We start from the raw sequence: 72,089 nt of genomic DNA, 5'->3' as shown, positions 1-72,089 counted from the left end.
AAGACTTAAAAATACTTGGCGCAGGACTATTGTAAACGAATTGAAAACAATAGGAAAGACGTGCAAAGAGTCAAATTATATGAACACTAATAGAATGAGATGATAAAAGCCCTATGCTCCAATTCGGAATGAAGAGGAATATGTATGTATGTAGAAGCTAAAAGTTTCAAACAGAAGATGGAATTTATTTTACGCCTACTTAAAGAAAAATCTGCTTATGAGAAATTAAGATCGTATATCATGATAAATCGTAAACATTAAGATCGTAAACATTTTCTCCGAAATATAGTAATGAAAGAAAAAGTGTTAATTGTTGAAGTTCCAAAAGTAAAACATTCCGATATTAAATATTCAACATATGAGAAACAAAAAACATCCTTCAGCAAGGTATAGGTAATTATTTCTCGCTCAGAAATGGAGAAAAAAGAAATAGGGGGAAAAAATGAAGAGGCGTGTGAATCGCTGCGAATCAACATTTTCTAGTATACTTACTAATTAAATTAATAAGACTGTGATAAGTAAAAGAAATTTAGTTTATGGAACTATTTGTTTACAGTGGTCATGGTTTGTTTACAGTGGTTACTGGTCATGGAACTATTTGTTTACAGTGATACAGATTCTATTTAAGAAAATTTCGGCTGGTAATCGTATTCTCACCTGCATATTTATAAATGTTTTAAAAATTATAGCATTTATAATTTTGAATCTAAAAACCACATTTACCAGTAAAATTAAATTTATGTGAATTTATAAAGAAAAAGTGTAAAATTTTAATGGTAAATATTATAAAAACCATCTAATCTACGTCCTAAAAAACAAAATTTATGAAGAAAGGGTACTAATTCGTTTAGAAAAAAAAATCGTCATACTATTTTTTTGACACCAATGATGCTTAATTAGTTTTTGTAATAGGTACTAATTAAAACAAAAAACAAAATACGTGATGAAAAAAATTAATACAGAATGCTATTGACCCCTATGATGTATAAACCTTGGTAATTGGTTCAGTTTTAATCAATATCAAATATAATATTTGTATAAATTATTACATTATTGTATTTGGAACGTATTATAACTGTACCAATACTGTGCAGTTACTGTGCAGTCGAAAACAATAAATACAGGTGTAAATTGCTTGATTATGTGGTCAATTTTGACCATCATAAATTCGCCTCGAGGAAGAGCATCCTGCCAAATAATAGTAATTACAACTAATCTTTATTTTGACGGGATGAACAACTGCAAATGTGTTTTGCTTAACCAAATAGCGTAAAGTCACCAAAAAGGGTAAAAACTAATAATAAATAAAAAATAATAATTTCATTTAAGTGTTAATTTATTCTGTTGGTACACGTTTTTCAGAATTGGGCCTCACTTTGTAATGCAGTTCTGTTTATTTACAGTAATATATAGTTATGTATAGAAACAGATTATTCATTCTTGTCTTTACCCTATACAAAGAACAAGCCTTCAGCTGGTATAAAATAATTAAAAACATTTTCATATGGGAGAGTAGTTTTGTGTACTTGAAATTTTTATTGCAAATTAACTCACCACGTTGTAAGTTGCGGTAGGAGCTAGAAGAGAACACATTTTCTCCATTGTATATTCACATTCTTCGCATACAACCACTGACAGGGGGAAAAAAAGAAGAGCAAAACATATTAGTGCTACAATATATTTTTTTAAATAAGAGATTGTTGTCTACATATTATTCATGACAGTGGAAATAAATAAATAAATAAAGATACCACACTCAATGACTTTTTTAGGTAGGAACAGTGTGTTTGGTAGGACGTTGGTCTGATGTTCGTGAGAATGGAAGTTGGAATCCCGCCGGCTGAAGAATCCCCGTGTATTAAAGTACGTCGAAGTTCCCTTAACATATCCATACCTCTGGAGTTACTTAGTTGGAGATGATTGATCGTTCTCTTTATGGTTCAGGTCAAAATTACAATCTGTGAATGAATGGAGTATGATTGGATCCTCCCTGTAAAACGTGCTGTAACGTGTCCGTGTGTGGCTAAAGACGTATTTTTGGCCATAAGTGCAAGCCGCTGCCTTAAATATTCGCTTGATTTTAAGCAGGCTTGCTGATTGGAAAGTAGCATAAGTAACAACACGACAACATAATTTTTGTTCAAATGATCTCATTTTCACGTATTAAGTGCAAAATAAATAGTACTAACTATTAAATAAATTTAGAACAATCAGGCACAAAAACTTGCAATTTTCTAAAAGAACATACATTTTTTCTGACTGATTTGATATTTATTCGACTTCCAAAATATGGGGAATCCACTTTGGAAAATAGGATCACTATAGTGTCAAAAAATTTTTGTCAGGAGGGTGATCGATAGTATTGGACTCTTGTTATTTCCTCTTTTAGCGTATTTCGCAATATCTCAGGAATACTTGAAATGAACTGATAACTTTCTGTACGCACTTATTAAACTTGTTTTAGCACAGACGATTTCATGTGAAAAATAATTTTTAATAAAATTATATTTGTTATTTCATTATTATTTTATATAATAAGTGCAGAAAACTTATAAATTGTAAAACACGCAAATATTTACATCATTTTAGACTAAATTAGTTTAAATTACCGAATACAAAATTTGAAAGAAGTCAGTCAAATATTTTGTAAATTACAAAAACAAAAAAAAGAAGAAGAAAAAAGACGAGTTTTAAAGTTTTTTTTTCTACACCGATTCAACCAATTTTGATCAATTTTTTAATTTTCTTTTAAATAACGTAATTCTATTCTCCAGTTTAGAAATGCATGAATAATTATTTAACATTTTGCACAGCTCAAAATTCAAAAATATCCTTTTGTCAGATTTCGTAAATCAAACAATAATTTGCATCAATTATGTGCTAACTATTATTTAATGATGAGGTGAAGACTATTAATTAGCATATTTGAGGCAAACATTCGAAAATTAAAAATTGTCACCTAATTTGCGAATATCCATTGAAACAAAGTTTATAGGGTTAATTTCTTTTCTTTTAGGCGGGGGACTCATGGTCCTACTATACTATTTTTTGAAATAGCATATGCAGCCACTAACAATAAAGGATATATATTTATAGAGAAATATGCACAAAAGGATTTTTGTAAAATTTCCACGAAGATATAAACTTAATAAAATAATTTTGATAAATATTATCGATCAATATTATCAGGATAGCAGCTTACCTTGAGAAAAAAGTGCTAAGCACAAAGCTAAAGCTAAACCCTTCATTGTGTTAATCGTTGAAGTTCTGTTGAACAAAAAAGAACGAAGCAGAAGATGCATAAAATTAATATACATTTGAAAACTATGAATCACCTGCTAGTTCTGTGAGAAAAATTACATGTGTTGCTTCAATATCTGAGATTAAAATTATTTCTGATAACTTACCGAGTTAACTTTAGACTTACTGATTTTTTTACCTTTCAGCAAAATTAATTTTTCTGTTTCAATCTCATTTTCGCAGTGCTTAGTTGGAAAAGAATAGTTAAACAAGTAAATTATCTGAATAAAAACTAATACAAGCAACATTTTTACTAAATTATTTCTTTATTTTATTAAACTCTATAATTTAAAATAGTTTACCCTTTAATACCAGTAACGCAGTAAATTATGTTATGTGTTTATCGGAAAAATGTTATCACTTTATCAAATTTAATGTATTTGAAAAGTGAAATAAAAACAGGAACAAAAGGTTGCTTATACTATATAGTTATTACTCTAAAAAATGCTATGTATGTCTTTCACAACAATTCTTAATATCTTTAGTTTCGCCTTTCTCAGTGATGATTCCTTAGATGTCAATATCCTTAATATGTATCATTTTTGACAAGAAGTCTAAAAAATTATTGGGTTGGTAAAATGTAATTGCATTTTTTTTCAACAGATGGCATTAGTGCAGTTTTAGAAATGCGTGAAGCAATTACAATAGTAGTTTTTGTCATTGATAACGAACTGTAAAAGCGGAACAAATTAAGATACTTCGTTGAAGTTTGGCAGCACGTTGTACATGAAAGATTAAAATGTTTATTGCAGCCAAATTTTACCTCCATAAAAGAAAAAATACGTTTAAAATTCGTGAAAAATTTCGTATTTTATTGGTACAACATACATTTGCTGGCTTGTGTGCTCAATTCAGGCTTATGAACCTTAGTCAAGTAGAAGGACAGATAGCACAACACAGAGAAGAACATCACGAAGAATACATCCAGGGTTACGGCGGGATTCGAACCTGCCACCTCCAGGCTTAACAATGAGTTTGGCGGGCGGCCCCAAAAATTGCGTGAAGTATACGGTGACGATCCTGTAAAAAAACGTCAGTGGCAAAACTGGTTCAAGAAATTTCGAGCTAATGATTTTGATTTGAAAAATACGCCTACCCGGATTGAAGGTGACAAAATAAAGACATTGAACCTGACAAACCCATGTTACACGTGATTGCAAAAACATTAAAGATCAGTCAAGAAAGAGTTTACGTCCATCTAAAAAAACAGGGAGATCGAATTTTGGGTTCCTATCGTGAATTCATTCATTTGACGACGTTCAATTTAGTTCATTAAGTAAATTTAATGACAACAAAGAAACACCTGCGATATGCTCATGAAAAATGAAGAAATTGACCTTTTTTTTGAACTGGTGATCGATGGGAATTGGATTGTTTAAAACAGTGATTCTCAACCACTGTGCAGCGGCACTTTTGTGTGCCGCCAAATTCTTACAATTTGCCGCCAAATATTAGAAATGATACAATAAAAATAATAATGGAACAAACGGAAATAAAAGTTAATCATTAAAGTAAGCTTTGCAATTAATAGTTATAAAAACAAATTGACAAAGGGTAATTCACAAAAAATAAGCTAACAATTAAAAATCAGCAAAAGAACTAGTTAACAAGAAATCACAAAAAAATAACAGTTAATAGCTATAGAAAACAAGCTAACAATTAATAACTAGAAATAAAATAATAATTGTTACTAATAAAAAATTAGTCGAAAGAAATAATTAATCACTTAATAAACGTGCTTTTGTAGTACATATTTTTTTATTTCACATTCAAAATTATTATCACAAACTATTTAACACAGTGTATTATAGGTAAGTAAACAACTTTGAAACTAATTTTTTTCATTGTGTGCCACCCCCCAATAAAGGTTGAATCACTGGTTTAAAACAATGTAGTACGCAAACGGTTTTGGTCCCGAGGGGTTATGGTTCACCACCTACGACTTAACCAGAACTTCATACAGAGGAAGGTTAAGTCCTCAGTGACCAAATGTGACATTTTTTGCTCTCAGTGACCAAATGTGACATTTTTTGAACTGTAATCAAGGAATAGAACAATTAATTTAGATGTGTACTGTAAGCGATAGGACTGTTTTAACGAAACTGTTATCCAGGAACGTCCTGAGCTCGTCTATAATAAAGGAGTAGTGTTTCATCACGATAAGGCGAGATCGCACACATCTTCGGCGAACCATCAATAGTTATTGGAACTTGGGTGGGATATGTTGTCCCACCTACCACACTCACCTGACCCTGCGTCGTCAGACTTCCACTTGTTTTGCTCTCCTCAAAACGTAGAATAACATTAAATTCTGATCAGGCTGTAAATTAGCACCTTGTTCAGCCGCTAATAAATACAAGTTCTCTTACATACGAGGAATTATGAAGCTCACAAGACAATGACAGAAGGCCATCGAACAAAAGGGAACATATATCTCTGATTAACTTTAATAAAAATACATGAATTTAAAAAAATTAGAAGAATAACAAACACAATGACTTTTTACTCCCAATACATTGACAGTCATTACAGAGAATCTTGCATTAACTTTAATAATTATTATTTAATTAAACTCATGTATAATAATGACATTTATTAAACTAATTTAAAAAAAGGAATATTTTACTACATGATTAAACAACTGACGGGTAGGTACGGCTTTTAGATTAAAAAACTGAAGATCCTTAAAAGAGAAGATAAAAAATGAGAAAATAAATACATAAAAATGTAAAAGTTTTTCTTCTCTCGTATTATGTACCGGCAGACTTTGAAGTTCAGTACATAAAATTTACACTTTTCGGACTTATTCCAAAAATATACGCGGGAGAGGATTTAAGCAGAAAAAATATCAGAATTCTATAAACATGGCGGTTTACCCGGCGTTTCATCCGTTTTTCTATGGGTGCCGATTTTTTTTCTTTTTAATGTGAGATTTTTTTTTAAAAAACGTTCCATTCACCTGACAATCTAGGTGCTAATATTTCCGAAACTACATCTACTTCAAGTATACCTTACATATTATTCAAATATATCTCAAAAGAATTTCGAACGAGAACATGGAATTCAGAGATGAAAGATTTTATCTCTTTTGAAAAATATCCCAAAATGTTATTTCGAAAATAAAGTTTGATCCCACCCATTGTAAATTCACGACTCAAAGCAATAACTTATTTCATGTTTTTTATTTCTGCATTTATTTTTTATTTTTTTTCCTTCGCCTGCATTCGTTTTTGGTGAATTAATGAAATCTGACATAATACTCGGTATTTGAAATTAAATACGTTTAATTAGTTTAAATAAAAAAACAGAGTAAATTCATTGATTTGCAGTCCTATTTTCTGTCCTTACTTTTACTGCAAGTATGAAATCCATCATCAAGCAGAAAAACGGTCGTTTTTTTTTTCTAAACTTTTCTTTTTTTATAAACCTTTTATAACCGTTAAATATATTTTTCCAAATAGCACAATACGAAAGGAAATAGTCATATAAAAAAAGTTCTTAATTCTTTTATCCAAAAGAAAACTCTAAAACTTTAATACTTTGTCTACTGCAAGAAAAAAAATCATTTAAGTAAAATATATATATACATTAAATGCCACTTCAGGCAATATTATTAGTATAAAGTTCTATTCAATATCTGTTTTTTCTCCCGATTCCAAATACCTGCAAGTGAGTAATTTGTGATATTTGTTTATGTCATGATTCAGAAGCCAATCACGTTCGACTCACGAGCGTGACGTCCCTTATAAGTATCCAATTAAATCTGATCCGAAATTTTTTCAACGTGGTAATAAACCCACTCCTTAAAGCTGTAACGTTACCTCGCCATGCACAACCACGTGATAAGGCTTAACCATGTGATTTAAATCACATGGTTGGGACTAATCACGTTCTTCTTGAGTTTCGAGTACCTAATTATGAATTAAAATTCTCACATTCGCTTACGCATCAAACAATCCATGCATGAAGTATTTTTTGCTATTTTCTCATATCCGATCCATGTACAACATAATCGAGTTAGTTTCACTTAAAATTCTCAGCAGAGACAATTTTGTCTCCATAATTAAGGCTGAAGTTTGTTTGTTTTTTTCATCATCTGGGTTGAGTTCAAAAATACAAAGCGACCGAATTGAACACTACAAAAGAGCACATCGTAGCAGCCGCCGATTATAAAATAAAATATATTTCATGTTATCACGAAGCAAAATTTTAAAAGTTATTAACGATTTTTTTCTTTATTGTATTATCTTCTATTTTATTCACCTCTTAAGCATATGAAAAAATAAAGATTCAGCTACTATTTGGGGGGAAACATATAAATCCAATTTAAAACTCTACAATGGCATTAATTAAAATAGCAATTTAAATCATTTAAAAAAATTAATAAAAATCTTAGTGCAAGTTTGTAAAATCTGCCTTCATGCTTATATGTTTTCCCATTAAACTGCCTACATTATTTTTCATAATACTGTATTCCGACTTTTATTTGTATAGTTTATGTTCAATATGATTGTAAACTTTCCAGATGAAACATTGAAATTTGACTAACATTCATAATAAAAATTAGAAAATGTTTCATTCATAGTTCAAAGTATTCTTTTTCAAAAAGGAGTTGCAGTTAAATTAACAGAGTTGTCTTTTGCAGCATTAATGAAGCTTAACCAAACAATTTGTAAGAAAATATTTGCTTCTAGGCAAAAATTTGCTTAATCATGACAAAAACTATGTTAGAACCCTGAAAAATTCTCGAAAAATAAGAGGTTTAAATTCCATTTTCAAGAAAAATTATAATTCTATAGTCATATCATAACAATTTTTAAAACAATGAAATATTTGCATCAAATACTGCACCTTATGTCGATTTATTTTACTGTATCATTGGCGTTTAACTTCTAATTCATCTGATAGGTGACCTAATAATCTAGGAGTAACAACTGAATTCGGTATCAGGGAAACTAATGTTTTAGGAAATTTTCCAGTGAAACTAAGACACAATTGTATTATCTGGAGTGAAAACCAGGTTGTGTTAAATATAATGCAGCAGGCCATTTATCACTAAAGTTATTTCATAAGAAAACCAGGCACTGTTTTCCAAGCAACAATGGCTCATTTATCATGAAAGATATTTCATATGAAAACCAAAAATTCACCAATGCATTTCATTGTAACCAAAACTGTAGCTGCCTTTTTATCACTTAAGATAATCCATATGAAAATAACTCACCATTGATCAAAAGGCAGCAGCCCATTAATCACTTAAGATATTTCAAATGAAAACCATGCACTGTTATCAAAGCAACAATGGCCCATTTATCATAAAAGGTATTTCATATGAAAACCAGCCTTTTTATCACTTAAGATAATCCATATGAAAATAACTCACCATTGATCAAAAGGCAGCAGCCCATTTATCACTTAAGATATTTCATATGAAAACCATGCCCTGTTATCCAAGCAACAATAGCCCATTTATCATGCAAGATATTTCACATGAAAACCAGCCTTTTTATCACTTAAGATAATCCATATGAAAATACCACTGTTATCCTAATGTGGACATCCATTTATCACAAAAGATATTAATTTCATATGAAACCATGCACTGTTATCCTACTGTGAACACCCATTTATCACTAAGATATTAATTTCATATGAAACCATGCAGTTATCCCACTGTGAACACCCATTTATCACTAAAGATATTAATTTCATATGAAAACCATGCTTTGTTACCCTAACTGCAAAAGCCATAATATCACTAAAGACAATCCATATAAAAATTACGCACTGTTGCTCAAAAGGCAGCAGCCCATTTATCACTTAAGATATTTCATATGAAACCCCTGCACTGTTATACAGGGGTAGCAGCCCATTAGTCACTCAAGATATCTCAGATAGGAACATTAATCATAACTAACCAGCAACACTATCACCTGGCCAAGTAAATGTTGAAAACAAGCCAAGCATGCAATAAATTACAGGTAAATGATGAGATGTTCTCTCAAGTATCGAAAATCTCAAGATAAAATTGTTCAAGAAATTCAAACTTTTTGTTGTTTTTGTAACATTCGTTGTTTCATTTAGTAAATTTGTTAAATTCGCATCGAAACACATTTCTGTAATAATTTTTTTTAGATATTTTTGCAAAAAACTCAAGATTCGGTAGATATTGACACTGAAAACTATCATTGATTTTTTTAAAAAAATTTTCCGGATTTTATCGGCATCTGCTACTCTTTTATAACCACATCGAAGTAATTCCTAAGGGTCAGATAAACTTGGTTTAAAAAAGTAATATAGGTAGCTTACAAATATAATCACTGTGCTGTTGCTCAATATAATTAGTGTGCTATTAGTTCTTAAAATGAAACATTTTTGAAAACGTTAAATCTTAGTACTGAGTAGTCACAGAATTGCCCTTTTGAAAGGTTAAAATACGTGTCAAAGTAAAGAATTTAAAAAAAGAAAATTCTAGTAATTTCTAAAGTATTTGGAGTAGATATTAGCTATGTAAATTTCAATCAATTTATAATGGTTATGTTTTAGACAGAATGAAAACTTAATTCTATGTTAAAAAATTTGATTAAATATAAATATCATTCATTTATAATTATTGGTATTAAAAATAGACAATTTTAAAATACTTCTAAGAAAATGAATTTTACCCTAATTCCAGTAATTTATTACGAATAATATTTCCTCTTCTGAGCTTAAAATATTCATTCTATAGAACTATTTTTTTTTCTTCATTAGTAACAATCTAAGACAAAGGTTTCCTGAAAACTGTCATTTTTGTAGTTGCCTGATAATTTTTTTAAAAACAAAGCAACTTAAAACTAAGAAACAGATTTTTCATTAAGAATGGGAATAAGTCAATAACATTTATTTTAGATTAGGGTGTGAAGTCTTAGTTCAAAAATGTTAAGGTAAAGTAATTTTAAATTTTGAGTTTTACATTTTTTTTCTAACTATGGCAACAATGAACTTAATATTAAAAAATACAAATCAAAGTGAATAAAAAAAAGCCATGCTTTTAAAACAATTTTTAAATTATTCATTTTAGTTTCCCCAAAGGAAGTGGGAATAATACCCTGAATTATTCCAAAATATTGAACAGTTAATTTTCAGAAAGATTGTTGTGACAAACAGGAATTTTTGAAGCAGTGTAGGCAACAGAGATGAATCTCTTTATCTCTATGAGTAGCATCAGAAACAGCAGCATATGCAGATCATCAAATTCCATTTTCTTCTGATCTATATTTTTTTAACCTTATACAATTAAAACCTTAAAAACAACTTTTTCAATTTCCTTTTTGTTTTGGAATATTAACGATAAATGTATTCTCTGAAATGAAGTGTAATTTTTTTCTACTATTCCTAAAATTTCTATAAGCTTAAAGTATACAGGTGTTACAGACAAAAGAAAAAAAAAATTACTTTCTTTCAGCTTCTGGAATTTTTTTAACAAACAGAAAAAAATGCAAAGAAAAAAAGAAAGAAAATCCTATACTACATGCTAGCAATTTAATACTACTAGTTTAAAAAATTTGTAAGTTCAGTTTTGTAACAAGCATTAGAAATTCTAGGACAATTTGGATAAAAACAGCTGCACTATCTTTTGTCAGCACTAGACAAAAATCTTAATCCAATATCATTCTTTATAAAAGATTTAAAGCAAATAAAAAAAGTCAAATCTAACTTAATAACATTGTTACAACATTAAGAAACCAATCATATTTTTCATTATTTTTCTACATAAATATAATTCTCAGAAGGTACATAAATTAGCTAAGCAAAATGTAAGCATTAATAAACATCAACATGCAAGCTAGTTGCATCCGCATCTATTTTTTAAAATTATTTGCATTAAGAAAATTTACATGTTACTGCTAATGTGATAATAAAAACACAAATGGATTCATGACAAAACCATTACCCTAAAATTTTTCAACAGTCTATTTAAATCTTTTTACTAATAATCCTAGAAACCTTGCACAAGGTAGTATAAAAATAAAACAGTAAAAGATAAATTAGTCTGTAACAATACAAACATTTATGATCGATTAAACCAAAACACAATGTTCCCCCCCCTTTAAATCTAAACTTAGTTTAAGTTTTTATTTTAAAAAAATCAATAACAGAATATATTTTATACTGATCCTTTTCCATTTTTTATTATTAACTGCAAACACAAAGATGTTTGTTTATGTCTGCCATCTTTTTAAACATTTACCTTTGAAATTTACAGCCGAGATCAAAAATATTTCAAATGGACGAAAAACAATATGAAAATAGTACGATTAACATGAATGTTGGTTTTATTTAGCAATTTTGGAAAAAATATAAAAACATTCTTTCTGTTTGAAATGCTAAAAAAAAAAATAATAACAGGCAAATTACAATTGAATAATTTTGAAAGAATATGAAATGAAATATTTATAAAGAAAAAAAAACTGAATAAATAATTATTTATAATTTGGAAAACGTCTGGTTCGCACATAAATTTCCTTAACAATTTCACGAAGAAGAAAAACATAGTGTACAACATAAAAGCATATTTATTTGCTTTCATAGAAGTAAAAATGGTGATTGCACAACATATTAATGAAAATAATGAATTATTTAACAAAATATTTACAGAAGAGATATACAATAAATTCTGTCACAACAGATAAAACCTATTCCAACACCAAATATTACTGATCCACTTTAGGAACAGTTTTCATCTGTTCCAGCTGTTTTTTATACTCTTCAGCCTCATGTTGTTTTTGCATTAACTGTGATTTATATAACTCTGCTTCTTTTTTTATTCTTTCCAACTCCTTTTTCAGCTTTGAACTTTCATCTTCTTGTAAGTCCTAAACAAGAAAAAAAAAAAAACATAAGTTTGAATTGAAAAAAAATCTCAATCGATCAAAAAAATGAAGTTGGATAATACAGTGAAAGATCTATGTAACACAATTCTCCGTAAGCTACACTAGCTTTATGGTTTTAAAAAATTGAATGACATTTGCAGTTAAAAAAAAAAAATTCTATAACTAAACATGAACAGAGTTGCCACAGAAAAAAAAATTTCAACAAAATAATTGCTTTTAGTAGACTAAAGCATAAAAACAGCTGCCAAAAATTATGAAAATAGTTGCCTAAATAAGAGCAAAAATTCAGAAAAAATAAGACTAAAATTTTATTAAATGACTTAATTGTCATATACCATGATCAATTTAGTCAAGTTGGTGGCAAATATGATAATTTTATACAAACGTTAGTGTTCTAGCACTAAGTTTTTATGTAAAAAAAATTAGTACATTTGCAGAAATACTTTTAATTACTAGAATTCATTCAACAAAAAAAAAAACTTTTTCTTTAAAAAAAAAAACATAGCTTTTCTAATAAATTTTCCCTTTTATCAATAATTGATTAAGCATATATATATNTTTAACTATACACACACACACATTGTGAAAAGTGATTACTAAAATTCGGAATTCATGCATTGTAATATCATATTAAAAATTAGGGTTTTTAAAATCATGCAGAATTTCGCAGCAATAACCGTTGAAAAGGCGATAGAGAAACGAAACAGACTTTTGATGTAAATTGAACAAAACTGAACTGAGCAAATTGAACACATTAAAAAGTGGTGTCTAAAGTTTGCAGTTCAAAATTTTTTAAGAAAAGAAATACAGTGTATTCAGAAGATCCCATGGGCCTTAGGCTTTCCACTCAATTTATGTTAAAAAAAAACATTGCTAGGAGTACAGAAAAGTCTCCCAATAGTCTCTTTTTCCTGAAAATAATTGCTTTTTTATTCATTTCAGGGAAAAAAAGTTGCCATAGTCGTCTCATGCTGAAAATAGTAGCAAATACTTGCATTTTAGTCGCCAGTGGCAACCCTGCATCATATATAAACTTTTTACATCACTTATTTAATTATTTACTAAAACGTAAAAATTTTAAAAGCTAAGCAAAAAAAAATTTATCATTATTTTTTTGCTATTGTTAGTTCTAATGCAACAGAAAATTTCAATTTTTTTTCTGTAAATACGAAATACTTCACTGCATATTTACGGTTTTTAATTATATGTACCAAAAATTTTTTTTAAAGAATTTTAATCCGTTCCAGAGAAATATTGCCATACATGGTTGGCAAGTTTATGGATAAGTGAAATGATCTATATAACACAAAACTCCATAAAACACAAAACCCCAGCTTCGTGTTTTTTGAAGTTTGCATATAAAGGTCTTCTTTTGTATGTCAATTCTTAATTATAATAAAAAATTCAGCTGTTATATAAATTTACATTATTTTTTAGTATATTTTCGTTAGAATAGATAATTATCTAATCCTCTATCCTAGATAAATTGCTAGGCTAAGATTGATGTATTAATTTCTTGGTTCTTTATAACCAGGACAATAAAATTTCAGTTACACTAGGCAGACTGAAATTTTTGCTCAACATGATTTCTCATTAATAAATTGAAAATTCTTTAAAATGTTAGCTGATGTAGTATGAAGAATTTTTTAATGTTATCAAAATCATAAAGTAATGTAGAACTTTAAAAACATATTTAGAACAATTATAATGATATTAAATCAAAATAAATCTTTCATAGCTAAAAAGTAGTTTTTGTAATTAATGGACGAAAAATGCCATCACTGGATAACAATACAATTCCATGTGTCCCGAAGCAGAATCGTGGTGACACTGTTGCAAAAATGTTACAGAGTTCTTGCAGAAAAATTTTTCATTTGGGAAATAAAATAATTTTGGTTTTCTGCAGAAATTATCAAAACATTTCCCCCCTTCAAAATTATGCTCAAAAGATGCCTTACTCACGCATCAGAGGAAAAAGAAAATGCCCCCTGACTTTTCTATTCCCCTCAACTATTACAGGGTGTGTAGCCAAATTATTCAACAAAAAATAAGCACCTTTTAAGCACTCTAATAATATTTTTAAGCACTTTAAAGGAATATCATAATTAGGCAGGGTTGAAAAGTTTTTGACAATTGACAGTTTTATCTGGTTTTAACTGTAATGTCAAAAAAATTCTTTTTGCATTATTTTGGATAATTGTCGAAATTTTTGCATCATGTAAATCGAATGGCGTTTTCATAAGCTGTGTTCTGACTATGCGCTGAAATAGGTTGGGGAGGAATTAATTGCGAAAACGTTGAATAGGAAATTGTGAACAGTGTCTTTCTGAATAATTTGTAGGGAAAATCAACATGGTAAAGGAAAAATCTCAATTTGGAAAAGGGAAAATTAAGCACTTTTCAAAAACACCCAATGAAAAAAGCACATTTAAGGGCTTTTAAAAAACGGAAATCGAAAATAAGCACCTTTAAGTACTTTTTAAAACGCTACGCACCCTGTGTTAATGATATTCTCGCCAGTTTGTGAAAAATATCAAAATTATTATGGCACACAAAGTACAAATCACAGATTCAAGAAATCACACAGAGACGTACTTTGTTTGCGCTGATATCCTCGTTAATCCTTGCAGTGTTTCAATCAATCTTCGGACAGTTATTGGTACGAATTTTCACAATTGAAAAAAAAACGAAAGAAAAAAAAAAGAAAAAAAATCTTACCTTTTTTTTATAAAATTTTATTACATGCCAAACTCAAAAAATTTATTTGATCATTTACTTTTAAAAAGGACATAATCCTTTTTATCGCTAGTACTACTCAAATTCTACGGTTTTTTTTAAATTCTAATTATTTGTTAGTTGATATTATTCCAACGTAAAACTTGAATTGCGCATTTAAATAATCACTTTTTGACATGCTCAATTAATCCTGATAAATATTGCAAATCCATGTAAAGTTTTGATTATATTTCCGGCAGTTATTGATATTGATTTTCACTCCGTTTTTAAACATCTCGATATATTTCCAACAGTTTGGGAAATTCAAATCCCGTAATTGAATTATTAACGTAATGATTATATTGATTTTTTTGGGCAGTTATTGCTATTAATTTTTACATGCTTTTTAAAATCCGATATTTTTAATACAACATTATTTATTACAACAACCGAATCTGGAAACTAAATAAGCATTTAGTGTCCTCTTTTTGAAACATCTAATTAACATGATTTCGCCATAGATCTTTTTTTCAGTAGTTACTGTTACAGATTTTACGATTTTGATTTTTTTTTGTATACCATAATGATTTACAAATTGCGAAAAAGGAAACAATTAGGGTGTTTTTCCCCTTCCCAAACTGAGAGCATATCCCATAATATTAGAATATAAAATATATTATATATTCAATTAAAACCCCATTCATATAAAATAAAATTGCATATACTATATATATATTTTAAACACGTTTCTGTTTCCTTAATTAAGTCTAAAATGTATATTTATTATTAAAAATATCTTGTAGAAAGACATCAGTGCTAGTGAGGTTTGTTGTAGAAAGCTTGAAAAAATTATGCCACATTGTCCATATGTCAATGGATTGAAATACGATAATCTAAGCATATAGTTTAATTTAGCATAACCTAAGCATATAGTCTCAAAATTTTAAGGGATATAACTTGCTCACCAGCCTTAAATATCTGTTCCCCAATTTGGAGCAGGTAAGATGAAGTTTCAATTTTTAATGTATAAATTTGTAATTGTCATAAATAATTTGCATGTTATATAAATCTACATAAGATTGTAAGCTGGTGTTATTGATATATTTTCAGCAATTTTGAAAAAAAAAAAACAGTCTCAATATGAATTTTGATGTTCAGATACTACTAAATTAAATATTGAAATTTAAATTATTTTTCTTAATATTTTATAAATGCTATGAAAAAAACACTTTTTTGTTGTCACCGAACCAATTTTTAAGGTTTTAACTTTACGTTAAAAAACTGTCAGAGAAAAATTAGCAACAAACAAGGAATATTTGAGGAGGGGGAAATTTTTTTCACACACAGAGAGATAGAATTTATTTTAAAGCTTAATATTTATCACATTGAGGATTAATTGCACAGATTATAGAGTGAGTCAATGTTTCATTATGAGCCATCATTTATTTGGCATATAAAATCTTAGAATCAAAAGTTTTGAAATAACAGAATTTTTTAAATATATAATTTTTTAATATAAGTAAGTAAAATATCAAAAATAGTTAATATAAGTGGAAATTTTCATTATTTTAAACATTTTTATTGCTTCAAAAATATGTACACTGAGAAAGAGAAACTTTAGAATTTATAGAGGGGAAAAAAATAAAAGAAAAGAAGTTTAACCTAAGTTTAGCAAATGGACGAAATAGGGCTATTTAATAATATGAAGGAAAAAAAACAGTTTTGCTATGCGGAGAAAACTGCAGCTTAAAATATGACTTTTTACATGCAGAACTGACAGTGGATTATAAAGTGCTAATATGCCATGAAGAATATAAGACCATAGCTTCAAATCACTGCAAGATTTTCCAATATTACTATTTTATAACTAACAATTTTGAAAATGGAGTTAATTATAAAATAAAATGAATATTTATATAGAAGAAACAAATATGAAATAGAAAATTGGAGAGATTGATTTGCTTTTAACAAATGCTATGAATAATTAATAGGAAAATTAAAAATAAATAATTAATAAAATTAATTAATAAATAACTAATTAAATTAATTAAAAATAAAACCCCAAATAAGATATTATGTCCAGTAAAAAAAATCATTTGTAAAGAAAGTTTTTTTTATAACTTTTTAAAGCCATTTTTGAAATTCCAGAAACAAATCAAAATGCTTAATATTTAAAACAATTACTTACCGTATTCCCATTACTTATCTGTTTATCTTCCTCTCTTTTGACTTGACTGATTTTCATTCTTTTAATGGAAGGATTGGACTCTGTAAAAATGAGAAACAGTGAAATTAATTTCAACGGATATATATATTTTAAAACAAATATATACAGATTGCAAACAAATATATACATATACTAATATATAAAATACAGATTTCATTTTTTTAAATACACTATTTAATTTTTTTACAAGTGTCTCATTCTTTGTATAAGTAATGCTCAAAATACTCCTCAAAGCTGAAATATTGAATCTTGTTTTTCATAATTATTTAAAATTAATATATATATATATATATATATATGTATATATATAATCCTTAATTTATATTGTTTGATTTTTCAAATTGAGTATTTTAAAACAATGTAAATTTATCTCCAATACATATCAGAAAAATTCTTGATAAATTAAAATGAACTTAACAAAAAAAAGGGGGGGATTGACTAATGTTATGAAATGTAGCACATTTTTAGTTAAAATGTCAAATTTAGAATTAAATGTGGATTAAGTAAAAATAAATATATATAGTAATCAATTTAGCTTTAAGTACATAATAAAGTATTACAGTAGGGAACCGATTATCCGGAACGATCGCGACCATCGCTATTCCGGATAACTGATTTTTCCGGTTTTCTGAATAGCTACAAAAAGCCGTTTTTTTAATGTTAAACCCAACTAAAAAAAATTTTTTTTTTGGAAATAATCTTAAAAAGAAGAAAAAACGATGGAGTAATACACTAATGGTTATTTCCAAAATGATGGTAAGGTAAACATCTTTCAAAAAAGAACGAAAAATCCTAAAATCTTAAGAGGAAAAAAAAATTTTTTTTTTTAAATGGCGGGAAAATTTATCGAATTTTGTTCCGGTTTTTTGGTTTTCCGGTTTTCTGATTTCCGGATAACGGGTTCTGTACTGTACTTTGAAATATTTTTTATCCATAGAGTAGATATTGTGTTTAAAAAAATAAGTTACCTTATAAAATTAAATATTCCTAGAACAGACATGATTTCAATAGGTAACAGTCACTGTATTAAACATGGAGTACATCAAAAATAACAAATGATTTAAAAAATCCCATTATTAAAAAAGAAAAAAAAAAAAAAGGGGGGGGGGATATTGAAACATGATTTGCTGAGTTCTAAGAAAACCAAATATTTATTCTTACTGAGTTTCAAATTTAGTTACAAAGCTCGTTTCATTCAAACAAAAATTTAAAACAATGTTTACAGATGCATGTTACATCATTGCAACAGTTTTATTGAAAATATTGCTCAATAATTATTCTCAGCAATCAGCACCATCTATTGATGAACCTTGCAACTAATTTGAAAAAATGGAACCAGAAAAACATTTTCTGGTTTTCGAAATAGATATCATTTTCATTTTTAACTATCACCGTCATTTTTTTCCTTAGTTAATGTTGAAACTCCTCGCCACTTTTTTAAACCGCCTAGCATAATGCTAATGGTTGACAATATAATAAAATTATAGTGGTAAAAAAACAAAACAAAATAGAAGTGTGCTTGCTTGCAAAGAGTAGAGAAATTATTCAAAACAAGGATAGCAAATTATTTGTTCAGAACTTGAACTAATAATTTGATAACTTAAATAAACAATACCTAGGCATTATATGGAACACAGGACTTTGATGGTTATATATATATACATATATAGAGAGTGAGAGAGATAATATATATATATATGTATAGGGTATATATAGTTAGATACATATATATAGTTAAAAACTCAAAAAGTTCAAATTACCAGTGTGTTGATTGTTTAAAACAACTATAGGGGTTTGTGGTGATGAAATAATGGACGGTATGCGAGTTTGATCAGTTACAATGGTTATAACCCTCTGGAAAGAAAAAAAAAAGAATAATTACTATATTATTTATACATTTTAAATCAATAAAGTAAAAAAAAAAAACATGAAGTACATAATTTAAGACATATTTCACAAGACTTAAAAGAGAGCTATTTTATTTAAAAGTTGTATTAGAGAAGTATTAGCAAAAAATTTTAAATTTAATAAATTTTCAAATCATTATATACATCAATATATGCAATAAAAAAACCTTCAATTATCCTGATAAAAAGTCTTCATTTACCATTGTATTTTCTATAGGAACTTAATGTTCTCTAATTTTAATTGTTCCAAAAAATGTCGTTCTTTAAATTGGTAGCTAATTTGAAATCATGAAAACTCTATATAGATTATAGGGAGAGGAAAAAAATCTGCCAATAAATTACAATTATTTTTTCATAAACAAATAAGCTAAGTTCAAACAATATAGGAAAAAGAAATTAATTATAATTTTTTTTTAAAGAATTTTACAGATAATATTACCTGGTGTGAAGGAGTAGTACTGGTGACAGTCGTACTTTGAGTGGATTCCGGAATGGATGATGTATTTAATGAATTATTATTGATGTTTTGATGCTTCTTAACAAACCGCAGAGCTAGTTTTCCCGCTTCTATAATGGCAAAAATAAATAATTACTGCTGGATAATTGTGAAGCAATAGCATAATAAAAATTATGAATTTGGTTAATTTTTTTTTCAATGCATTATTAAACGAATTCCAAATATTTTAAATTTTTATGAGAAAAATTAGTATAAGTTTCACACTCTTCAAATAGGCATATCAGATGGAGAAATTTAAACTGACAAGGGCTTCTAAAAAATTTTTTTTTAAAAATTATAAGTATTTACAGTTTAAATTGGACTTCATTGACCTTTTTTCTTCAAATTGGCTGTTTTCTAGAATACAGCTTTGGAGAACCTTGGTTGCTCATTAAATAAAATGAAGTTTTCAATAAGCAAGGTTATCAGCTGGTTAATAACTTATTCATACACTAAACCTGTCATACTGATATCAAACTTCTAATGTATTTAACATTTTTGCATTCTTATTTTGACAAATATTTTTAGCTTTCAGGAGAAGATAAGAGGCAAATTATCGCATGGACAAAAAAATAGAAAATTTTAAATAATACACACATTTTACAAAATTCATGCATGAAGTAATTTTGATAGGAAACAAAAATAATTACCTAATTTTTTTTATTGATTCATATAATATCAGGGTAATGCAAGGAATAACATACCAGATTAATGCCACCGTCATTTTGCTAATATGTACATGCTCTTTTGTTGACATCTTCCAGACTTATTTTGCACAAATATAAGCAAGGCTAAATTTTATTAATTTTGGGTTCAAAGCATTGGTGCCTATATGCTTGTTAGCCAAAACCATTGATTTTGAGAAGAAAAAATATAGGAAAGAAAATGGTGTTAAACCACACAATATAAATATTTCTGTTTTGAAAAATTTTAGGAAGCAAATCGGTCGCACAGATCTGAATGGCTAATTCTGATCCCAAAACTGAAAATTACTTAACTAGGGCTGCATAGCATGCTAAATATTTTTTAAAAATGAAAATTAGTCATGTTAAATACCATTTTGTTTTTGATCACTCTGAACTGTTTTCCTTTATATTTACAACATTTTAATCCACAAATGATATAAAATTCAAATCTTGCATGAACTTATATTACGGGGACCAGAAAGCAATATCGTTTCACAGCATTAAATATTGGTTAGTCATAAAAACCAATTCATTTTCGATCCAGCATTCAAAAGCTATTGCTAATGAGGGTGACTACATTATTGATTAAAAATAAAATCTTGATAACAAAAATCAAATGCACCAAAATTATATAACTTTCCAGCATTCCTAATAGATACCCTTTACGTTAATCATTTTATTAAAACTGGGACATTATGATAAAATTAAATTCGTTGAACACAATTCACTTTTATAAATTTAAAATTAGTATACCAGTAAGTGACACTGTCTGTCCACCTTCTAAAGCAGATGCAACAATAGTACTGTTATCAGCAGGGTGCATTGTTATACCATTCATTTCAAGCCACTGTAATGCTTCTGATGTAGATATAGCTACAAAAGATATAATTGTTAAAATGGTAAAAGCATGAAAAACATTATTTTTTTATTACTTTCTTTAAAAAAGTCATGAAATTAATGATTGTACAAAATTATAACAGATATTTATAATTATTTGTAGTAGAGTAATACAAAAATATTTTATTAAATTGATACTATAAGTAACTCAACTATAAGTAACATACTCTTAGTAACAGTACAAATGAAAGATATAAAAAAAGACTTCTATGCATTTTTATCAATCACCTCCATATTTTATTTTATAAAAAGGAGTGAAGGCTATTTTTTTTTTTTTTACTTTCTTGTGAAAAAATATCTGTACAAATTTAAATCAGAAAAAAATGACTTAAGAAATACCCAACTTTAGTACTCATTACTAAAATATATATTGAATATATATAAACAGCACATTACCTTTATTGGTTTTTATTATTATTAAACTTACGCCAAAATAAAAACTTCTAGAAATAAAATTTTTTTTAAAAATTGAAAAGTAGATATTCAATATCTATTTAAAGATGAGACTTTTTGGACAACAGTAAAAATATTTTATATAAATGTTTATACAGGTTAATTTATACATATACAAAGGTGCTAACTTTCCAAATTAGATATCAGCAATCAGAAGTACAAGGACACAGAAATACAATCAGTGCACACGAAAATCAAATTAGCAGGATTTTAAGATGAAAAATATATATTACTTAATTTTATGTACCTATATTTTAGGGAATAATGCATGGATTGACTATGGGGAAAAAAAGTAATACTGAGATAAAGATATTAAATTAAAAAATTATACAACACTAAAACTAAATACAGTGCACTCCCGATTATCTGGGTTAATCACCGGGACAGGAAGCAGGGAGAATCGAAAAACACGTATAATCCGAAAACTCTTTTAATTAGAGAAAAAATCAATATCAGTACAAAAAATATAAAAATTACTGATATTTGCATGCTGTATAAAAAAAATTGTGTAATGTGTCTTCGTCATATGTTTTACACATGTTTTACGAACCGCAGTAATGTCACCGTAATCAAATCCTCCCATATAATCTAATAAAATTTCCACAGAGCAGCAGAAATAGAAATTGTACTTCCCTCATTTACTACATCTTCTGCATCAGTTACTATCATCACTATTTGATTTAACAACATAACGATGTCTTCATCTGTCAAATACTGGAAGTCAGGCTCACATGCATCACTTTGAAACCAATCTTCAAAATTTTCTTCGTCAAGAATTTCGAAACCTCAGATTTCTTTTGCCTGTTCGAGAATACTGTTATCATATTTTTCTTGAACATCTGAAGAAGATTGCTCATCAAGCGATATTATCTTCCTCCAAGATCGTGAAAAAGTAGACGATTTTACCTTTGACCATGCTGCTGATATTCGATATGCTTCAATCCACTAAGGAATATTGCTTCCAAAAATTTGGTACTGTTATAACTTCATGAATAAATTTTTTTTTTAATCTTTAAAGCGTTTCTCTTTATATAGTTCGTGTGACTCCGGAATGAGCACGGATAATTCGCAAACCGGATAATCTGCGCACGGATAATCGAGAGTGTACTGTATATTAGACAATTAAATTGATTAAGTCAATGATCTAGAATTCGGTAAAATTAAAGCTAAGAATTATTGCCTTTTTATCATCCTGCATTTGAACTACAAAAAAATTTTGCTCAAAGCATTTCAGATTCGAGTTAACGCTCTTTTGCTTTTCCATAAGAAGAGAAGATGAAGTTTTAGAATAGCTTAAATAAAGAAGAAATCTTTGTTTTTATTTTTTATTTCAATCAAATGTTTTTATTTATTGTTGAATAGAATTCTAATCTGTGAAAAAAAAGTATCTGTTATAGGAGTAGGACAAAAAAAAAAATATAAATATATATATATATAATAGATTCGTTGTAAAAACATTTTCATATTTTGGCTGTTAAGAAAATTTTTTTATTTCTTATTTTTATTAAATTGTTTTTTTTTTTATTGTTTTTAGAATTGTCAAAGGAGTAGAAAAAAATATTGTAGATTAGTTGCAAACAATAAAATTCCATTAGTCTTCATAGTCAAGGGAAAAAAACACTTATTATTTTAAACAGATAAAAATTCTTAAAAACTGTAATCAGAGTGCTTACCAGGTACCAGGGGGAAAAAACCATGACCTCAAAACAAGTTTGCAAAGCCCTTTCTTTGCCGCATTTTTTTTTTTTTTTTTTTACAGAAATTATTCAATTCATTTAAATGTTATTTAATGCATTTCATATTCATGTGATTAGTAAAAAATAAAAAAAAACAGAAGTTTTTTGATGGACCATTAACAAGATGTATTGCTGTTTTATTGAGTGAAATGTGGGTGACCTATTTTTCTGATGCACTGTACATTAATATAAACATACAGAATAATACTGCGTTGAAATACTAATTTTTTTTTAATTTTTGTTATATTTCTATACAATTTGACATACTGCACAGGGAGATTTGGCAGCAAAATTCAAGTAAATAAAAAACGGAAAGAAAAAAAAAGATTTAGAATATTATCTACGAGTTTCAATTCATCTCTTCTTCAGCTTTTCCCATAATTAAAATATGTTATGAGAAGACAAAGAAATAATAGCTAAAACTCAAACTGTTCTTTTCAGAGAGAAAGTGCCCAGATTTTTTAATTCCTATGGCGAACTCTGGTTAGACACTCCTAGTTATGATTTAAAAGCTATTACTATTGTAAAATTGTGTCAAAATGTGAACTTACATGCATTAGGAGCAGTTGCTTCCGCTAAAGCAGCCAAAGCTGTCAGCACATTAGTGCATCCTGGATCACTATTTTCACCTGAAAATTGATTTCAAAACAAATAAAAATATATTCAGTCACAAAATAAATTTTATCATTTAATTAACATTCAGAGAGGGAATAAAATTAAAACAAATAAAAAACAAAATTTCTTACAATGATTATAGTAAGAAATAAAATTAAATGGGATTAGATAAAGAAGAAAAAAGTTTTTTTTTTAAATACACCAAGACCTTAATTTTATGGTGGATAAGAATTAAAAAGAGATGTGATGTAAGAGTACTGAATGGTTTTCTGATTTGTCTACAATCCACATTGGCTATAATAAATGCAAATGTAGTGTCTCAATCGTATATGTGTTCTCGAAGATAAATGTGATGTAATGATTAGGAGCGGGAGAGGAAGTTTCAGCTTAACATCTTCATTGTTTTATAATATTCTAAAAATATTTTTAACATCTATAACCTATATTTATAATATATTTTACAAATTTCATAACATTTACTAAAATAATCCAATTTTTCTATAGAGAATTTTTCAACTGAAACCAATCGATTTTGTTATAAAGTAAAAGATAATGTAAAATAACAGTATAAATAACAGTAATACAATGCATCTCTCAAAAACGGAAAAATCATCAAAGAAGTTGCAAGTCGAACTCACCTTCAGAGTCACTAGAGCAGGTCACTTGTGTTGTTGTACTTGACCCAGCACCCATTTTCTGAAGATTTGCTAGACATTCTGGTGATAATTGCTCTGCCCGAAAAAACATCGGTCTTTTAACGGAAGGAGATTTCAATGGAGTATACTGGACATTTTTAATGTTACTAACTGAAGCTGGAGAACTTTGTGCAGAACTTTCATATTTCTTACTATCAGTAATATTTGCAGGTTCAATTCCTTCAGATTTAATAAGAAGAGGTATATTTATTACCTGTGAAGCAGAACCATTGTTGGATTGATTGACTTGCACAATTTTTACTTTTGTTGCAGTTGATTGTCTGACAGCTTCAGGATTAAGCATATGCTTCTGTAAATTGAAAATTTTCAAATTAGAATTATTAAATGCCTTATGATTGTCTAAATAAAACATACTGAGCAATTTGCTAAAAGGTTTTTAAATTAGTCCAAAGTTTTTTAAAAAAGTTGTAAAGTTACAATTATCTTATCTTTCAAACACACATTTCTTAATACATAACACTGGAGAAAATCAGTTTGCATTGTAAAAAAGCAGTTGATTGGAGTTGAGAAAAAGGTAAAAAAAAGAAATAATAACGCAAGAACTTTATGAAAATAAGTGGATTTTTACAAAATTTTTCTAAGATTAAAGTTAAATCAAGCAGCATGTATGAGTCTTGCTAGAAAAATTTTGTAAGATTCAAAATAGCTGATAATAATTGACAGAAACTTAAAGTAAATGAAAAAACACAGTTTTTTGGAAATTTATAAAAGCTTAATAAAACTATAATGCTTTAAATAAACTTTAATATGAAGGAATTCTTAGTAGTAAGTATGTTAATTTTGAAATTGGGACATGATATAGTAAATAATTGTATTGTTTGTTTTACTAAGTCTATATAGATAATGGAAAAAAACTAAATTAAATAATTAGTTGGTTTTTATTAAAATCTTTAATGGCCCAATGTGAATTCATATGGCACAAGTTTAAAGTGGTTTGCCAATTAACTCAATATGTGTTTTATATAATCAAAAACGACATATTTTGTATTGTTAAAAGAGCAGCCCAAACTAATAAAACACTAAAGCATTAAGGAATGAAGTAAAGCAATAATATTATAACATAGGCTAAAAACTAAAAAATTTTATAACAAAAAAATTCCATTTTGATCAGGTGGTAGCAATGCTAAAGTATCTTAAACTATTTTTATTCAGTAGATACAATATGAATTTAAAAATCTCTAATCATGCATGTTACATATTAGAGTAAATTAATCAAAAGGAATTTTCTTTTTATTCTTCATCCATCCATGTGGTGTAGAGCATGAAGCCATTCCACACTTCCTCTGACATAAGTCTTATTCATGAAAATGAACTCTTTATTTAAGTTTACACTTAAAAGATTTTTAGTATTTGAAAGTTGAATATAGATTATATCAATTTGCTTTTAGCACATTGATGAAAATTTTGAAATAAATTTTTCAACTAAAACAGGGATAATTGTGACAAAGTGAAAAAACCCAAAAATTTTATGCACAAAATACAAATATCAAGATATCAATTTATCAGATTTAACAATTTTTTGAACTAGCATTTATAATTAAATTCCCAATGAAGAATATCACCTTTAGAGTAACTGATTCTAGAAAAAACTTACTTCTTACAAGAATTGCGATATTGGAATTTAAAATCGTGTGAACATAAATCACGATGTTGGGTTTTAAATTTATGAAAATTCAAGTTGCAATAATGAATTTTTAAATTGTGTAAATATGAATCACCATATATAATTTTTAGACCAGGTAAATATGAATCACGGTGCATAATTTTTGGAACACGTAAATATAAATCAAGTTATTGGATTTTAAAAACGCTTGAACACGAATTACAACATTGAATTCTAAACTCTAGTGTAAACAAATTGCGATAATTAACAATTTTTAAATTGTGTGAATACAAATCAGGCATAACTTTTAAATCAGGTAAATACGAAAATCGATGTTTGATATTGAAATGTGAGTAAGAATTAGCAGATTCCAGTGCAATTGCAAATATTCAAAGAGACGAAAATCCTCCAAACCAAAAGAAACAAATAGGAGGAAGAATTACATGCACGTAAACGTCTCTTTAAAGAGATGTAGCAAAAGCTTTAAAATTTCATCAGATTATAAGTTTTTGATTTGCGGAAACCCACGAACTCTTGAGATACCCGGAATCCTGCAATATTCACTGAAAATCACATACCCTGTTCCTAGATTTTAAATCCGGAAGAATGAGACGAAAAAAAAAAAAAACAGAGTACAATCGCCCCTGCTAAAAAAAATAAATTATAAACAAGAAATTGTCACGTCTTTTGAAAAAAATCAAAGTGACACGGACCACATTTTTAATAAAAATTCCATTTGATTTATCACCTTACAAGAATGGGAAGAATTTTCTTTGGGAATTGCTAAAATACAGTGACAATGTTTAATGGTGACATAGATAATGATTTACCAGAGTTGGGGCACAGAATTTATGAAAATATTGCATCCATTATTTCACTCTAGTTAACAATCTTTTAGGAAGAATGAAACATTAGGTTAGGGGTGTGTCCTATATCTAATAGTGCATATATAGAATATTAGACAGAAAAGCTAGGTTGGTTTATTTTCAATATTATGCATGATTTGTTGCAAACAAAATTTAACTGTCATAATATACCATTGATACTGGAACAATCTTCAATACCCTCTAAATATTTTCATTTTACAAAACAAATATTTTAACTCAATTGTGCTACAAAAATTAAAACTTCTCACACAGATAAATATCACTTAGAAACAGACTTACAGTTAACAAATCAATCAAATCTTTATACATATTATCTTTTGCAATGTCCAAAGGCGTTTTGTCAAACTTGCTACAAGCGGTGACTGATGCATTACTTTTTAGTAAAGCTTTTACAACAAGATAATGTCCTCTTTCTACAGCCCAATGCATTGGAGTCATTTTAAGCTGGAAAAATAAGAAAAAAGTAAGCACAATTTGTCAAAATTCATTTGAAACTTTTCAAATCGTAAGTAAAAATAAGGACACAAGCTTATAGACAGGGTTGGGTAAATACCCGATGGGTAGGGTATTTATAATAATTTGTTCTTTTCAAAGCATATAAACACATGATTTGTCTTGCTTATAGTTCAGAGAATATAACTAACTTTAATTTTCAAAAATAAACTTAACACTTACATGTTCCAGAAGAAACATTTCAAAAAAGTATAAATACTTAGAAAAGGAGCTACATTGTTGCATTAAAAAAATAACGTAAAATGGCTTGCACAGTGTGTAATGTAATAAATTAGGCATTTTTCGAGAAGATATAAATTTTCTAATACAATGGGATAAACTAGATTAAATAGAAAAAATCCGAAATAAGCACAGAGAATAAGTTTATTCATAAATTTAATTTCATGAAATTAAATTAGTTTAAAATTCAAAAATATAGTTTCATTAAATTAAATTAGCTTAAAATTCATGAAATTTGTTGAACAAGCAAGTGTCATATTATTTAAAAAATAAAAATGACATTGACCAATATTTTTAATAAGAATTCCATTTAATTTGTCACATCACAAGAATGGGAAGAATTTCCTTTGTGAATTGCTAAAATATAGTGACAGTGATTTATCAGAGTTGGGACACAGAATTTATGAAGATATTGTCTTCCTTACTTCACTCTAGTTGGGAAGAAAGAAACTTTAGGTTGGATGTGTTTTCTATATCTAACAACACATATATTAAAAGAATGTTGAATGTTTGAAGAAATTTTAAAGTTGTTTTTTCTTTTTTTTTTTATAACGAGTTTTCAAATTTAATATGAATTATAAACTAAAACAATAAATAAAAACATAATTCTACCATGTCTTTAGCATCAACTTCAGCTCCATGACCAATCAACAATTCCACAATTGCTAGATGGCCCTCTTGAGCAGCTATATGTAAAGGAGTTTTATCTACTTTTGTCCTGGCATCTCGACTAATGCCACCTCTTAAAAGTACTTCTGCAGTAGCTATGTGACCATATTGAGCTGCCATATGCAGAGGTGAGGTGCCAAGCTGAAAAAGAATTTTATTTTATAAGAATGATATAAATATGTCTAATGTTTCTCAACATAATAATAAGCGAGAAGCATTAAATTATAGTGATCTAGTTTTATTTTTTTAAAAAAGAAGCACAATTAATAATTTTCTTTTGATGTAAAATTTTTACTTTAGCAAAGACAAAAAAAAAATTCTTTAACAAGAGAATACTAATTATCGTGTTAAAACTTATTTGTCTGAAAATGTACAAAATTTTTACAAATTCTTATCCAACAATTTTAATTTTGTTTCTTCAAAAACATTTAGCCTTTGCACCATAAGTTAAAAGGAAAGAGCAAAATCGCAACTTTAAAATATGGATTGCAGATTGCTCAACTGATGAAAACAATAGACAATGATGTCAGCATCATTTAAGATTTTGGAGTCTATTTTATTGATATTTTTAAAAGATACAGTCAATTCGCTATAACTCGAAGTACGATAACTCGAATATTACTATAACTCGATTTTTTTATGAGGTCCCGACCCTTTTATCTTCAATTCCATGTTAATTATTCTCGATTACTCGAATTTTACTCCCTTTAACTCGATTTTTTTTGGATCTTTGAAAGCAAGAAAAAAAACCTAGGAGCTGATATCTTGCCCCTTCCTTTGCAACACACACACTATGTCTTTCGCACTCTTCATGGAGAAGATAAAGCTGTCCCTCTTGAAGTATGTGAACAGTGGTTAAGTGAAACGTTACCAAATTTACTTCAAGGATACAGTTAAAATGATGTTTTCAATATTGATGAAATGGGTTTATTTTTTAAATGTCTTCCAAATAAGACTATGATGTTTAAGGATGAAAACTGCTCAGGGGGTAAAATGAGCAAGGAACGTTTGATTGTCCTAGTTGGAGGAAATGCGTCTGGGACAGAGAAATTGCCCTTACTTGTTATCGGAAAAAAAGCGAAATCCCCGATGTTTCAAGAATGTAAAAACGCATCCTTTGGATTACAAGTCTAACAAAAAGTTTTGGATGACATCAGTTTTATTTGAAAACTATGTAAGAAAATTGGATCGGAAATTATTCGCTAAAATAAGAAAAGTGATACTCTTTATGGATAAATGCACAGTACATAGTGATCAACCTAATTTGAAAGCAGTAAACTTGCAGTTTCTCCCGCCAAACACAACAGCAAAGTTGCAGCCGATGGACCAGGGTATAAAGTGCTTCAAACAGACTTAGACTTATAGTAAATGGCTTGTCAGAAAAATGATTAATAAGCATTAATTAAATAATCTGACAATATTTTGAAAGTCCAAAACCGAAACTAACGGTAAGTCGAACTTCCGATATGTCGAAGTTTTTCGTCAGTCCTATCAGATTCGAGTTATCGCGAATTCACTGTATTATTTTTTTATATGTGTTTTCTTTCCTTTTTGTAAGAGATGCAAATAGTTGATAAAAGCTGGAAATAGCTTTAAAAGAAAAAAAAAATTTTTTTCAGTTCTGCTGTTTGATCAGTACAGAATTGCTTTTAAAATAATGTTTGAAGGAAACACTATTTGTGATAAACCACTTTTTTTATAGCATTAAAAATTCTCAAAAATTCATTCTTTTGCTTCATATTAATAAGAGTTTAGTGGATATATTTGAAGTTGAATAATAGTTGACCAATGTTTTTTCTTCAATTATTTGTCTCCCATACATCGTTAATGGTTCAATCTTGTTTTATTTTTAATTGGGAATAAAGTAAGTACTTCTTGATAAGACAAAATGAAATCCATTCAAAAATTAAGATGAAATAAAAATAAGAATACTTTAAGATTAAGAAGTGTATTTCTATTATTATGTATACTATTGTGTGCAAATACTTAATCTAATAATGATTAAATATACTAATCAATTCTACAATAATAAAATCATTATGTGTTGTGAAAGAACATACCCAATCTGTCGTGAAAGGGGCGCCATTTGTCATAAGGAGACGAACTTCATCTGTTTCACCAAGCTTGGCTGCCTCTAGAAGACGTTTTCCTAAGTCCACAAGGGACATGTCCAAAACAAATTACAAACCTCTGAAATATATATATATATGTTACTTTTATATAGCTGTAAAGACAATTTTTTATTTATCTTAAATATTTCTAATAGATAACTACTATGTTTGTTTCCCTTTACCCAATACCAGTAATATAGCTAAGCTTTAATTAATTTTCAACTCATTTATATAAAAAAAAACAATTTGGTCTCCGCCAATTTTTTTGGCCTAAAATTTGGAATTGGACCAAATCACTATTCATTACATCCCTATTTGACACATACTAAATTTTATTGTTTAGAATGTAATAAAACAATTTTGATTTATAGATTGCTGAAAAAGCTAATTTAAATCAATTTAATTTAGTGATATGAACACAATAATTTTTAAAGAATAATTGTCAAAAAACTTAACAAAATAATTAATATTTATTTGATACCTATAATACAAACAATCTAACGTAGAGACCAACAATTAATTTTAAAATACAAGTAACTCTGAAATAGGAACCAAATCATGAGCTTGTAATATTTAATTAGCAATTTCATATTGCAAATGGAAAGTATTAAGTTATGTACAGTATTTGGACAAATAAAAAGCTTAATTATATGCATTAAAAATATTTTCTAAGATAATCCAAGACAGGGGATAAATAATTGAATTTATTTTTAAAATAATTTTAGCATTTCAAATTTTAATAAAGCAATACCTGTCCTATAAAGACATGCATACAATTTTAAAATCTTATTAGTTAATGAAATCAATGTAAATATTTATTATAAGTATATTTCATAATACTATAAACATAAAAAATCATAAAATAATATAATAGAAAAGAATCTTGTACCACAAAACAGAGATCATTAATGATTTGATAACTAAAAAACTGATATATCTAATATGTGTACCAGTGCCAGATTACTTTAAACTTACTTAAACATAACATGCACACAAACATAAACGTATAATCAGGAAATTATGTACTACCTTACATTTAATACATGAATTAACCCAGATAAAATTGATTCATCTTGGTAGGTACTACTTGCATTTCTCTACATTAGTTCTTAATGTTAATATGACAAAATATTACTTTGTATCACGGATAATGATTATCTATCATTCTCAGAGTTCCAAGATATTTATAAATTATTCAACAACTTTTATAATGTAAGAGAGAAAATTAGTAAGCTTGCTTGATTATTATTTTTCATTTTAAGACTTAAATTGGATAACATGGTTTGAAAATGTGATCAGATATCTATCTATAAGAGATTATGAATAGAATACAATTAAAATTAACTCTTTACTAAAATCCTCTTCTGTTTGAAATTATAACTTAAAGTTGAATACCTAAATAGAACCATTTTAAATTTGCTAAAAACTGATCAGTAATATATAAATGTGAATTAATGCAAGATAAATTATAAATTAGAAGCAATTGAATGACAAACATGAATGTGTAGTTTTTTTTTAAAAAAAAAAAGCTTTCTACCTGATGTATCATACATAAATTATTGCATTTTAACTGCAAATAAATTATATTTGATGTATCTCAGTACTGCCCTTTCTTTACAAAAGCTCATTATAAGGCGAAGCTTTACTACGTATCACAGATAAATGATTTTTTTTTCGTTCTCAGCAATTCAGGACATTATTTATAAATTATTCAACAGTTTTTATATTAATGTCATAGAAAGTAAGTGGGCAACTTAGTTTAAGCATTTTCTATTCTATATTAAATTGTGTTCTTTTCAAGCAGTAAAAATAGATAGCAAAGTTTTATAATATGATAAGATATATGGTTATCATTTTACAAAACATAATTTAAATTTTAATTCACACTTCCCTAAGAACCCCTTCTGTGTTAGAAAATTATAATAAAAAAATAAACAGTTCGTTCGGTTTAGGGACTCCCGGATCCGGAAGTATACCTTTTGTTTTCCGGAAGCACGCGACTAGGTATTTCCTTCGAAACCATGGGCGCCATCAAAACGAGTTCCTGGGAATTTAAACTTGAATACCTTTTGAATTTCAAACAATTCACTAATTTAAATTAACTTCACTGTGATGATAACAATACAGTCGTTGTTACGCAATCTTTTCAGAGTACGGTTGTCCAAATGTTTTGAGAATTTTACTAGAGGAGTGATCGTTGAATTTAAAAGGAATATGCTTAACAGAAGAAGAAAAAAAAACAAATCTTAAAAACTTACTGAAAATTTAATTAAAGCCTAGCTAGAGTTTTAAAAAACATTCTACTAATTTTTTAAAGTTCATAACCGTTTCAAAAAGTAGTTTTTTAAGATGTTTTTTACGAATTTCATTTCTCTTAGATTCAAGCAAATTTTGAATTCCCTGTAACCGTCTGGGGAAAAATATTAGCTGTCTAAAAATTGAAGTGAAATGAAGACTACTTTAGTCGTTTGTTTTTGTTGTTGTTTTGATAAATGAAAGCAAATCAGCAAAAATCGAGAACTATTTAATTTTTTTTTAATTATTTAAAAATGATTAGTATTTTATTGAGCCTTAATTTTATGGACAAAAATTAAGGACATTTTATTGTCATTTAATACTTACTGAATGATTTAAGATTAAAGATATTTTTAATTTGATGAATATTTATATTTTGTATTCATAACTTTTTCATCATGAATATTAGCGTATTCCTTTTAAGTAAGCTTAAACTATGCATTAAATTTTTAATGCTTTATATGCTAGACCATTTATAATAATTATAATTTATCCTATGAAACTATAATTAGTATCTGTATGGCAAAAAGTTCGTCAGAAAATAATGAAATTGCTCGAAAATCATTGTATTTTAAAGCTTTCTCCATTTCTTTAATTTCTGCTTTTTCAAGATTCCTACAAGCTATTTATACATTTTTTAAAGAAAATAAAGTTATTAGTTATAATCATATAAGTAACAAAATTAAACATTAATTTAAATATTTTATGATTCACACATAGTTTATTAGAGTGCTGTCACAAAAGGAAAAAGCAAAATCGTTGTAATACATTTTTAGTTTTTAAATCAGGAAGTTAATTAATAATTACTAATCTATATTTATGAATTTCAAAAGATATTGATGCACTAAAATGATATTTATATCTTATTGTTAATTCATAAGAATATTGACATCCAAATATTTCTCTTATACATTTTTTTCTAAACGTATAAATAGCTCAAAAAATATGTGTAAATAAGGAAACATTTGACTCACAATCAGTGATACAGTTGTAGATAAATTTTTAAAAAGTAATTTATTATTTATTGAAAAATTGTAAGCCAAAAAAAAAGTACCTAGAAATATTTTTTAAGTCTGATTCTGTTGATAAGAGTCTATTTTTAAATATTAGTACCTCATCATCACACCAACATCAATTGCCAAGCTTAAACTTGCAACAACAAACAAATTTATTTTTTAAAATAGTGATTTGCCCGAAGGTGGGTTACAAGTTACATTCATTTAGTTGCCCCTTATCTGTGATTTTTTTAATTTTATTTTCTGGTATGGCTATTGCCAGTGATTATTCTATTGTATATACCAATACAGAAATTTTCCACTATAGTCTGTTCAACGAGAACTGATAGTGAAAGTAAACAAAGCAGCGTGCTATTTGGCGCAATACCGTTGTCTGCTTGGCGCCGGAATAATACACATATAGCGCCTATCAGTCTAGCAAAAACTCTTATTAAATATCCCTTTTCAAATTCAATTTTGTAAACTCTTTTAATATAAATTTGTTTAAAATCCAAAATAAATATTTGTTTTGATTAGAAAATAATCCTAACTTAGTATGAATTCGAATAAAAAATTTAACTAATTAGCATTAACTACTTGCCTTTAATAATGTTTTTACCATAAACTTTGCGCAAACATAACTTTCTTAAGTCCAAAGATATAAATGATAAAAATTAATAAAAATAAAATTAGTAATAAGTTTACTAAAATACAGAAATATTTAAATACCTATTTATTAAATTTTAGGCATATTTTAAACCAATTAAATTGTGTCAAAATCTTACTTAAAAGTTTTTGTTGCTTCTGAATTATTAAAAATTACAACTAAATCAAGTATGTATTTTAACTTTTAGGAATATACATAGTGTACGTTATTTCCATTATCAATATATATGTTTAGAATTTTTACCTAATTATAAGAAATTAATATATAATCAAAAAAAAAGACATAAACGTTATAAAAAATTTATATCCCAACCAGGAAAACAAGATTGAAGACATCAAACTCTTTCAATTTTACAACAATACAAAGTAACTGCAGTTTTTCTGCTGATTCATCAGAAAGTATGCTTTTGAAACAATGACTGCATAATTACTTCAAATTTACTGCAGAATAACCACAGATTTAAAGTTTCAGTTTTTTCTAAATTTATGATTTTAAAGTGACCTCACTTAAACTGCAATCATTTTGTAGAAAATAGGTAAAAGTGTTTTCGAAATAAATTACTGAGAAATTACTTCATATTAGCTGCGAAATAACTGTAGTGTTTTTACAGTTAAGATTGCACTACAGAAAATCTGCAGTTAACTCTAGAAAAACTACAAAATTACTTCAGTTCTGTAGAAAAACTGCGGTTTATTTTTAGCTGGGAAGAAAACAAAACTTTCCAGTTATCGGAAGTAGAAGGATTGTGCATAAGAAGTTTAAATGAAATTGGAATTGAAAAGTGGAAAAATTGCATTGAGCATACTCAGAAAATCGAAAAAGAGATGTGGGATTTGGACGAAGCCATCGAAAACACTGTTAATTCTCTAGTAATAATGTTAATTCTCTAGTAACAAATATCAATTCCAACGACGAGAATTCTACAAGTTCTGAGAGTGAATCCTGAGATTAGTTTCACTTTTACTTCTTAATGATATAATTATTCGTTATTATTCATTGTTAATACAGTAATTCTTAAAATTTTGTTCTTGTCTGCGTAGTTTAATATCATTATTTTTGTTTTCGGTACAGTTGTTAATTAATTGCAGAAATTCAAATGTTACGTAAAATTAAATAATTTTGATACTTCATTCTATTTTCAAAAACCTATTGAATTCGAGGTTTACAAACTGCTTCTTTAACAGTTCCTTCAAATGTATTTTTAAATCAATCGGTGAAACATAAAACTATTTTAAACATTATTTAACTTTTAATAAAGTTAAAAAAAAAATTTAATTATGAAAATAAAGAGTATTTTTTTAACATATTCTTTCAATTCTATACGACTTTTACGATGGAATTATAAAAGTTATGTTTTGCATAGATATTTATGCAAAATATATTAGGACTAATTTGATTTAAACTTAAAAAAAATACATTAAAACTATTCTCAAAATAAAATTATGTGTTAGCTGAAACAATTAGAAACGTATTTTCATGTAAATATTTTAATTTTGCACTTTCTTACCTAAATTTAAGGTATCAAAAACCGAATATCGTTTTCGTTTTTCTATAAAACCAAAAGCTCTGTCGGTTCAAACAAAATCGCCCATTCACAGAAGAAACCGTTGAAGTGGCAAACGTTGCCGATCAAACAGCAACCCTTATGTTTACTTCCACCATCAGTTCTCGTTGAAAAGACTATAGTAACATTGCAAAATCTCTCATTAAGTTTCACTTATAAAATTTGTATTACTGATGTTCATGGTAAGCAACAGGAAAATAATCGATTTATGTTCTAAATTAATTTGTGAAGTGTCTGTTTTTAAGTAAATAAAATAATTTTTGAACAGTCCATTAAATTACCCAAATTTCTTTGATATAGACCCCTGATCTTTATGTTGAAATTTCAGACATTTAAATTTTTTTCCCTTTTGCAATGTTAGTGTTTTTCAAACTAAATTTTCAGATTAAATATTTTAAAATTGTTTTATAATATTTTTTTTTATAATTTATGCATATGATTTTAGCTTTACTGGTCATTTCAAGTATTGAAGCTGATCAGCGCCTGTACTGTGTATCCTGGGCTGGAATGATACGTGAATTAGTTCATGGCCCTCAGCAAGTTAACTGTACTGTAAATACTAATTGTACTGGAATATCATGTTCAATTCATGAATTTGTAAGTTTTTATTACTAATTTGGAACTGTATAAGTACTAAGACAAAACTATATTCATTGTTATGCAATAATGTTTGATTTTGTATTTTTATTTCTATCAAAAATTTACATTCTGCACATAGAATTTTTTTCCCATATGTTCTATGAGCATTTTTCCAATTGTTACCACCGAAAAATTTTATAAATAAATTGGCTTTTGGTGATTTCAATATAAGGTTAAAATATATAGCCTGATTCAGCTTGACTTTGGAAACTACAGATCCTTACAACCCGAATTTCCGAATTTCTGGGGTGCTTTTACTAAATGTTGGTCCCTTTTAAAAAATTTCTATCTCTGTATCAACCTATGTGCATTCATAATTATTCTATTGTTCGACAAAAAAATCTAATACAGGAAAAGTGTTATATCTGGATAATCAAGGATTTAGTTAAAGATAGATCAAACACATGCATTAAAGAAAAGCAGCAATGTTGTATGATACTTAGAATTATTTTAATTTTCTCCATCAGCTTCTAATGAAGAAAATGAGTATATACAAGGATTGGATAAAACAACAAAAACGATTCTATACTATCACATTTTTTTACACTTTTCAAGAAATACATAGAAAATTATTTTAAAACTTTTTAAGTGTTTAAGTCATGCTATTTCTCATGACTTTTAGAGAGGTTTGAGGGACTGTCAATAAATTACCAACGTAACAATAATTTTTTTCAATGCCTTATGCATAACAATATAGTGATAAGCCTGTAACTTATGTCAATTACTTTGATTTTTATATGCATTAACTTCATAAACTTTTATAAACCTAACTTAAATATTTATAAAGATGTGAACATATTTATAAAACTTTTTATTTTTTTTACTTACCTTTTTATTGTAACTGCTGAAATATTGAATTAAATAAGAATTTAGAGTAATTTTTAATTAATAATAAAAATATCTCTCTAAACTTTGAAAAAATTCATTAAAAATTACTGGAGATATGAGCATTTATAGTAATTCTTCCATACACTGCGCATGCTCAGAAAACATTTTAAGAATTTTTTTTTTCATAATTCTGTTTAGTATCATATTTGGTAACCTATGAAGAAAGTCTGATATGAATATTTTGAAAAATTTCCAGCAAATTTCTAAGTAACTTTTGTACTTTTTTATTGAAAGCTCTAAATTTTAAGGAGATTTTTTCACGATTTTGTAATATAAAACAAATTATAATAACAAATGATAATTCCCTAAAATGTTGGTCAGGATAAGAAGATGTAATATTATGGTAATTGGAAATGAAAAATTTGAAATAAACCATAATTTAATAGGGTCTAGTCCTGTATAATGTTGTTATTTTTAATAAGTCTTGTTTAATAATACAAAATTAAATTTGTGAAAATCTCTTACCAAAGCTTTCCTTCCAAACTAACAGAAACTTAACTAACAGAACCAAACTAACAGAATTGCTAGAAACTTTTGAAATTTTCAAGATATTCGATTCTGACTTCTTTTAGAAGTTACCAAATACGATTCAAAACAAATTTATGAATGAGAAAACAATAATTAAATGTCTTCTGTGCGAGCGCAGTATAAAAAGATTATGTAAAATACTCATAACTTGTGCAACTTGTTTTAAAATTATATTTTTATTATTAATTAAAAATTACTCTAAGAAGGTAATTTAATTTTATTGAAAATTAGCTTCTAAAGGTTTAAAATTATTCCCTAAGTATTTCTTGAGAAATATGAAAAAAATGAGTTAGTATGTCCATAATTTTGCCCAATTCTGTATTTATATATGCTCTTACATCTACATATATTTAAAGTTTGGTTTTAGTGCTTTTCACACTAAAAAATTACACGTTCTCTTGGATATGTTATGCTTATTTTCATGTCACATATAAGATTTTTTTTATGTATTTCACATGCTACAGCATGTATGCAGAATCACAATTAAAAGATTGCCTTACTTCTATAGACACCAGTACTGTTTAGTTAATTATTATTATAGGTACTACTGATGTTGTGTTAACAGATAATAGGTACTGTGATAACAGATATCTTACTATACTAATATCGATGTGATGTTTTCATGTTTTTTACAACCCTGTAATGAATAAATATCAAATATAAGAATTAGGAATTCATGCAGAGCCAATATTTGGCAACTTTATTCAAATGAAATTTTAATCTCCTAAAAGTGAACTCTTTACTTTTATCTTAGAAATATGTTTCAGAATTAATATGCTTGACAATTTGACTTCACTATTAATTGTTTCTCAAGTTAGAAAGAATGAGCTCAAATTATTCTTAAAGTTAAACATTTTACTCTATTTTAGTACAAATGTACAGTGTATAAACAATTTGTAAAACGAAGATCATACAAGACATGATAAATTGTTTATAAATGAATAAAACTTCTTTTTGTAACACATGGGATGAGAATTGAGCAATATTACATTTCAAGCACCATAGTCTCTCATTTCTGTTTTATTAAACTAAGAATGTGGTAGCATTTTCAATTTTAACAGACAGAGAGAGAAAGTTGGTGTGTTTCTTTAATCTGGAGATAATGTGTAGATTATTTTGTGTTGTCACTGCTCCATAAGGATAATAATTTATTTTAAATTGTTTAATGTTTGCTGGAATTTTAGTTTAAAAAAAAAACATGGAATCTTCAAGATATGAAGTTTAACTCTGAAGGATGTCATAATATTGTTTTTATATGTATATAGAAGCAACATAACTTAGTTATTTTGTTTCTGTGTTATTATCTTTTAAAGTTCATTGAATAACCCCTACTCAACCTTTATATCTTATGCTTACAAGTCTTTTGATTTTTGCTGAAATGCTGGCATGGTTATTATTTACAATTATGTTTATGCATAAATCAAAAATAGATTCCTACGAAATTCCAAGTATATTTATATTCTTCATTTTTATTTTTAAGGAACTGATTTATGCTCTAAGTTTCAAAATCATGTAAATCAGTTTGTTTAGTGTTTGTAAAAATATGATATTATTTTTGGGGAAATCATAGAACCTGTATATTTATCTTTGTAATATGAAGTTTGCTATAGAATGTTCAAAACACAGCACTCACTGCATAGTTGTATAATATGCAATTGCATTTTTATGTTTTAAATTGTGTATGATATTTTCAGGGTTATGACATTACTGGAGGATTATCTGTTAATGCCTGTGAAACTCCTACAAGTGTAACTTTAAATATTGATGTTCCTAAGTTAAATATCAGAAATTGGCAGAAGAAATTTTATCATGGAGATAAATTTTCATTAACGGGTATAATCAAGTTTTCATTCTAATTTTATTATACAATAGACGTACCTATTTAGATATATAATGTTTGTTATGATCATGATGCATTTTATTTATTAAAATATGTTCAGTTTGATGATATAAAAGAAATTAATTACTTTTTTTTTCCTTTTAAAATTCTATTGGTTATTACTACACTGGTTATTATCTATTATTTTACTAATTATTATATTGATACATTATTATATTATTAAACTATATTTCTGTTAGATCAATGTTGATATGTTTAATTTTTTAATCATCTAAAGTAAGGACTGGGCTTCATGCTAGGTATGGAAACACTGTTAACGAAAAATATTTTTCTCCCTTTCAAATAATGTATATATGAAAACAGAACATCTTGGTAATTTGAACTTGTGCGTAGGTTTTTAATTGTCCCATTTGAATCTAGTTATAATTAATTTTATCTAGTGAAAGTCTGTTACCAATGGAAAGCTTTGTTACCATGTTTGGCCGCAATTTTGAGTGAATTTTATATTTTCTCTTCCTAGTTTATGCCAATGTAAAAAAAATGTGGATCATTTTTTTTATTAAATTATTTAATACTAAGAAATTTGAATTTTAAATACAGTGAAACTGATTGTGTGAGTGATTCTTGCAAAAGTACTAATCAATTTTTCAATTAAAAAATTTTTCATTTCTGTACTGTTCAGATTGTGCTATGCTTTCAAAATGTTTGGAAAACTCAGATATTTTAGTTTGCTTACATTGATTAGCAAATGGCGTCAAATATAACATTGAATCTTGATATCAAACAAAAATTTTTCAATAGACTTTGAGTAGCTAAAGTCAAATATGTCTAATTTATTTGTTTTTAATTATTATTTTGTGGATATATGAATGTTTCTTATATTGTTCACAAAGGTCTTTTTTGTTGTCTATGTTGTTAATGCTCTTAATAGAAAGACTTATACCCACTCTGAAGGGAAACACATATTTTTTTTGTACAATTTCCATCTGTTCTCTGATTTAATTCAAGGAACTGTTAATGATTAAGTATGTATTACTGTTTGACCAATGATAACTTCTGCCAGTAAAGAATTGAAAATTGAGGATTTTCTTAAAGTTGCTACAAGTCTAATGCAACCTTTAGGTGTGTATGAATGCAATATACTTATTGTAAAATATACTCACTCACTATGAAACAGACTAACATATTATGCATACTATCTAAACTAACTAATGAAATATACTCAGTCTTTAACTGTGAAATGTACTCGCTGTGACACATTACTCATACATCAGGCAATTGATATTTTCCATTATAATCAAATTTTTCATTGGCTGTATTAAAAAAAATATATATATATTGAAAATATTTTTAAAAAATTCAAAAAACCCTCACAAAATAATTACAGCAATCAAAAAAAATTAATCATCAATTTTGAACTGGTGATCTCTTGAACAAAAGATACAAATTCTTTTCTATGTTGCCATCATGATGGCCATGATCTTTAACTATTTTTTCTTATGCAACTCAAATTCACTTATGAATTAACTTAGAACTTTTCAGGTGGTTTCAAAACAAAAAAATTATGTTTAAATTCTGTGCTTCAATACCCTTAAATGATAATTTATTTATTTTGGTATTAAGATTTTATGTTACACTTAAAGCCATTTCTTTATGAAATACTTGTATAAAAGTTCAATATCATAAAAGCATTTTGACAGTATAAACAAAACCCAATGTTGTATAACAAATTAATTCTTATTTTGGCTTTAGTTAAGTGCAAGAGATAATATCCCTTAAGAGTCTAATGCATATAAGTTTATATCTCTCTTCACTCTATGCTACAACCCTGCTTATTTTAAAATGTTCTGTTTAATTGATTTCCAGAAACTTTGGATGGTGTAATTGATGTTCTCAAACAAAAAGACAAATATATTTTAAGCCTTGCTTTGGATATTCCATCTGGATTGAAGTCAGACTCACCTTTGCTTCATTACTTAATACCATCTATGGCATCAAGCACTCGATACCAAGTATTTAAAAATGTTTCAGTTTTTGTTCCTGACTGCAAATTACTTAATAATTCTGGGAACTCAACTGAACCATCTGCTGTGACATCCAATGTTTTACCATTGCTCTCATCTAAGTGTAAGTTTTTCCATACATTCTCAAGTTCATAAGTATTTTAATTTACATCTCGCAGCATGTTTGAAATTGGCATAAACGTCCATCATTTTAATAATTCATTATCTTCTAAGTCAAATTCCTTTGGTTTCCAATTCAGCCAATTATTTTAATGCGTTGCTGGATATATTTTTTATTACTGTTTTATTTTTTAGGCTTAAGTAGACATTTGAAATTTATATTTTTTTGAATTTTAAATTATGAATTTTCAAAAATATAGAATTCTAGTTTACTGAAAATAATAAAAATAAGAATTTTGTGTTTAAGTATGTAAGGTGTTTAATGGCTGTGATACACTATTTATTCATTTTTTAAGAATATTTCTTTTAATTATGCAAGTGTTACGTACTTCTAAGCTCATAAAAGTTGATTTATTCTTAAAATTGAAAGTTATTCAGAACTACTATTTTTTCTCTACTTTTTTTGTGAAATCAACTTATTTTCACCTCCTACTTAAGACATTCAGAAATAAAATTTTACCTTTTCGGTACTTGTAGCTCGAGAAAATATTGATGAAATCACATGGTTATGTCTAATCATGTGGTTATGAATGGCATGTCATTGTTATAACTATTAGAATCGGTTTATTACCATGCTGAATAATTTTTTTTCATCAGATTTAATTGTGTACCTGTAAAGGACATCATGTGTGTGTGTTGAACTTGATGGGTTGCTGAATTGTGGCATAAACAAATGTCATGATTTACTCACGCGTGATGTCCCTTGCAGACGCTCAGTTATATGTATCAAATATAACATCTGATACCAGATGATCTATTTTTTAAACATATTTTGTATTGTGTTAAATCTTTTTCTTTTTTAAAATTCCTTTTTATTTCTTTTAATTTTCCTTTTTTGGATAATAATTTTTCTGACATTCTTAAATTTTAAAATTCGAACTATAAAATGGGCAATAAGTGTCATTGTATAAATCACAATAATGCTTCTTTTTCTTTTTTTTTTTCTCTACTGTAACCTCGCTATAAGCAATTTATTAATGCCAAATGTAGTTTTTATTAATATATTGTTTTTTTTGTAATATATAATTTTTTTTAAAAAATCAAGCCACATTAAATATTTTGATGATGACTCCTCTAAAAGTAGAGTATTCTGATGGTTAGATATGCTTGTTAATTACAGTCCCTGGCTAAATCATTAGATACATTGTAGTTTTTTAATAATGACATGTTTTGCATGAGTTTATATGCAATACTTTTATATTTAAACATGCATGCAATGCGTTTTTATTTGGAAGATTTTTTATATGCGTCCTATTTGCATTTATTTTTAGGGTATTGCATTACAATGTTAGCCAATTTATACACGAACATAAACAAGCGCAAACTAGTTTCAGTCGCATTCTCGTGCACGTCAGTTGGGGTTGCATTTTTGTGGCTTTATGCGGTGTGTTTATTTGTTTCGCAGTTTTGTACTACAGAGTTATTAGTTTATTTGGTATGCAGTGTATAAATAATCAATTGGAACATTTTCATCATGGGTAAAAATGGCGATCTTTCACCATTTGTAAAAGCTGAAGTAAAGGCCTTTGTGAATGCTTAAATATTTTTAAACCAGTAAATACCACGAATATTGAACATATTTCTGAAGCTAGCATACGATCCGTGAAGAAGAAAGTTGAATCAGGGGAGAAATTAAGCCCGAAACAAAAGAAAAGGTGCAGTAGAATCTTATAGTGCATCTTATAATTTGGCCAGCGACTATAAATAATTATATTATACTTATCAAGTAGTTACAGCTATATATTTCATTCATATATTCAGATGTAAAATTTTCTTTAGTCTATTGACAAAAAATTTTACCAAACTGTCTAAAGAAAAATTTAAAAACTTTTTGTATTTATCATCCTCGGAAATGTTTTCTTTGACTCAAATAAATCATGTTAACATTAATATAGTGTGGAAACAAGTATATTTATGACTCTTATATTCCGTGGTTGCAAATTTGTATTTTTTCTTTTCAATTTTGTATCTCTGATTTTTTTCTTGGAAGATTAATTTAATGAACTGAGCTATATTTTCTTCTGAAATAAGAATGAATGTATAAAAAGTGAAAATTTGTTCAATTTTATTTTTAATACTTTTGTTTTGTGTAATAATTAAAAAAATGTATGCAATATTCTGTAAAACTTGTTCCTAATTTTAATATAATGATATAATTATAATTGACATCCATCAATTTACAACTTTAGTGAATCTTTCTTTTGATTTTATTAAATCTTTCCTTCTAGATAAAACGCATAGTAACTGTACAATTTTGAATAGCTCTTGCCCTGTGAATGAAATGTGTCTTCAAATTAGTAAGTCTGGTCCTGAAGGATTCTGTGTTTGCCTCACAGATTTTACTCGTGATATCAATGGAACTTGTATTATGAATCCTACCGTAAGCACAACTGTAGGTTAGTATTAAAATTTATTCATAATTTCATTAAATGCGATATCAAAATTATACTATATTTTTATTTTGAGTTAATAAATGCCAGAAAAAATGTTTAAACTCATTCTCTTCCAGCTTTTTTTACTATTATATCTATAGAAATGGAATTTATTCCCATTTCAAATATCCTGGTGTGTATGAATTTTGAGAGATCATAATCAAAGCTTAGAAGTTGCAGCATTTTTATCTGTATACAGTTTAAATGGAAGAAAGAAAACTTTACATAGGATTGAGAAAATGGCAGATGATTAAATGATTATTAGATGAAAAACGGATTATTTTGAAAAGTATAAAGATATTATTTTGCAGATCATGCTATTTTGAAAAATATAAAGATTGTGTATTGACGATAAAATGAGTCAAATTATCTTTACTCTAAATAAATTAAATTGATTCCACAACAACAAAGATTTAAATACTCTTTCAAACTCATTTTAAAAACTATTTTCAGTCATTCTATTACCAAATTTTTCTTCCTCCAAAATTATTAATAAAAGGCTGGAGTTCCAGATATTAAACTTAAATCATAACTTAATCTTGGTTAATAATCTTTATAAGTACAAAAAAAAGAAGAATGTTTATAAAATCTGAACAATTTTAAAATAACTGTGATTCAAAAAAGGAACTCAAGAAAACTGTATATTTTTCTGAAAAACAAATAGCAATTTCTTTCTTTTTTTGTTCTTTTTTAAAAAAGAAAAGAAAACTTAGATTTCGATCTTTTAATATATGCTAGCTGTTTTGAGACATAAAATTTTCCCTGTCAAGTATTCAGGGTGGAATAATCATTTCCATGAAGATTTTTTTTTTAATGTATTGTTTTAGTTTGATTTACATTTTATATTTCATTTATTTTAAATGTTTCAGAAACACCAGCAGAACATCTACACCCTAACAAAAAAACATCTACAAGTAAGTATAGCTACTTTTCAATATCGATTTAATAAAGTGATCTCTCATTATTGCGAACTCTTACGAAAATCTTTTATGTACACTAACTGAAATCTATCTTAAACAATACTGATTTTAGTTGAGTAAAAAATAAATTTTCCTTTGTATAAAAAATAAATAATTTTCACCCTTCCTAAAGAAGTAAATTTAAGTGAAGTAGGTGTCTACTTATTTAATTCAGCTTATTTAGTACTAATGAAACTTTTTAATACCTAGTTTAATGCTATCATTTTAAATAATCTCTGCATTATATAATTCAGGGTGGCCACCCACCTAGAAAACCTGGAATTATCAGGGAATTTTTTTATACTGGAAAAATCAGGAAAATTTGGATAAAAACCTGGAAAAATCAGGGAATTTTAAAGAAAGGCTGGAAATTTTTTCTTTGATAATTTTTTTAATTTCACTAATTTAAATTATTTTCTAATTTTCTTAATTGAAATTATTTCATCCATTATACCCACGTTTTTTAGACGGAAATCTATCTCCAAACAGTTGAAATATCATCAACTTAGCAATACTTTGCTTGCATCAAAATTTGCTCCATTACAGCTCTGTTGAACTAGAATGTACATATAAAATTCTTCCATGGTTGCTGAACGAATGTAGAAACCTTTGACCGCTATGGGACTGTGCAATTTAGGAAAGATTGTGGTGGAGGTGGATGAAGGGTTTAGGATATTAGCTTCTGTTTTTAAATTCTGCCTTTAGGCTGAATCCATTTATGGCTCAAGTTTGTTCTAATGCTTTCGTGGTAATTTTTTTCCGTGTTGACGAAATGTTTTTGTATTTTTAACTTTATAAAATTCTCCGAAAATTAGTTGGAACATATTTTAATTTGAAAAAAAAAGTCTTTTTTGGTCAATAGGATTTTTGATTCAAAATTTTGTACCAAAACATTAAAAAGTAAATAAATAAATCTTGCCAGATTGTCAAAATAAATTATTTTTTTCAAGATGATACGTTAAAAAAAAAAACCATTTTGAATAAAATATTTTATAATATAGACACTTTTCTTGTACACATCCTACACTTTATAAGAAAAAAGAAGCAAAAACCTGGAAATTTTAAGATTTTTATTTGGAATTAATTATTGTATTAATTATAATCATTGTAATTGGTATTAATTATTTTATTGGAATTAATTAATTATTTCACATCTCACTCATCAGAGTTTATTTTTTTTTTCATAAACATCGGATGTCAATTTGTGTGATTTTGATACAAGTATTTGGTGCGCTTTCAACTTAATTGTTTCATTATTAATTTTTTGTGTGATTAATTTTAATAATTATGCTTTGAATGTGTGATGTATACTCTTCCTTCACCTCGACATTTCACAAGACACTATTTAATACTCTTCCAATAATCAGCAATCAGTTGTAACATAAAATTATTTATTTTAACAATTATGAAGCAAAAAACATTCAAGTTATAACAATTAAAAAAAACTAAACTTAAACAACAGACATCTATCTCTGACTCAACCACTCTCTAACAAACCTCAAACTCTTCTGTTTCTACTTCACCGTTGATCAATGTGACGTCACGTAGCATCATACAATGCATTTTCGTTTTATATAATAAACAATAAATTATAACATAATGATTTTTACACTACAATATTTTTTAATTTATATAATCAATTGCTTCATTGTTCTAGACATAGCTTATTATTTACAATGATCATACATTGTTATTTTTTTAATTGCAGAATCATTGCTCCTCACAGCAATTCTTGTACCAATATCAGTGATTGTTATAGCTGTTGCTCTTGTCTACATCACAATTAGATATCGTGTGTTTCAGCATCTGAGAAGGAGGCTGAGGGTTCAGGTGTATGAGCATGTTCTTTTAGGTCAAGAGGAAGATGATGATGAAGAGTCACTGAACCCTGTGGCTTAAAAATCATTGTTCATAGCTGCTTAGCTAAGAATTTCCAGATTTGTATTTGGATCTTCATTGTTGAAACTGAAAAACTTAAGTTTTGGCTTTAAAATTTTCATGATCTGAATTGTATAGTATTATTTTGTTAAACATAATGCTGAGAGGATTCAAGTTTTAAAATTTATCTAGCTTTGATGTCACTAACTCAAATAGAGACAGTTAAGATTTGGGTGGTCAGAAATCAAATGATTAAAATTTTCATGTTCTGAATGGTATTATATTATTTTATTATACACAATGCTGAAATGATTCTTAAAATTATAAACTTTCAAAATGATTCTAAATTTAAGGAAGACACTAAAATTTGGGCTATCAATAATCAGATTATTTTAAAAAAATTTTGCAAAGTAATGTGTTTTTTTTTTTTTTTTTTAAATTTATATAGCCTGTCTTTACCTCAAAAGTACAAAAACAATAGTATCAAATTTTGTATTATCTTGCTTTAAATGTTATGTAACTTGCTTTAAAATTAAAGTTATTATTGAAATGAAGTAGAGGGATAAGATTTCGTAAGTGACTTACAGGTTTTAACTTTTTTTTTATAGATATATATTTATGGGAAATATATATTTTTCAAAAGTTTTTTTTTTTTTAAGTTGCTTGCACTTATATTGTTCATATTGGAATATAATGAATTTTATAATTTTCATTAAGTAAGTGGCTTATTCTCTTATTGAAGCTGTCTAATTGTAGATTTTCAGTTTCTAAAACTAGCAGCTATGTTCTTTAGATCTTATTACATATTGTGATATATATATAATTACAGTTTTATTCTCAGTTGTTCGCATGTATTATTACTTTTTTTTAGAATGTATAGTTGATTTATTCCAGAATTTTTGTTCTTGTTTTACTTAGCCTATTTTGTAAATACTGAAAATGTCAATCAAATGCTTTTGTATATCAGGAGATAGTAAATTTTATTAGGATATAGAGTTAACTAGTTTTTTAAAGTAAATAAAAATTTGGCCAACTGTTAATTATCCTACACTGGTTGTATTTATATAAAAGCTGTTATTAACATATTTGGTTAATTTTTTTTTTTTGTATACGATTATGATCAATAATTCATTGATACTATGAAGAAAGTGATTTACTAATTGTTTAACAGTTTATTTCTAATATTTCTATCAGTTTAGTAGATCATTAAACATATTCCAAAACATATCATTTTAAATTATAAGCTGATCCTTTTTGTTTTTGTTAAATTAGTGGGTAAATTCCATTTAGTATCTTTCTTCCAGTATAAAAATGTCATTAAATGTTGAATTCATTTTAACTATGTTTATTTTAAACCTAATTTAAACTAGTGTTTTTGACTTATAATTAACCTATAATTGCATTATTAATTTCATTTTAACCATAATGCTGCTAAAATGTAAGGACTTTTAAATTTATAGTAGACATTTTTTTTTTCACATTGAAAGCAAGTATTTTCTGTTGGTATTTTTTAAAACATTTTTTGTTCATAATTATTCCATGCAAAGTTTATTATTTTGAATATAGTAATAAATTATTTAAAATGTATCAACATTTAAATGTTACTTTAATAAAATATTTAAATTTAAAATGTATCAACATTTAAATGTTAAATATATGAAGTTACTTTAAATAATACATTTACATTTTTGGTTTTCAATTGTAAGGTAAATGGTATGACATTTTTAAAATTCAATCTGTATTATTGCATGCACATTTTCTAGTCTAAAGTGTCAGTTCTTACATTCATTTGTTTTACCTGATTTTTGTGAAAGTACTTATTTATCAATTCATCCCAATACAATTGTTCCTACATGTATTAATTTTACTTTTTTCTCCTTGGCTGTGATTTTGCTGAATTTTATTTATTTGTATTTTAACAATATGTTTTACAGTGTTATGTTGTTTTAAATATTAATAAAGAAACCCAGTTTTTTTGATCATATTAAAAAAGTTATGATATGAAATTATGATGTGAAAAAAAATTTGTTTGCATTTTAAAATACATTTTTTTTCTTCTTTCTTCCATAAAAACTAACCTTTTTAATTATTTGTTTTCATAATATTATTTATGTTTGCATTTTTCTTTTCTTTTTTTAAGAAGTATTATATTTTTATTGTGATGATGCATATGAAATGTTCTCTCTGTTTAATTTCTTCTTAATGAAAAATCACCTAATTTTGAGCTAAAAATCTGATTACTGCCTAAACACGTGTGTTGAACTGAACATCACATGTTCTTTGAAGCATATCTAACATAAATTAGTTGTAGGAATGAAAATGAGTGGAGGTATGAAAAAAAACATTAATGTTACTCTTAATCTGCTTTTATATGTTTTTGTTACCTGTTTTGCTGTTATTTTTAATTTAAAAAAATGCTGTTACCTTTTCACAGCTCAAGTAATACTTTAAAAATATTTATAAAACAAGCTTTAATTAACACACTTTTTAAATGAGTAATTTAAGAAATCCTAATTTTTCAAACATAAAAACCAGTTTTCAATTAATTGTACTTGTATATACTTTTAATTTATTCATGGATAAAGCTAGAATGTATGTTCAACTTATTAATGCCCAATATTAACTTGAATAAACAGTATAAAAGCAGTGTTTAAACATTGCAGATGTACTCCAAACACCGTAAAGTAGAGATGTTTTATTTGCCCTAACTCAAACTTTATGAATCTCAAAGTATTTATATTGTCTGTATTTAGATATATGTATTCTGGATTTCATTTTCTTGCAAATATGCAGATATAAGCATTTAAAAAAAGGGAGCATTTTTAAATATTTCTTTGTTGTGACTTCAGATATATTAGACTGCTTATTCATGTTATGTGATTTGAGTTTTTCATACTTGTTTTTTAAACATTTTTATTCAATTAATTACGAATATTTTCTGAAATTCCTGCTTATTTGCTTAAAAAATTTGCATTTTTTTCATTTGAGTATTTTGCTCATTCATTTTATTCAGTCATTTCATTATTTTACTTTTCAATGATTATGATATTCATTTATCAAAGTTACTTGTGTCATTGCATACTAAAATTCAACAAAGGATACTAAATCTTGTTTTTTAATGTAACTGTATCAAAAATTGCTTTAGCCCTTTCTGTGACCGATGACAAAAGAAAAAAGTTCTTCCCCAGGCCCACACGCCCAGAATTTATGCGTACTAAAGATTATGTTTGTGTACTAATACAGGAATATTGAATTGAAAACTCGTCCATGCGATCTTGGACAGCTAGAGTCAGAAAGGCTCGCTTCATGTATATGATACTATGAACCTTAAAGGGAAAATAGCTCAATCACGTCATTGCTGTCCTGAAGGGCTAAACAATTTTATTATTTTTTTACTATTTTTACTTTTAAACAATTTTATTACTATTTAAGTATTTTACTGATTCCTTTGTGAAGCTTAGTTTATTGACATGAAACTGACAGATATTTTATGCCATTTTCAACTCTCACACTTTTTAAATATTTAAATGCACTGTGATGGCAAAATGTGATTGAGATATTGTTCAAGACTCAATTCTCCAATATTCTTTCCCAAAAGCACTCCGTGTGAAAGTATTTGTAAGTATTAAATCGCTTTATATATAATGTGAAGAACGTATATCTTGAGAGACTTATAGATTAATTTATTTTGAAATTGTATAGTATCGTTTGTTTTTATTTTAAGTGGATCTAAATAAAGTTGATATGTTTGAATAATATTTTAGCTTGCGTATTATTTTTACAAATCATTTTGTAGTCAAAACAATTTTATTATTATGATTTTTAGATCCTGATTGCTAGTAGTGTTTGCAGACTTTAAAATACTGAGCCATACAGTCAAGTTCCAATTTTGGGCCAATTAGTTTATATAAGTTCTATATCTACAATACTAATAATAAGCTACATAGAAACATATAAAAAAATTTCACTCTAATACTGGAGCATGTTAAAATGAGGCACTCATTTTTCAGTACAGGTCAAAAGACGACACTTTTAATCAAATTGTTTCAGCACCACGCTATGGTTAAAAGTTTAACTACTAGTTATTGAATTTATTGTTTTCTTTTATTATTTTCACTAGATTCTATGAAGTTCGCAGTAATTATTTAGTTTTATGGTTTATTTTAGTTCTATTAAAAGCTGCCATGCGTTAATGAAGATAAAAGCACTTTTTGTGAAAAAAATTGTGTTTTATTTTAAGTACTTCAATATCTCACCAGTTTTCTTGTTAAATTTATTTCATTGTTGAATAAAATACATATTCATATGAATGATATTCACCAGTAATAATTTTAAACTAGCAGCTTAACAAAGAAAGAAAAAGGAATAGCTTTATTAATGTAATTTTGTTTTATTTGACTTGATTATATGACTTAATTAAAAAGAAGTAAATAAAATGTGACCGTAACACTTTTTTAACAATAATAGAATTGAAATCTTGGATAAAAGATTTGGAATTGATTAGATATTTTTGTGTTCCTATAAATGCTTGTTAAGAAAAAAATTCACAATTAAGAGAAAATACACGCAGTCCTATCCTTATTCAACAATATTTTTCATTGAAATAAAGTGAAAAAATTTAAGAACTTATTAATCACAGAGATATATTATTCAGCTATACTACTAATACAATCGTACATAAGTAAACAAAATATGGCAGGGGGGCTAAATTATAAACCGTAACAAGTCAAATATACATATCTACAGCAGCAACTAATAGTTTCTTCTTGGTGTTATTTGAGAGCACAGAGGTTTGTTGGGCGAGGAAGAACTTTAAGAAAATCGTCAAAATGACGTCAGAGTAAATCGATCTTTAAGGGCTGTCGTTCATGGTAATAGCTTATTAAACACAGTCATGAAAAACTAATTTACTTTAAAAAATATTGTATAGGGGTGGGGGCATTCTAACTAACTTACTCGCAAAACCACTAGTAGGTTAATGCATATTAACTAATTATACGTTTGGTTTTGATTCTTAACTGCTAATTTTACTATTCTCATTCATTTAAAAATTTAGATTGTAATTCCACCTCTCTAAGCCAATTTTTTATTTTTATTTTTTTTTTGTCCAAACTTTTTTGATTATCCAAAATTCCTATTGATGGGCCCGCATTTAATTTTGTTTCTCTAGAGTTTTTTGAGGAAAATGTTAATAAAAATTATCCATATAAGTTTGGACCATGAAACCCAAATTTTTGTAATTGAACCTTTTACCAAGTCAATCTTCTAGGAGGAGCCATCTATTGCAAACTTTAGTTTTTCTTGTTTATTTTGTAAAAAATATTATTTAACTCATTTTTGTTTTTTCAATTTAAAATGGGATTACATTTTCAACATCTCAGGGTAGAGAATAGAATCGGAGACATCGCAAAAACTTTTTTTTTTATGAGCAGATAATTATTATGAATGGCATAGAATAAACAGCATGATAATATAAATTGCTGTAAAGTTACATAATAACCATTCAAACCTTTTATCAAACAAAAGTAATTCTATATTTTTTAAGTACAACTGTTATTCATCAGATTAAAAATGTCAGCAAAATTTTTTTGTAATATCCTTGTGCAAGATTTTACCTTCTATCGAACTGCATGTTCGTCAGGGGTTCATATATTGGCCAATATATTTAACATATTACCACCCTGTATTTTTATAACATTAGTACGTATCTCTTACAGTATTCGTACTTTTGTCTTTTTTTTTTTTTAATATAGCCCTTTACATTATCACTGCTATGAGTCTACTAATTAGATCTTAGATAAGGCTAACCCAATAATGAACTGAATGTGTGGGTAAAAGAAGAAAAAAACTTACCATGGCAACTAATTTTGAATATCTTTAAAAAATGTTTAAATTAATTAGTTTATTTCATTTTTTAAAAAGAAAATTTCTCCAGTAAATACACAGAACTCTAAAAAATTCTAATTTTCTAATAATTGTGAGGTTTGCATAAAAAATTAAGCGTTTTAGAGGCATATATATTTCAAATTTCAGAGCAAATCCATATTTAAAAATCGTTTTTATACTACGACAAATATATTCGAAGATAAAAAGATAACTATTTTAACTTATCCATACTTAAGTTCCGTCTGTTTGCTGTTTATAATCTTCCCATAACAAATAGGGAAGTGCCATTAAAATTTCATTTATAAAAATATTTCTATAGAATTCATTTCGCATACTGAAATTGATGGAAAATTTAATGGATGGTAAAAAAGATGAGATCTCTTCGTAATGGAATAAAAATCTCCGGTCATATGTGAATAATAAATTGACTGCCATTTGTAGAAGACAAGGCAGAGTTATGGCTAGGCGATAAAAGGTTCCATCACTTCGCGTCATGAAGTTAATGCTTTAATGTTTGAATTATTGGTCTTCAATTTCAACTGCCCGATGACTTGATTTATTCGCTCTCGTAAACTATGACATATGATATGTGTGAAAGTAAGGTTGATGTATTGTATTTTACTTCTTTCGAAAATATGTTTTCGGTTATATTTTTGTTTTCACAACTTGTAAAATGTAGTAATATTGGGTAGTAATAGAATTTGTATGTATGTAAAAAAGAATGAGTTATTTCATTTTTCGAACCTTTATTGTTTTTTCTTGTAGAAAAAAAAAACAATTTTTCAAAGTATTTCAGTATTTTTACAGACATGGCGGTAGGCACATAGAACTCTCCTGAGAGATTCATTTATTTATTTTTTATATTGATGTCGCTGAAAAAATATTTCATCAAAAAAGATGTATTGAAAATATTTTCCTTACGGAATTATTGTACTTTGCTAATTGAATTAAAAAAGCAATTGTCTTTCAGGATAATAACAAGGAACAATTATTGTTCTTTGCAACAAAAAAAAGTATATTTTTATAAACAAGTGCACAAAATAAAATAAATTTTACCATTAAACTAAATGCACCAAAAAAATCGTCTGCCACTGAAAACTTATTTGACAAATCATATATTTATGATATTGTTTTCTCTAAATAGTTAAATAAACTTGTATTAAAAAGAACTTTAAAAGCTTTCCAAAGTATGCAATATAATTTGTGTTTGATTTTGGCGTTGAAGTTGAACCCGTGATAAAATAAACTCATTTATTCTGATCCACAGTGACTATAGTATGTCTAAAGTAAAAATTCCCCTAGCCATTCGTCTGAACCTGTGGCGGTGACTATGGTAACGAGGTATAACTATTTCAAGTAGAGGTATGGAGTTATTGTTTAGGACAGGTTTTGGCTAAGGGTCTGCGAGAGAAGGGGATTTTTCTTTTCGGTCTTCTGTGTTAGCTCTAGAGTGAAGAGAAGTTACCCTCCCTGAAATGAGCTATTCTTGTTTCCATAGCAACAGTCGGCCTCAGACTTTGTGGTGAGGGAGTTCTTACCGCAGACAAACTATACCAGTTTCTTATTACAGTATTTGTTTTTCTTTTAGTTTAGTTAAAACATTTTCGAGAAATGGATTCGAATGTATTTAAGTAGCCTTTAAAAAAATATGATTTTGGGATTTACCATTTATCTGGATAAAAAATTCTGTTTAATGTCTAAGTTTCATGTTGCAGTTTGTACTATTGCCTTGTAAGTTTATTTCATTTAATTGTCTTAAAATTTAAATTCAATATTAAGATTGCGAAATCTATGCTAAATAAACTTGTTTATTATTTTTGTTATAATTTTATAGAAACGTATACTTTTCTTTAACTATCCGAAAAGAGTCATTTAGAATTTTTAATTTAAATTGATACAAAATTGTTTTTCTAAAACTACGCAAGCTAAAACGTGCTGAAATTAATGAAAGATTCAAAGATCAGGAGAATTTATGGCATAACTGAGAGTTTAAATTTTGTGGAAGCTAACAAAATAAATGAGCCATTTACGGTTCGTAGTTGTAATGGGAAATCAATAAAATTTAAGTTTGTTTCATTTCAGCGAAAAGTTTTTAAAACGTATTTTTAAACAAGAATGAGCATTCCCATTTATTTATTGTCAGATTTAAGTAATCTTCTATTTAATGGAGAAGAGAAGTGAAATGGACTTATTTGACTACAAAATCTATTTTATTTCCTTTAATGACTCACGAAGTTAAACTGATTTTACTAACATTTTATTCTTCTTCTATTTTACATGAAAAGGCTTGCAATTGTTATTTCTTAAAATATTTTTTTTTATACTGTATTTAATGAATGCAGAATATAAACGTAAAATAATACTAATAATTCTTTTTTCCCTTTCATCGATAAATTTTTAAGGCAAGATTATTTGAATTAATTTTAGTGAAAAACAATAATTAATTATTGTTATTCACTATATTGTCATTATATATATATATATATATATATATATATACAGGTATAGGACAAAATAATAGGAACACCTGTGGAAGAATGGAGTCGTTCTCGACCGTCCAATAAGCGGCGGGCACGTGTCGCAAGAATGTGCCACCTAGTGGTGATGAAAGGCAAGGTATCTGTCTAGCATTTGGCAGTGTGAAATTTGCATAATAAAAATTTGTTTCTAGCAAAACGAGATTATGCACGACCTCTTTGACCTTAAAAGAGGCATGATAATCGGAGCTCACCTGGCTGGAGCGTCCGTGTCTAGAACAGCGAACCTTGTAGGTATTTCAAAGACCACTGTATCAAGGACTCTGTCGGCATACACAAAGTTGGATAAGGTGTCTTCAGCGAGGCACAACAGCGACAGGAAATCGAAGTTGTCAGACCGTGATAGACGGTTATTGAAGAGGATAGTAGCTCGAAAACGCAAGACTACGCTGCCGGTGATAACATCCGAGATGCATACCCATCTTCAGAACCCTGTATCCATGAAAACTAATCAACGGGAGTTGCATGCTGCTAACATTCATGGCAGAGTAGCTATTCCAAAACCGTTAGTTTCAGAGCGGAATGCTTTGAAGAGACTACAGTGGTGCCAAGACCACCTAAAATGAACACAACTGCAATGGGAACAAGTTATCTGGTCTGATGAATCCTCTTTTACACTATTCCAGACCACCGGACGTGTGTTCGCGTGGCGAACGCCAGCAGAAGCATTTCATGTTGACTGCCTGGTTCCAACCGTGAAACGTGGAGGTGGTTCTGTGATGGTGTGGGGCGCTATATCTTCCCGTGGATTGGGGCTTCTCGTTGCCTTGAGGGGGGTGGTCAAAGGGGACCATTACCGAAGCATTCTTGCAGATCATCTTCACCCAATGCTTCATACTCTCTTTCCGGGAGAACGTCCTGTGTTCCAATAAGATGACAACGCCCCTGTTCACACGTCTCACTGTGTTTAAACATGGTTAAATGAGCATAATGATGAAGTGGACCATCTAACGTGGTGTCCTCAGTCCCCTAATCTCAATATCATCGAGCCTTTGTGGGTTTTTTTGGAGAAAAAAGTCCGTGCTCGGTTTCCTCCTCCACGCACACTCTCTGAACTCGAGACAGCCCTGCAAGAGGAATGGCTGCTAATTCCAATGAGCTTTGTTCAAGACTTTTATTTGTCAATCCCACGTCTAATGCAAGCTGTCATTCAGGCCAAAGGTGGCCCAACTCCTTATTAATAAAATATTTTCATTTTTTCACAGGTGTTCCTATTATTTCGTCCTATACCTGTATATATGCAATGTTAAAATAATAATTTCTTAAATATAATTCATGAATAGAGCTTATATCTAAAGCACAATCATTTAAAACCTTTCCCACAGAGAAAGAAATAATATTGAAGGAAAGTAATAATATTCTAATTATCTCAGAAAATGTGATGATGTGCCTTTAGTAGCTTGGGAAATTTATCAGTCCTACGTTACTAAGTCCTCTTAAAATTTAAGTATATTGTCCAGAAAGATATAAAAACCCACTTTCCAAGGTCAGTAATTTCTTCTCTATCTATCCCCCAGCATGTATTGCTCATATTTTTGGGCCTTATACCCTTACTTTAAGAAAATTCTTTTATTTCTCTGAATCTTTTTCAATAAGCACCGGCCACACTGCGAATTTACAATGATAATGTTTTCAAAGCATTACAAATATATATATATATATAATTAACTTTTTAGCTTTTATATATATCATGAAGATTACAGGGTTCAATATTTAGTCTTTCTAATATTGAATTGAGGAAAGTGGGAGAACTCGTGATAAATGAGTGAGAGCTTCAACGAAACGGGATTCTCACAGTAAAAAATTTAAGATGGATTAAGAAGAATTTTTTCAGCATGAATAATAACAGCGCTATCGTTATCAATCGATGCAAAAGTTAGTAAATTTTATAATTTTTTTTTTACTGAGTTACATGCTTTAAAAATTAGCAATTACGACATTCGTAAATAGTGGAATTGCCTATAAGCGTATGCATAATTATTTTTTTTGTCTCCTAATATTATTAAAATTTCTGTATCTAAGAATTTAAGATATAGGAATATTACTTGTTAAACCGTTATATTTTTCTAAGATATAAATAGTCAATTACGATTGTTTGTGAATTACATTTGTGAGCCAATTGTAAATAAATAAACTTAGTTAATTAAGTAACTTAAAATCTCATTTTGATATACATTTTTGACATTCGTAAATTTTTTTCTATCATATTTTTCATCGCATATATTCAGTCCATTTCCACAGCATTTCTTCAGCTCATTCAATATATTCAGCTTAATTTTCATACATTTTATTTTATAGTTTTCTAAATTATAAATAATCAATGACGATTGTTTGTAAATTGCATTTGTAAGGCATTTATTAAAAAGTAACCTTTGTTAATTAAGTAAAGTAAAATCTCATTGTGATACAGATTTTAGAAATTCGCGAAGCTTTTCTATGCATTTTTAGCACACATATTCAGCCCATTTCTAAAGCATTTCTTTAGCACATTCCATATATTTAGCACACATTTTTCATATCTTTTATTTTATAGTTTTCTAAAATATAAATAATCAATTACGAGTTTTTGTAAATTGCATTAGTTAGTTAATAATAAAAAATTAAACTTTGTTAATTAAATAACTTAAAATCTCATTTTCAATGTACATTTTTGACATTAGTGGAGCTTTTCCAGAACAATCTCGTACATCATTTTTATGTTTTTAGGAAATATAATTTCCCTTCCTCAAACAATCCTTGCATTTCATTTAATGTTCTGGAAAATAAAGTGTTGTGACATTTTCCCAAATTAGGAAGGACTATAATAGCCTCTCGGTAGGTGGATTCGGAGATGGTAATTTACAAATCTCACTTGAGCATGACTCGTTTTGCCTCTGAGCAGCTATGCATAAAGTGAAACGGCAACATCGAAAATTCCTAACCTTAATCGTGGGGCGAAGTAAAATTTACATATTACTCGAAATGATTATGCGTATTCTGATATGTCCCATAGGATAATGGGATATATATCTGTGCAGAACTATTTAGATGTATAAAGTTTTATTCAAATTGTTTAGAAAAATATATCCTTATCTCAAAAAATATAGATATAGCATAATGATGTACTTATTAAAATTGGTAAAATATCGGAGATTACTATTTGTTTTGTTTTTTTCAGATAAAAGCATCGTTTTATTAATAATTTCAAAGGATTTCGCTGACTTAATAAATGCTTGATATGAAATAAATAAAATTTTATATGAGATATGTATCTGTGCAGAACTATTTAGATGTATACATTTTTATTCAAATTGCTTATAAAAATACACTATTGTATCCTTATCTCTAAAAATCTAGATATAGCATAATGATGCACTTATTAAAATTGGTAAAATATCGGAGATTACTATTTGTTTTTTTTTTCAGATAAAAGCATAGTTTTATTAATAATTTGAAAGGATTTCGTTTACTTAATAAATGCTAGATATTAAATATATCATTTTATATGGGATATATATCTGTGTAGAACTATTTAGATGTATAAAGTTTTATTCAAATTGCTTAGAAAAATATATCCTTATATCTAAAAATATAGATATAGTATAATGATATACTTATTAAAATTGGTAAAATATCTGAGATTGCTATTTGTTTTTTTTTTCAGATAAAAGCATCCTTTTATTAATAATTTTAAAGGATTTCTTTTGCTTAATAAATGCTTGATATCATATAAATAACATTTTATATGGGATATATATCTGTGCAGAACTATTTAGATGTATACATTTTTATTCAAATTGTTTAGAAAAATATATCCTTATCTCAAAAAATATAGATATAGCATAATGATGTACTTATTAAAATTGGTAAAATATCGGAGATTACTATTTGTTTTGTTTTTTTCAGATAAAAGCATCGTTTTATTAATAATTTCAAAGGATTTCGCTGACTTAATAAATGCTTGATATGAAATAAATAAAATTTTATATGAGATATGTATCTGTGCAGAACTATTTAGATGTATACATTTTTATTCAAATTGCTTATAAAAATACACTATTGTATCCTTATCTCTATAAATATTGATATAGCATGATGATGTGCTTATTAAAATTGGTAAAATATCGGAGATTACTATTTGCTTTCTTCAGCTAAAAGCATCTTTTTATTAATAATTTGAAAGGATTTCGTTTACTTAATAAATGTTTTACATTAAATAAATAACATTTTAAATTTCTATGATTTAAAAGTGTTACATTTCATAATAATTTTACACAAAAAATCTATTTACAACACTAAATAAAATGAAAGGTTTGTCTATTTTATAAGATAGAACATGTAAATAATATAAAAAATAACAAAAGAGTTTTTAAAATGTGAGTATAATTTGATTTTAAATGATATTCAAATAAATAATATTGTTATTCTGAGTTTGAGTTTGGAATTGCTTAGATGATTAAGTAAAAGTAGCGTGTTATTTAATTTTTATTCCCTCAAAATATTTTGAAAATGTAACAACCTAATGATACAAGAACATAATAAAGTAAAATTTCTGACTGTTATGAAGTTGTTGGAAAATGATGTTTTAAATGTTAGTTTGAAGATATTGCAAAATGTACTCTCTTGTTTACATGCCATTGATTTTAAGAAAGTAATTTTCTGACCATTTTTCGAATTTTTTGATTAGTTTTTAACCCTAACGAGAGTTTAGTTTTTTAATAAATAATATTACCTTTTATAAAATATTAATAATGATTGCTCTTGTATTTAATATTTTTATGAATTTAAGACCGTGAGAGATTCCAAAAAAAAATTTTTAGAGCTTTATTTTCACAATGCAAACTAATTAACAATTAAACAAAATGTAAACTTTTTCTTATAAGTACAAAACCTTTAGAGTAAGACTAGCAAAAAAAAAGAGACCATAGTATCAACCATGCTCTTCACAATTGCTGCTTGCTATTAATAAGCTTTAAAATACACTATGCATTAAAAATTATTTTTTTGCAGCAAAAAAAAATAATGCTTGGAAAATTTTATGAATTTTTGGGTACTAGTACGCTGAGAACTACGTAAAGCTTTTACAGTAAGCTTTTAAGTTTTGAACGATTTTCTATAGAATAATTTTAGACTCCGAAAAATAGTCTTATTATTTCATTAAATCCGAAAGTATCTTAACTTATTGTTCGGAAATATCTTAAGCTATTGTTACTGATGAATTTTGCCCCCCCCCCGTTTACATTGTTAACTGTTACTTTTTAATGAAGGTATAACAAGTAATTCTACAGGAATGGTTTTCAAACTGTGCTAAGGTAGAAAACCATATTTTTTTGCAACTATATCGCATATGAAAGTATAAAATTTTTAAATACTTTAGAATTAGTAGCCCATGATTTAGCAGAACATGTTTTTAGTTGCTTATCTCATCAAAATAATGATTAACTTTAATTGGTATCATAAGGGATAATGCTGCTGCTCGAGTCCAACTCATGATATCTTAAATTTACCACAATCAATCAATTTTCTCCTGTATTTATACTTATACAAAGCGCTGTAGGCTGTATGGGGGGCGGGGTTATTCGGCCATGCCAACCTTCATCTATCAAAAGGTACCTCGTGATAGAATCAAGTTAGCATGCTTTATATACTAGTGAATGTTGTTCAACTTTTGTAGTGGTAGTTTCGCCACAGTACTCCCCCACCAGAATTTTATCAGGGATATAATTCGATGAACAGATCTCACTGGTTGCTGTACTTGTGAAAGACCGGGAGAGAGTCACCGGATTTTTTGAGTGCTGAATGTGAGAGGTGTATTAACATCACAGTCGAAGTCGCTCCTGTGTTGCCATTAGCAGTCGAGAGTATGCAGCCGTTGAGAGTGTAGACGTTGTGTGAATGTTCGAGACGAGACTGAGAAGCAACAGCGCAGGAGGTGAATGATGCATTTACAAATAGCAAGTCAACCGTACAATGTGGACTATCCATCGAAGTAGGCGTAACCGTTGAGAGATTGCGAAGTGGGCGTTACTTGCGCGATCAAATCACGTTCGAAGGTCACCAATGTGGGGGCGAAGTTATCGACCATACCAACCGTCATCTATCAGAAAATACCTCGTGATAGAATCAAGTTAGCATGCTTTATATACTAGTGAATGTTGTTCAACTTTTGTAGTGGTAGTTACGCCACAGCTGTAATAAACCCATTTCTTAAGTATTTTATTATAAAAATACACAATATTGGCACAGTTTCAATATGTTCCAAATTTACACATAAAATATTTTAAGCCGTGATGGCTCAGGGGATAGAGCGTTCGATTTCCGTTGAGGTGAACTGGGTTCGAATCCCAGCTATGGCTTCTTGATAGGAATTCCGCATCCAGTGGCACCGACCACAGTGCTGACGTAAAATATCCTCAGTGGTAGTAAACATGACCGCCTAAACTATTTCCTGTTCTTTTGGGGAGATTTAAAATTAATAAAGTGTTTTTAAAGAGATTAAGAATTTTTCCTTTCGATCTGATACGTTATCCATTTTTTTGGTCGATAATTTCCATTTATAGCCAATGTTAAATAATTCAATTTACGCAATGTTTCATCAAAAGTGTTTCGAAAATGCGACTTAGATATTTTTTAAATTAATGTTGTGAAATTACTTAAGATTCAACAATTCTATCACAAAAATGTAACTATTTAGTTTTCTTAATAAATAAAGATTGAAAACAGAATTCTTTACGGTGAAAGATACAGAATGCTTTAAAAATCATCTTAAAAATCGAGAGAGAATATTCTTTATATGTACATTTTATTAATAGGTGCGTAACAGTTTGATAAAATACGCATTTTTCATAAAATTATTATAAATCATTCTGCTAAGAGAATACTTCAAAGATATCGATTTAATTATGAACTCATCATTCGAATTTCTGAATTATCCATGAAAGATATTATGTTAAGCCATCTATTTAAAATAATACTCCATGATGAATGACTATGTGTGTATAAAATTTAGGGTCACATTTTAAAATTTCATGAAATATTCATAATGGATTTGTCTTTTTTTCTCACTATATTGATGTCCAGAGTAATTATTTTAATAACTAATCTAGGAAACATTTTATATTGTAGCTTTTATTGATGTAAGTAATAATGGTTATATTAATTTAAATTTGGCTCAGTTTTATAAGAAGTTGGAATAGTAATTTTAGTTGATAGGGTTAAATTAGAACTTTCAGTGAACCAAGTATTTTTATTATAATTTAATAGTATAGTTGCGTGGTATATTTTATGAAAATTAAGTTTAAGTATGCAAAGATTAAGAAAGTTGTAACTCTAGTGACTAATCACAAATGCACTTAGTAAATTCTTAAAATTTTTGCCCTCATAGCCTCTTAGTACAGCTAACAAAGCAAATGTAAATATCTTTTGATTAGCAAAACGAAATAATGGTTAGCTGGTTAATATCAAGGCTATTGGTTCAAAATTAATACTTTTTTTACTACAGTTTTCATGTTCAAACATAATTTTATTTTTTAAAATAATGTTAAACTAAAGCATTGCATTTTTTTTATGTTGAACTTGGTGAAAACTGAAAACAATTCGTCCCTTTTTTGTTTCTTATTTTTTTAAAATTTATTATTATTTTTTTTTAGATTTTCATCTTAGCATAAATGTTTTTTTTGTTATTCTTGTTTTCATTTATTAAAAACTTCCTAATGTATATAGCTATTTTATAGCATTTGAAAAACGGGTTAGGTCTATCACATTGGGCAAGTTTAAAAATTAAGAGAGAAAAAGAAAATATTTTTACAAACTAGTATTTTTTTAAAAAAAAAAAAAGAACAGGAAAATAAAGTAAAGGAAATCAGTATTTAGATCAGTGTTTCTTAACCTTTTTGGTATAATGGACCCCTTTTAAAAATTTTTAAGAAGTCACGGACCACCCCCCTGTGAAAAAAAATAATTGCAAGAACCATTGATTATTAGAAAACATTTAATTTTATTATTTTAATAGTATACAAAATTTTTATAATTAAAATTTTTAATGTGAAGGTTGCTGCTTCTTTTCCTTAATTAACAAATTGAATTGGGGGATAATTTTCGACAAAGCAATGAGTATATCATGTTCAACATTCAATCGATTTCAATGTTTTGTTTTATTGTCACGAGTGAGGAAAATCCCGCTTCGCAAAGATACACCGTAGCAAACGGAATTATAGCTGCCATAAATCGCTTTACAAGCAATGGGTAGGTTTCCAAACGTTTTAAAAATTAGGAGTAGTTGACGGACCCCCAAAATATGACTCATGGACCCCTTAGGGGTTCATGAACCACAGGTTAAGAAACCCTGATTTAGATCGACCACTGCCTTTAATACTTATACTTATTATCACTCAAATTAATCATAATAATATATTTTTAAACATTGTTTAATCTAAATGTTAAAAGTGTTTCAATTTAAGGAGAACAACGAAGTATGTACAATAAAAAATAAAAATAAATAAATAAATAAACCATATTATGTGGGAAAAAGAAGCTTTAAACTATGGCAGCTTATTTGTGGCTCACATCGGGATCGATTATATGCAGCCAGAACGTTATTCTCAGAGGAAGCAGGTTTAAATCTGGCTGCCGACGATATGCGGCCCCAATTATCGGGTACGCTGCTCAATCACAGTTCGTTTCCTCCACTGTTTTTACAAAACAATATGGAAATAAATCAGGGTAAACTGCATCTTACCACGTGATTTCCCGGCCAATAAAAATATACCAACAACAATGGAAAACTGTGTTAGACCATTATGTTTTTATGTTATACAGAGATACGCATTCCTAAAGTCTAGTACAAATGTGCATTCCAAATTACTACTAGAACAAGCATATGTTTCTACTACAGATATCCTAATATAAAGTTCTAGATATGTGTCAAATTTGTTCCTGAAATTTAATAATAATACACAATTGAAAATCCTAGTGTGCAGTTTTTGATTTCTCGAAAAGATTATGCGTTGTTTAAAGGGATAAAACTACAACTACTTTATAGTTGTTACATTAAACGGCATAAAAATGACGTTTCATGTAGAATGTTATCCCTTAAAAAATCTGTCTCTCTGTCATTTCTGGAGAGTTAGATTCTTCACAGTTTAGCAAAAGCATCAAAAGCTGAAGTTATGAGACTTTTGAGAATTGAATTATCCTTTAAGGAATAATCAGTTTGAAAAAGTACTCATTCATTCGCAAATGACAGACAATTTATAAAAAGCATATGGTTGATAGCTTTTAGCCTAAAGATCTGATGTATTACCTACTTCATCATTCTACTTTTGTTCTCCAACTGTACATATAAATTGGTTTTGTTGAAAAGTTTATGTAAATGGTAGCACCATCACAAAATAAATTATTGAAAATGATTTACATTCTCAACAATTCAATTTTGAACGAACTCGAAACTTGAATTCTTGAAATTTGTAATATGAAAATTTTGAGGTGGATACTGATAGGTAGAATACGAGCTCTCATGATAAAGTTTCGTCATGGTGTATGCTTTTAGGGTGACGTAAATATAGAAATATTCATGACTGCAACATGCAAACCAATAAAGCAGCTTAAATTTTTGGAAAACGTTAGTGTACGTGAAACATATCAAGCCTGTATATATAACAAATAATAAAAGCATTAAGTTATATTCAATTGAATGCTTCTGTAATGGACATTTCTGCCATATTTTACCAAAATTAAATTAACATCATAATGTCCTGAACTAATTAAAAACATTTCTCCATTTAAATTGGTTTTTGTTTTCAGTGCATAGCTTTTTTTGTTTCAATGAGTAACCAAACTATACCAATATTAATTAAGGATCGTTGTCGTCACTAATAGTTTGGCATTCTTTTACTTTTTTCTTAAATGAGTTAGTATCATTTCTCCTTAAATTTTGCTATGTACATAGCTTATTTTTTTATTTCAAATATTTCCTATTAAAGAAATTTATCAAGCATCATTGGCGTCAATAATTATATGGCGACTTTTACATTTACCCTTAATGAATTAGAAACATTTTTTCCATTAATTTTGTGCTTTAGTACATCGCTTAATTTTGATTCACGAATTTCCTATTATCAAAATCAAAATGTTCCCCATGTTACCATCTAAATATCTGTTTAGGACTACAAAATGGCGATTTCAGGAATTTCGCAAGGACTTCTCTTTTCACACAGACAATGAAAAAAACTTTTTCAGCTGAGTCTTATAAATTTCAGAACCATAAATCCTGTTTGAATTGTTCCATTCAAGCACAAAAGATCGAAGGTTTTTTTGCAAAGTAATTAGCTGAAAACGTGATGTCATTATTATTGAATGAAAAGTGAGTGAAAAACACTGAAATAAAGAAAAATTTCGGCTAATGTAACTTGTTTGACAAAAGTTTAGCGCCATCTAATCAAGGAAGTAAATTTAACTCATCCCTGTGAAAAACTGTTTACTGAGCTTTAACTAATCAGTTCATCCAATATATTGATTTTGTAGTTGTCAGGGTCACGTGATGTAATAACACGCATTTTCTGATGTTGCGAGCTAAAAGCTTGATATTATAGATATGATCATTTTTTTTGTTTTGGTTTTTTGGACGATGGATGAAAAAAGAATAATAAAAATGGTAAATTAGTTTTTGTAGAATTTTGCGTTATTTCTTTTGTAAAAGGTTACGACTGACAGTAGTTTAAAAAAAAGAATGTTGACCTAAAAATGATATTTTCGGTAAAAGTTTTTAGAATTTTCATTGAAACATTTGTAACAATAATCAAATTTATTTTTAACTGTTTTTAAAAATTTATTTGAAATAAAAAAAGATTCTTCTTTCATTAAAATGGCTCCAAAGTTTTAATAAAAAATGAAATTTACCAGTAAATTTTATTGTAATTTTCAAAGAAATATTTGTAATGATAATTTATTGTCATGTGTGTTCTATGTTTATTAATGTGTGATTATGATCATGTGTTAGTAAATTTATCCAATGAAATAAATTTTCACGATTTTTTAAAAATTTATTCAAGAGGAAATTTAATCTTTCATCTTTTGTAATCGATCTTTAAAATTAAATATGTGAATCACAAAAGAATCATAAATGGCCACAATAATTACATTCACGTGTTTTTAAATGACCTCAAAGACTTCCCAGTTTAATTTTGAAAAAGAAAAAAAATATTTCCGTAAATGTGTTAATTAAAAAAAAAATCACATACAATATTGCTCTATTCTCTAACGTCAAAATGTCAGAAAAAAGATTTTGAATGTAAATATGCCCCTGTCTAAATTACAGAGCAATATTTAAATAAATCTATTTTAATGTTATTTTTTAAAGAAAGAATTTCGATGCCTTTCCCATCAGTTTATAAAGTCGTTGTGTTAGAATATGAAGCAGTTAGGATTGAAGCACATGTTGCGTTAAAACACTTTTAGGTTTCTTAAATAATCCGTAATTTAAAATGACATTATTTTTATTAAATTTTAAATTTAAATTTACATTTTATACAAATGAAACTTGAGAGATTATCTATAGGGAAAAATCATTAAAAAGAATAACAGCATTTAATTAACATTTGTTCTCAAAAAGCAAACGATTTTAAATCAAACGCGAACCCCAGCTGTCGTCAATTTTTAATCGTCAGCACATTTTTTTTTTCATGGAGTGGCTCAAATTCAGACGATGCACTTTGGTGCTATCACTCAAAATTGCACTAATAGTCGTCCGTAAAAGATATGTTACAAAATTAAAATTCATTCATTTTTGTTGAATCCGTCGAAAACTTTTATACACGCTTTTGCTTTATGAAACCTTCGTTCTTTTACTTTCATTAAATGTTATTTGTTTGCTGTTGGTTTTTGATGATGTTTAGTTTCTTAGTTGTATTGTATTATTTGGAGGAAAAAGGACGAACTAGATACCCTATGACACATCTTTGAAAATGGTTTTCCATTTTGACATTGTTCGTTTGAATATATAAACGACGGAATCATACAATAATTGTAGCAATGATGAAGTTACCAAAAATTGAATGTTTTAAAAAAGTGACCACTTTTGAGAAATGTTGCATTTAGACTCGAAGAAACTTTGATCGTATGGCTTAGCTAATAACCATTCCGTTTTTTTCTTTCGAAAAGAGTTAAGTGTTCCAAACCTGTGGTTTTAAGAAGTTCTGAGCTCTCGTAGTGGTTATTTCAAAAGCTGAATGAAACGGGTGAGTTCTAGATATTTTGTCTTCTTGTATATCGTATATTAGAGAATAAATTAGTATTTGTGATTTAATGTTAATTGGAATAAGTTGGTGTTTTAATATTGATGATTAAAGAAAATTGATATGTTTTGAGATTACTTTCATTATTCACTTTCGATTTCTTTCAAGTCTATTTAATTTATTTGTATCAAAGTTCTTTCTTTTCAAATACTCATCCGGTATTTATTTTCGATTGCCAATTCAATATTATTTCATTTTGATTACGTGATTTTAGTTTTCTATTCATTTTTATAATAATGCACCCCAATCAACAATATTTTTTATGGTTTTTATTTTCTTATTCAGATAAATTGATTTTGAAAAATAATTAAGGTTTTTGCACATTTCGAATATTACAGTTTTTTCCACTAAAAGCATATATTTTTGAATTGTTACAGAAATTTAAATATTTAAAATTTTATTTTAGTTCAAAATCTTGATTTTTTAATAGCGAATGTGTATTGGATTATGTTGCCTTCATCAATTCAGTTTTTTTAGTCATTTTTATCCAACTTTAATTAAATTAAACCATTTAATTTTTATTACATTTTATAAAAAGCAAATATAAATATTTTATTCTCTTCTTAATCAATATAACGGCTAACTTTTTAATTCAATACAAATGTATAACTCATTAGTTCACTGTCGCTACTAAATCGAACATCAAAATCTATTTTTAACTTTTAATTCCTTAAGCTGCTTAATTTCTCCTACCACCAAAATGTTATAAACCACTCCTTGAAAATGTGCAAACTTAAGAAAAAAATATGATTCAAAATAAGTGCTCCCTTTCTTGAGTTGTTAGCGAACTTGCATCCAAACAGTTTTTCGCTTTTATATATAGAAAGAAGAGAAAAGATTAATAGACAATAATTTATAAAGTTGATCGATAAAATATTTATTAACTTTATTCACGCCATGTACTGATAAAGTTTTATAACAACGAAAGTTAATAAAACTAAGAATGTCGTATTATGCAAATTGAAGGAACATCTCTTTAGAAGTGCGGGAAAAACTGTATCTTAATATTACAGATTATTTATTCATTGTTTTTATATGCAATTTATGACTTATTTTTCGCTATGCAGGAAAATTACATTTCTCTTGAAATACCACAAGCTATTCAATTAAGTCTACATCCTCTTGATAGGATAGTTATTATTCGATACTTTAATAAAAAATATAATGAGAATAAATAAGTGAAACAAAATATAGGCAGTTTCAATTTTGTTTATTTTTGTTTCATTGTTAGTCATTACGTAAGTTTTAAAGTGAATTGCGTTGAGAATATTTCTCAAATGTTCTACAGGAAAGGAATATCTAATGAAAATTTAGTGCCTAATTTCCAATTATGGTTAAGCTATACTTGAGTAAACATTTATTTCCAAACGAACAATTTATTACCAATATAAGCAAATGCAAAAGGTAAGGTAATGCCTCTCTGTAAAGTAAAAATTTAATTTAAATTTTGTGACCTATGCAGGTTTAAAAATAAACACATTGAATTCATATTCATCGGGTTTATTCTTATTCATCGTGTTATTCATCGGAATAATTCAAATTTCATAATTTGAATTATTCCGATAGATATATAATACTTCCTTTCTGTAAAATAAACACATACCTTGCTATTCCTTGTTTATATCTTCTCTGAGTCATCAAGAACATTGTAATACATTTAATACAGAATATTTAAAAGTATCTATCTTGCCAAAATTAAGCAATATCAGTCTGCAGTTAGATGGTAAAGTAGACTCAAAGAAATAAATTTTAATAATACCTTGGCTTAGCGGTTTTTAGTCTTTGCTAGGTTTGTTAGATTATAGAATGCCTGATTTCTCATTAAAATTCATATATTCTTCATCGTACTTTTCTATACCCACTACTGTTATTTGCATTCTCACCGTAATTTTTATCGATGCTCTTTTAAAAGCATCTTTGATGTCAATATTGTAACGATTTGCATAATTAATTTAGTGATAACTGTTAGCATATTCAATAAGCTCTACTAAATATTTTGAAAAAAATTCTTTCTCCAAGTAATTTTAAAAGTAAATATTATCTGCAGGACTTGAGGCCGTCATGTGATTGATCCATATAAACTCAAAGCACGACCTTAAAACTTATTACCGTAATAAAATACACCCATAAAATGTACTTATATGAAGACAGAAGTATTATTTATTCATATTTATTATTTCTTCATAATAAATTTATAATTACTGGTATATTAAATTATATGTATGTTTTAGCATTTGCTGTGATGTGATGTATCAATAAACCAAAAAAAAATGAATTTATTACACTTAAAATTACGTCATCACCTGATTCACTCACCTCTTTTATAAACAAACTATTTAGTATTCTTGCCATTTCACGTAAATAAGTGCTCTCATTATTTGGTAGTTACCCTGTTTAATTAACTTCCACTAATTTGCTACAATACAGGGCATGAATCGATACCATTCATTTAATTAAGATAGTGTTCAAAACATTGATCAAACACGCCGAGTAATTTGTGCAAACCGTGTTGATTACAAATTCCAGTCATTATTCTAAGATGGCAACAAATGCTTAATGCAATAAACTAAATTGCTAAGAAAAACGATATAGCTACACAGCGTTGAAGAGAATTTATCAAGCGGTATAATTAGGTATGAGTTGACCTCAGTAAAGGGAAATTTTCGAACATTGTTGTTTATTTATTTATTTTTTGATATATTTAATTTGTTGTATTCAGTTTTAATAATTCTTTTTTATTTTTTTGTAAAAAAAATAGCAAAAATTAAATTAAACAAGAATTCAAGCTGAAAAAATCTTATTAAAAAGAAGAAATTGTGGTCATTGTGCTGAAATTAGAGGCTTAAAAGTTTTTTGTTACAAACACTAGAAAGCTCCATCGCTACACCGCCCTAAAAATTCATTAAATTACGTTATAAAATATCAGCATTTTGAATGCATTATTTGTAAAATACATTTCTCTGTAAAATTGATTTTAGCATACAATATTATACCGTAAATTTTATAGATGTGTCAGTTTTTTTTACTCTGTAATATGTTCCGATAAAAATTTAGTTTGTAGTATTAAGTACCGGTAGCCTGATTTCCGTGATTCTTACTGTAAATTCGATCTGAAATTTTTTATAGTGTATTCTCTTCTCCTAACACTCGATACATATTAATATAAATCAGAGAAAATTCTTCGACATAAGGAAAAATCAAATCATAAACATATATATATAAAATATGTCCTTTGTTTATACTGAGGTTTTGTAAAATTAAGTAAAAAGATTAAATATTACTTCCGAAAGACAGATTATATCTATGCGTAATACTTTGAAAAGGATAGTTATTTGAATTAAAAATAAAAACTGTCGAAAGATTTTAGCAATATAAACATTAAAAGGAAATATTTTTATATATTTTCTTTATAAGGAAATATTTTTATATTAGCATAATAAATAAATTAAAAAAAAGCGAAGAAAATTTTTGGGCCCATCCTTGGTAACTAACAAATCAAACGCACTTCAGTACTGCAGTAAGAACTCTCTATAAAACAAAACCCCTCTATTTACGCTTTTACCTCAATTTGAGCGTCGGTTTTCACAGTTTGTAATCTAGCAATCTTGTTACGAAAATATTTTAAATCTTTCTTTAGCAATTTCCCGTACATGTAAGTTCATTTGAATTCGCTACTCTCTTTATAGATTTCGTTTTATGCTTTATTCTGTTTTTTCTTTACTCTTTATTTTCTGTTTTTACGTGATATTTTTATTTAATGTGTTCTATGTGTGTGATGAAAAGATTATATCTTTTATTTTCTGGATTTTTATAAATTGTTTCCTTTTTTCAGATATTTTTTTCCCTGATTTTTATTATTATCATTTTTTTCATGTTTCTGTAATTTTTTCCATGCTTTCCTTA

General features: G+C 27.5%; 3 protein-coding genes across 5 annotated transcripts in view; 1 reads left to right on the top strand and 2 right to left on the bottom strand.

Moving 5' to 3' along the window:
* The window catches only part of LOC107456221 (uncharacterized), a 14,791-nt gene extending 11,424 nt beyond the window's left edge, over nt 1–3,367 (bottom strand). The window contains exons 1-2 of the mRNA XM_016074024.3: nt 3,203–3,367; nt 1,555–1,631 (exon numbers count right to left, since the gene is read on the bottom strand). Coding sequence (XP_015929510.1) covers nt 1,555–1,631; nt 3,203–3,317 — 192 coding nt within the window. The 5' untranslated portion in view covers nt 3,318–3,367. The remainder of the gene's footprint in view (nt 1–1,554; nt 1,632–3,202) is intronic.
* An 8,473-nt stretch (nt 3,368–11,840) lies between these two features.
* On the bottom strand, nt 11,841–33,040 carry LOC107456217 (GA-binding protein subunit beta-1). 3 transcript variants are annotated; one of them, XM_043051016.2, is made up of 11 exons: nt 32,885–33,040; nt 30,576–30,705; nt 28,459–28,656; nt 27,394–27,558; nt 24,547–24,913; nt 23,845–23,922; nt 20,961–21,080; nt 19,465–19,592; nt 18,879–18,972; nt 17,080–17,159; nt 11,841–12,158 (listed from the first exon to the last, which is right to left on the bottom strand). In XM_043051016.2, the coding sequence occupies exons 2-11, from the start codon at nt 30,681–30,683 to the stop codon at nt 11,997–11,999; spliced, it is 1,500 nt and encodes a 499-aa protein (XP_042906950.1). In that variant the 5' UTR covers nt 30,684–30,705; nt 32,885–33,040; the 3' UTR covers nt 11,841–11,996. The 3 variants fall into 3 exon arrangements, with proteins under 3 accessions (XP_042906950.1, XP_015929505.1, XP_015929506.1); XM_016074019.2 differs by having other exon boundaries at nt 32,603–32,998; XM_016074020.2 differs by lacking the exon at nt 32,885–33,040 and adding an exon at nt 32,164–32,614.
* Nucleotides 33,041–33,055: 15 nt separating this feature from the next.
* Nucleotides 33,056–47,952, top strand: LOC107456218 (uncharacterized). The gene is made up of 7 exons (XM_016074022.3): nt 33,056–33,344; nt 36,593–36,744; nt 39,897–40,035; nt 41,909–42,169; nt 44,454–44,621; nt 45,527–45,571; nt 47,325–47,952. The coding sequence occupies exons 1-7, from the start codon at nt 33,320–33,322 to the stop codon at nt 47,513–47,515; spliced, it is 981 nt and encodes a 326-aa protein (XP_015929508.1). The 5' UTR covers nt 33,056–33,319; the 3' UTR covers nt 47,516–47,952.
* Nucleotides 47,953–72,089: the final 24,137 nt, after the last annotated feature.

Source organism: Parasteatoda tepidariorum, chromosome 3 (genome assembly GCF_043381705.1).
Source record: "Parasteatoda tepidariorum isolate YZ-2023 chromosome 3, CAS_Ptep_4.0, whole genome shotgun sequence".
Classification (NCBI taxonomy): Eukaryota; Metazoa; Arthropoda; class Arachnida; order Araneae; family Theridiidae; genus Parasteatoda; species Parasteatoda tepidariorum.
Note: the sequence above shows the minus strand (reverse complement) of the source record. Positions and strands in the feature narration are given on the sequence as shown.

Coding starts and splice junctions, on each gene's coding strand:
- LOC107456217 (XM_043051016.2), bottom strand. CDS start 30,683: ATGTCCCTTGTGGACTTAGGAAAACGTCTTCTAGAGGCAGCCAAGCTT. Junction 24,914..27,393: donor ATTTGATTGATTTGTTAACT/GTAAGTCTGTTT, acceptor TTCAATTTACAG/AAGCATATGCTTAATCCTGA. Junction 21,081..23,844: donor AGCAACTGCTCCTAATGCAT/GTAAGTTCACAT, acceptor TATCTTTTGTAG/CTATATCTACATCAGAAGCA.
- LOC107456218 (XM_016074022.3), top strand. CDS start 33,320: ATGAATATTAGCGTATTCCTTTTAA. Junction 36,745..39,896: donor CATGTTCAATTCATGAATTT/GTAAGTTTTTAT, acceptor TGATATTTTCAG/GGTTATGACATTACTGGAGG. Junction 40,036..41,908: donor AGATAAATTTTCATTAACGG/GTATAATCAAGT, acceptor ATTGATTTCCAG/AAACTTTGGATGGTGTAATT.